The 72089-nt window shown below is 44.2% G+C and overlaps 3 protein-coding genes across 3 annotated transcripts; 1 reads left to right on the forward strand and 2 right to left on the reverse strand.

The window, feature by feature from the left end:
* Window positions 1–12955: 12955 nt before the first annotated feature.
* Window positions 12956–15312, reverse strand: LOC141165221 (uncharacterized). Its single transcript, XM_073650849.1, has 2 exons — window positions 14380–15312; window positions 12956–14259 (listed from the first exon to the last, which is right to left on the reverse strand). Exons 1-2 carry the CDS (start codon window positions 14716–14718, stop codon window positions 13003–13005), a joined length of 1596 nt encoding a protein of 531 aa, XP_073506950.1. The 5' UTR covers window positions 14719–15312; the 3' UTR covers window positions 12956–13002.
* Window positions 15313–18161: 2849 nt separating this feature from the next.
* MFAP1 (microfibril associated protein 1) lies at window positions 18162–29443 on the reverse strand. The gene is made up of 9 exons (XM_073653186.1): window positions 29226–29443; window positions 25502–25721; window positions 23346–23481; window positions 22650–22837; window positions 20571–20679; window positions 20339–20499; window positions 20007–20166; window positions 19825–19914; window positions 18162–18576 (listed from the first exon to the last, which is right to left on the reverse strand). Exons 1-9 carry the CDS (start codon window positions 29302–29304, stop codon window positions 18394–18396), a joined length of 1326 nt encoding a protein of 441 aa, XP_073509287.1. The 5' UTR covers window positions 29305–29443; the 3' UTR covers window positions 18162–18393.
* Window positions 29364–34883, forward strand: RPL37A (ribosomal protein L37a). The gene is made up of 4 exons (XM_073653187.1): window positions 29364–29500; window positions 30141–30269; window positions 30377–30459; window positions 34739–34883. Exons 1-4 carry the CDS (start codon window positions 29498–29500, stop codon window positions 34800–34802), a joined length of 279 nt encoding a protein of 92 aa, XP_073509288.1. The 5' UTR covers window positions 29364–29497; the 3' UTR covers window positions 34803–34883.
* Window positions 34884–72089: the final 37206 nt, after the last annotated feature.

A 72089-nucleotide genomic window follows, 5' to 3' on the forward strand; every position in this document is an offset into this window, starting at 1 on the left:
ATAAAGGGGCCCACAGATTCACCGTGGTCTCCATCTAGCCTTTGTTCCATCTTTTTAGAGGTACATAAAAGTGTTGTTGGCCACGCGTTCGGGCATGTCTAAAACGATGGGTACTGCTGGAAGAGGCCATAAGAGTCCAAACTGCCTGTACACGAGTTCAGCTGTCAGGTGATCGCTCCGGACGCGGCTCCTGTGCACGAGTTCAGCTGTCAGGTGATCGCTCCTGTGCACGAGCTCAGCTGTCAGGTGATCGCTCCGGACGTGGCTTCTGTGCACGAGCTCAGCTGTCAGGTGATCGCTCCGGACGCGGCTCCTGTGCACGAGCTCAGCTGTCAGGTGATCGCTCCGGACGCGGCTCCTGTGCATGAGCTCAGCTGTCAGGTGATCGCTCCGGACGTGGCTTCTGTGCATGAGCTCAGCTGTCAGGTGACTGCTCCGGACGCGGCTCCTGTGCACGAGCTCAGCTGTCAGGTGATCGCTCCGGACGCGGCTCCTGTGCACGAGCTCACCTGTCAGGTGATTGCACCGGACACTGCTCCTGTGCACGAGCTCAGCTGTCAGGTGATCGCTCCGGACGCGGCTCCTGTGCACGAGCTCAGCTGTCAGGTGATCGCTCCTGTGCACGAGCTCAGCTGTCAGGTGATCGCTCCGGACGCGGCTCCTGTGCATGAGCTCAGCTGTCAGGTGATCGCTCCGGACGTGGCTTCTGTGCATGAGCTCAGCTGTCAGGTGACTGCTCCGGACGCGGCTCCTGTGCACGAGCTCAGCTGTCAGGTGATCGCTCCGGACGCGGCTCCTGTGCACGAGCTCACCTGTCAGGTGATTGCTCCGGACACTGCTCCTGTGCACGAGCTCAGCTGTCAGGTGATCGCTCCGGACGCGGCTCCTGTGCACGAGCTCAGCTGTCAGGTGATCGCTCCGGACGCGGCTCCTGTGCACGAGCTCAGCTGTCAGGTGATCGCTCCGGACGCGGCTCCTGTGCACGAGTTCAGCTGTCAGGTGATCGCTCCGGACGCGGCTCCTGTGCACGAGTTCAGCTGTCAGGTGATCGCTCCTGTGCACGAGCTCAGCTGTCAGGTGATCGCTCCGGACGCGGCTCCTGTGCATGAGCTCAGCTGTCAGGTGATCGCTCCGGACGTGGCTTCTGTGCATGAGCTCAGCTGTCAGGTGACTGCTCCGGACGCGGCTCCTGTGCACGAGCTCAGCTGTCAGGTGATCGCTCCGGACGCGGCTCCTGTGCACGAGCTCACCTGTCAGGTGATTGCTCCGGACACTGCTCCTGTGCACGAGCTCAGCTGTCAGGTGATCGCTCCGGACGCGGCTCCTGTGCACGAGCTCAGCTGTCAGGTGATCGCTCCTGTGCACGAGCTCAGCTATCAGGTGATCGCTCCGGACGCGGCTCCTGTGCATGAGCTCAGCTGTCAGGTGATCGCTCCGGACGTGGCTTCTGTGCATGAGCTCAGCTGTCAGGTGACTGCTCCGGACGCGGCTCCTGTGCACGAGCTCAGCTGTCAGGTGATCGCTCCGGACGCGGCTCCTGTGCACGAGCTCACCTGTCAGGTGATTGCTCCGGACACTGCTCCTGTGCACGAGCTCAGCTGTCAGGTGATCGCTCCGGACGCGGCTCCTGTGCACGAGCTCAGCTGTCAGGTGATCGCTCCGGACGCGGCTCCTGTGCACGAGCTCAGCTGTCAGGTGATCGCTCCGGACGCGGCTCCTGTGCACGAGCTCAGCTGTCAGGTGATCGCTCCGGACGCGGCTCCTGTGCACGAGCTCAGCTGTCAGGTGATCGCTCCGGACGCGGCTCCTGTGCACGAGTTCAGCTGTCAGGTGATCGCTCCGGACGCGGCTCCTGTGCACGAGTTCAGCTGTCAGGTGATCGCTCCTGTGCACGAGCTCACCTGTCAGGTGATTGCTCCGGACACTGCTCCTGTGCACGAGCTCAGCTGTCAGGTGATCGCTCCGGACGCGGCTCCTGTGCACGAGCTCAGCTGTCAGGTGATCGCTCCTGTGCACGAGCTCAGCTGTCAGGTGATCGCTCCGGACGCGGCTCCTGTGCATGAGCTCAGCTGTCAGGTGATCGCTCTGGACGTGGCTTCTGTGCATGAGCTCAGCTGTCAGGTGACTGCTCCGGACGCGGCTCCTGTGCACGAGCTCAGCTGTCAGGTGATCGCTCCGGACGCGGCTCCTGTGCACGAGCTCACTTGTCAGGTGATTGCTCCGGACACTGCTCCTGTGCACGAGCTCAGCTGTCAGGTGATCGCTCCGGACGCGGCTCCTGTGCACGAGCTCAGCTGTCAGGTGATCGCTCCGGACGCGGCTCCTGTGCACGAGCTCAGCTGTCAGGTGATCGCTCCGGACGCGGCTCCTGTGCACGAGCTCAGCTGTCAGGTGATCGCTCCGGACGCGGCTCCTGTGCACGAGCTCAGCTGTCAGGTGATTGCTCCGGACACTGCTCCTGTGCACGAGCTCAGCTGTTACGCGATTAGCTCTGGACGCGGCTCCTGGGCATGAGCACAGCTGTCAGGTGATCCCTCCGGACGCGGCTCCTGTGCACCAGCTCAGCTGTCAGGTGATCGCTCCGGACGCGGCTCCTGTGCACCAGCTCAGCTGTCAGGTGATCGGTCCGGACGCGGCTCCTGTGCACGAGCTCAGCTGTCAGGTGAACACTCCGTACACGGCTCCTGTACACGAGCTCAGCTGTCAGGTGATCGCTCTGGACGTGGCTCCTGTGCACGAGGTCAGGTGACTGCTCCGGACGCGGCTCCTGGGCATGAGCACAGCTGTCAGGTGATCCCTCCGGCCGCGGCTCCTGTGCACGAGCTCAGCTGTCAGGTGATCGCTCCGGACGCGCCTCCTGTGCACGAGCTCAGCTGTCAGGTGATCGCTCCGTACACGGCTCCTGTACACGAGCTCAGCTGTCAGGTGATCGCTCTGGACGTGGCTCCTGTGCACGAGGTCAGGTGACTGCTCCGGACGCGGCTCCTGTGCACGAGCTCAGCTGTCAGGTGATCGCTCCGTACGTGGCTCCTGTGCACGAGCTCGGCTGTCAGGTGACTGCTCCGGATGCGGGTCCTGTGCACGAGCTCGGCTGTCAGGTTATCGCTCCGGACGTGGCTCCTGTGCACGAGCTCGGCTGTCAGGTTATCGCTCCGGACGTGGCTCCTGTGCACGAGCTCAGCTGTCAGGTTACTGCTCCGGACGCGGCTCCTGTGCACGAGCTCAGCTGTCAGGTTACTGTTCCGGACGCGGCTCCTGTGCATGAGCTCAGCTGTCAGGTGATCGCTCTGGACGTGGCTTCTGTGCATGAGCTCAGCTGTCAGGTGACTGCTCCGGACGCGGCTCCTGTGCACGAGCTCAGCTGTCAGGTGATCGCTCCGGACGCGGCTCCTGTGCACGAGCTCACTTGTCAGGTGATTGCTCCGGACACTGCTCCTGTGCACGAGCTCAGCTGTCAGGTGATCGCTCCGGACGCGGCTCCTGTGCACGAGCTCAGCTGTCAGGTGATCGCTCCGGACGCGGCTCCTGTGCACGAGCTCAGCTGTCAGGTGATCGCTCCGGACGCGGCTCCTGTGCACGAGCTCAGCTGTCAGGTGATCGCTCCGGACGCGGCTCCTGTGCACGAGCTCAGCTGTCAGGTGATTGCTCCGGACACTGCTCCTGTGCACGAGCTCAGCTGTTACGCGATTAGCTCTGGACGCGGCTCCTGGGCATGAGCACAGCTGTCAGGTGATCCCTCCGGACGCGGCTCCTGTGCACCAGCTCAGCTGTCAGGTGATCGCTCCGGACGCGGCTCCTGTGCACCAGCTCAGCTGTCAGGTGATCGGTCCGGACGCGGCTCCTGTGCACGAGCTCAGCTGTCAGGTGAACACTCCGTACACGGCTCCTGTACACGAGCTCAGCTGTCAGGTGATCGCTCTGGACGTGGCTCCTGTGCACGAGGTCAGGTGACTGCTCCGGACGCGGCTCCTGGGCATGAGCACAGCTGTCAGGTGATCCCTCCGGCCGCGGCTCCTGTGCACGAGCTCAGCTGTCAGGTGATCGCTCCGGACGCGCCTCCTGTGCACGAGCTCAGCTGTCAGGTGATCGCTCCGTACACGGCTCCTGTACACGAGCTCAGCTGTCAGGTGATCGCTCTGGACGTGGCTCCTGTGCACGAGGTCAGGTGACTGCTCCGGACGCGGCTCCTGTGCACGAGCTCAGCTGTCAGGTGATCGCTCCGTACGTGGCTCCTGTGCACGAGCTCGGCTGTCAGGTGACTGCTCCGGATGCGGGTCCTGTGCACGAGCTCGGCTGTCAGGTTATCGCTCCGGACGTGGCTCCTGTGCACGAGCTCGGCTGTCAGGTTATCGCTCCGGACGTGGCTCCTGTGCACGAGCTCAGCTGTCAGGTTACTGCTCCGGACGCGGCTCCTGTGCACGAGCTCAGCTGTCAGGTTACTGTTCCGGACGCGGCTCCTGTGCACGAGCTCAGCTGTCAGGTTACTGTTCGGGACGCGGCTCCTGTGCACGAGCTCAGCTGTCAGGTTATCGCTGCGGACGCGGCTCCTGTGCACGAGCTGAGCTGTTAGGTGATCGCTCTCGATGCGGCTCCTGTGCACGAGCACAGCTGTCAGGTGATCGCTCTCGATGCGGCTCCTGTGCACGAGCACAGCTGTCAGGTGATCGCTCTCGATGCGTCTCCTGTGCACGAGCTCAGCTGTCAGGTGATCGCTCTCGATGTGTCTCCTGTGCACGAGCTCAGCTGTCAGGTGATCGCTCTCGATGCGGCTCCTGTGCACGAGCACAGCTGTCAGGTGATCGCTCTCGATGCGGCTCCTGTGCACGAGCACAGCTGTCAGGTGATCGCTCTCGATGCGGCTCCTGTGCACGAGCACAGCTGTCAGGTGATCGCTCTCGATGCGGCTCCTGTGCACGAGCACAGCTGTCAGGTGATCGCTCTCGATGCGGCTCCTGTGCACGAGCTCAGCTGTCAGGTGATCGCTCTCGATGCGGCTCCTGTGCACGAGCTCAGCTGTCAGGTGATCGCTCTCGATGCGGCTCCTGTGCACGAGCTCAGCTGTCAGGTGATCGCTTCAGACGCGGCTCCTGTGCACGAGCTCAGCTGTCAGGTGACCGCGCCGGACGCGGCTCCTGTGCACGAGGTCAGGTGATCGCTTCGGACGCGACTCCTGTGCACGAGCTCAGCTGTCAGGTGACCGCGCCGGATGCGGCTCCTGTGCGGGCTCCTGTGCACGAGCTCAGCTGTCAGGTGACCGCGCCGGACGCGGCTCCTGTGCACGAGGTCAGGTGATCGCTTCGGACGCGACTCCTGTGCACGAGCTCAGCTGTCAGGTGATTGCGCCGGACGCGGCTCCTGTGCACGAGGTCAGGTGATCGCTTCGGACGCGACTCCTGTGCACGAGCTCAGCTGTCAGGTGACCGCGCCGGACGCGGCTCCTGTGCACGAGGTCAGGTGATCGCTTCGGACGCGACTCCTGTGCACGAGCTCAGCTGTCAGGTGACCGTGCCGGATGCGGCTCCTGTGCGGACTCCTGTGCACGAGCTCAGCTGTCAGGTGACCGCGCCGGACGCGGCTCCTGTGCACGAGGTCAGGTGATCGCTTCGGACGCGACTCCTGTGCACGAGCTCAGCTGTCAGGTGATTGCGCCGGACGCGGCTCCTGTGCACGAGGTCAGGTGATCGCTTCGGACGCGACTCCTGTGCACGAGCTCAGCTGTCAGGTGACCGCGCCAGACACGGCTCCTGTGCACGAGCTCAGCTGTCAGGTGATCGCGCCGGACACTGCTCCTGTACCCGTATAATCCCAAACATAATGTCCCTTTTTGAAAATTCCTCCCTAAATAATACACAACAGTACTTCCAATGTCAGGAAGCTGTTAAAAGAAGTGACATGCTCATTCTCTACTAGGATGCCGCCCGCTCTCTATATCGTATAGAGTCAAAGCCGTCATAGGCTGGGGTCACATGAAGTTTTTGCCATATTTATTATGTAAAAATTGTAAAATATTTCAATTTAAAAAACAAAACAAAACTGTGAAACTATTTGGAAAGTAGTCTTCCAGGTGGGTGGCCTTCTCAAACTAGATGGCCAATATGGAAAATTAAGGATTGAACTAAAAATCTGATACAGAAAATGTTAAGTGGTTGTGTTCTAGGTCAAACTCCAGATCCGCTGGCTAAATGCAGCCCACGTCATTTTATGTGACTTAGAGGTCCGGATGCCTGCGAGCTGAGGTGTGGAGGAACGTGCCAGCGCTCAGAATCCAAGATGGCAGAGGGAGTGGGTGCCAAGCACTGCCAGCAGAAGGAGCAGATGTCATCTCGCATTCTTAGCTCTGTCCCGTTCCTCCACACCTTTCTGTTCAGCAACTCACAGGTGTTGGCACAGCTCTTACATACAGGGTGGTCCAAAAGTAGGTGGACAGAAAGTGTAATAAGGTTATGAAGGGGGAGATTTATCAAACAAAATCCAGTAATCTTAGATAACATGTGGAGTGATGAAGCTTCTTTCAAATTATCCGGCCCTATTAACAGACATAATTGTATTTACTGGTATAATGAAAACATGCATTTAACATGGGAAGTTGGGCCAATGCCGATAAATGTAAGGTCATCCACATGGGAAAGAAAAACCGCAGTCACCCATACATATTAAATGGGAAACCGTTGGGGAAATCTGACATGGAGAAGGACCTGGGCGTCTTGGTTAACAGCAAATAAAATTGGAGTGCCCAGTGTCAGGCAGCAGCTGCGAAGGCAAATAGAGTCATGGCATGCATCAGAAGAGGAATAGTGGCATATGATGAGAACATTGTTCTTCCTCTGTATAAAGCGCTGGTAAGGCCGCACTTAGAATATTGTGCACAGTTCTGGGCTTCGGTGCTCAGGAAAGACATATTGGAGCTAGAGAGGGTACAAAGGAGGGCGACTAAGGTAATAAAGGGAATGGAGGGACTAGAATACCCAGAGAGGTTGTCAAAATTAGGCCTATTTACGTTGGAAAAGAGAAGGCTTAGGGGAGACCTCAAACATGTATAAATACATCAGGTGGCAGTACAGAGATCTCTCCCATGACCTGTTTATACCAAGGATGGTGACAAAGACGAGGGGGCACACTATGCGTCTGGAGGAAAGGAGGTTCCTGCACCAGCATAGAAGGGGATTCTTTACGGTCAGAGCTGTGAGACTCTGGAACTCTCTGGGAGAGGAAGTGGTGATGTCCAACTCACTTAATGAGTTCAAGAGAGGCCTGGACGCCTTTCTTGAGAACAATAAAATTACATCTTATGCTTAGTGATAGTTAATCAATCCAGGGACTGCCAGATTGGAGTTGGGAAGTGAATTTTTCGTCAATGATGTAAATTGGCCAATACCGCATGTTTTTTTTTTGCCTTCCCCTGGATCAACGCTGCGGAATAGCTGCAGCGCACAAGAAATAGGCTGAACTGGATGGACGCTTGTCTTTTTTCGGCCTTATAAACTATGTAACTATGTAACATTAGAGCAACAACTAAATGAGCCTGGTGTCAATGTTTGGGGTGGTATTTCAAGTTTTGGTATTTTAGGACCAATATTTTTTGATGGAAGTCACAGGAGATAAGTATCTCGAAATTCTAATGGATCAAGTTGTTCCCCAGTTACAGCAACAGCCTAATTCAAATGACCTTTATTTCCAACAAGATGGGGCCCCTCCACATTATTCAAGAGTAGTCCGCGAGTATCTTGATGAAACATTTCCTAATAAATGGATTGGCCGAAGAGGCCCACTTGATTGGCCGGCGCGTTCACCAGACTTGACCCCAATGGATTTTTTATTTTGGGGAGTACTCAAGGACAAAGTTTATAGTCGAAAACCAAAAAGTGTCAGTGATTTGAAAAATTACACAAGAGATCCATTTCAAGAAATTAATACCCAAAGAAACTTGTGCAAAAAAGTTTGTCGAAGCGTAAGAGGCAGACTGCAAAGCTGTGCAAATTGTAATGGAAAACAGTTTGAGCACCTGCGTTGGTAAAAATTAAGGGCTTTTGTTTTATTGTTCAGAATAAAATTTAATTGTCAATGATATGCTTGTGTTAGTAAATATGATTTTATATATAAATCAAAATAAATGTTATTTTCTGGCCACCTACTTTTGGACCACCCTGTATTATTCAATGATGGCTCTAAACAAGACTAGACACATAACATATTGCTGATAACTTCCAGGCTATGTTATAAATCGCTACAGCACAAGGCCTAAAAGACACACTGACCACCGGAAAATGGTGACAAACACCCGGCCAGCAAACAATAAACCTGAATCAAAATTAAAAATGTATTTCAACCAAGAAATCTAGCTGAGTTACATTTTAACCATACACGTGAATGGTTGTGTTTGTATTGTTAGTTATTTTCAGAACACGATCAATGGATGCGAATGGTGTGTGATATGGTGTCTCAGGTTATTTAAAGCACCACTTCAGTGTTTTTTTTATTGCACCAGTGGAGTGGTACTTTAACCGGTTCCCGACCGCCCACTGTACATAAACGTTCGCGCTGCCTGGGCTCTGTGCAGCGCAGACGTTTAAAAACGGTGGGTGGTCTCGCAGCGCTCAGGACTCCCAGGGTCCTGCAAGCGCTGCGATTCCGGTGCAGAGCGTTAGCTCTGACAGGGAACATCATCGGGACCTGATTGGATCAGGTCCCAGTGATGTTAACCCTTTGCTGTCTTCTATATGCTGCGATCTTTAGTGATCGCGGCATATAGGAGACAGCAGGAGGAGAGGGGGTCATCTTACTTACCTCCGAAGACCTCCGATTCCTTCCAGGATCTGGGGTTGCTATGGCAGCTGGAGGTCACATGACCGCCTCCAGCTCTGCCATATATGGTGTCCTGTCTGGCTCAGCCTGCAAGCTGAGCCAGACAGGAGACTCTGACTGAAGCAGGGAAGATCTCATGTAATGTAATGTAATATATGTCTATTACATTACATGAGATCAGTGATCAGAAAAATAAAAATTAATGTCCCATACAGAGACTAAGTAAAAATGTAAAAAAAAAAAAAAAAAAAAGTTTTTAAACTGTTAAAAAAAAAATCACAAAATAAATAAATAAAATATTAAACCAATAAATCCATATATTTTTACAAAACCAAAAAAAGAACACATATTTGGTATCGCCGTGTCCAAAACAACCCAAGCTATAAAACTGTCACACTAATTAACTCCTTCTGTGCACACCGTAATAAAAATAAATAAAAGACGGAGCAAAAAAATATGCTTTTTCATCATATCGCCAAACAAAAAGTGGAAAAAAATGCGATCAAAAAGCAAAATAGAAATAAAAAAGGTACCGCTGAAAACGTCATCTTGTTCCGCAAAAAACAAGCTGCCATACAGCTCCATCAGTCGAAAAATAAAAAAGTTATAGTGCTCAGAATAAAGCAATGCAAAAAAAATATTTTTTTCTATAAATTTGTTTTATTGTGTAAAAGCGCCAAAACATAAAAAAAATATACAGTAAGTGTAGTATCGCTGTAAATGTACTGACCCGAAGAATATCGCTGCCTGATCACTTTTACCACACGCAGAACGGCATAAAAAAAAACCTCAAAGAACAATTCCTGAATTGGTTTTTGTTAATTTTACCTCCCAAAAAACGGAATAGAAAGCGATCAAAAAATGTCACGTACCCAAAAATGGTACCAATAAAAATGTCAACTCGTCCCGCAAAAAACAAGCCATCACATGACTGTCGGCCGAAATATGGAAAAAGATCCTAGTTACTTACCGGTAACGGGATTTTACAGAGCCCATGACAGCACCACCTGAGAGAGGGTATCCGCCCACCAAGGACAGGAACCTACTGAATAAAAAGGCGGTACCTCTCCTCCGCATCAGTTTTTTTTGTTTCAGAGCATGAGAGGGCCTCCGAAGACAGGTTAATACATAACCACCACCTCAACATATGTACTAAACACCTTAAAAAAAGTGCACACCACAGTGATAAAGGGGAGGGAATTAATAGGGTGCTGTCATGGGCTCTGTAAAATCCCGTTACCGGTAAGTAACTAGGATCTTTTCCCCTTCTCCCATGACAGCACCACCTGAGAGATTTATAGAGATTAAATACCAGAGGGAGGGATCACCGCTTGCAACACCCTTCTACCAAAGGACAGATCAGTAGAAGAGGAAAGGTCAAGACGGTAATGTTTGTAAAATGTAGCAGGGGATGACCAAGTTGCCGCCTTACATATAATGTCGATGGGCACATCCGCCTGCTCAGCCCAGGAAGCAGCTACCGCTCTGGTGGAATGGGCCTTCAGGTTCTCAGGAACCGGCAGATTGCTAGAAGAGTTGGCTAAGGTAATAGTATCCCTGACCCATCTAGCTATGGTCCCCCTTGTAACCTTAAGTCCTTTCCTAGCCCCCTGAAAGGATATAAAGCGTCACTCTTTCTCCAGGCTTTTGTCACTTCCAAATACTGGACTAACACCCTCCTAACATCTAAGGTGTGAAGCTTATATTCCTCAGAATCCCTAAGATTAGGATAGAAGGAAGGGAGAGTGATTACTTGCGTCCTATGGAACTTGGAGGCTACCTTTGGAAGATAGGCCGGGTCTGGTCTTAAGATTACTCTATCCATACATACTTGAGTGAATGGATGGTTAACGGATAGTGCGTGTAAGTCACTGACTCTACGAGCTGATGTCAGGGCCACCAATAGCGCAGTCTTTAAAGTTAAGATTTTTTCTGAAACCTTCTCTAAGGGCTCGAAGGGAGGTTTGGTTAATGCTTCCAGAACTAAATTAAGGTCCCAAGGAGGCATTCTTGGAACAGGAATAGGTCTGGATCTATGACAGGCTTTAATAAATCTAATGATCCATCTATTTGCTGCCAAGTCATAATTATACAGTGCCCCCAGAGCCGATACCTGTACCTTAAGAGTACTGGTGGCTAGTCCCATGTTTAACCCCTTCTGGAGGAATTCTAGTATGGCCTCAATAGGAACCCTCCCTTTGGCAGACTGACCCGAGGTAGACAAGAACTTAGCCCAGGTTCTACCATAGATTCTAGTTGTTATCGGCTTTCTACTTGCTAGAAGGGTAGTAGCAAGATCTGGAGAAAACCCCCTTTGCGTCAATAGCGACCTCTCAAAATCCAAGCCGTCAAATGCAGGCCCGCTCTTTGGGGATGACAGACTGGGCCCTGCCTGAGGAGATCCGGGATGTCCGGAAGAACCCATGGATCTGCTTGGGACATGCTCTTCATCCAAGTGAACCATGGTCTCTTGGGCCAGAACGGGGCGATCAATATAACCCTCGCCCGTTCCTCTCGGATCTTCCTCAGGATAGTAGGGATCAGTACTAAAGGGGGAAAGGCATAAGCTAGAGTGAAATCCCACTGAATCTGCAGCACGTCCACCGCAAACGCCCCCTCTTTTGGATTCAGGGAGCAAAAGGTTTCGGTCTTCCGATTGTGTCTGTTTGCAAACAGATCTATCTGGGGCTGTCCCCACCGATCCACAATCTGCTAAAAAACGGCTGGATTCAACTCCCACTCTCCTTGTTTCAAGATGTGACGACTCAAGAAATTGGCCTTTATGTTCTCTTCCCCTTTTATATGCAGTGCCGAGTGCGTAACCAGCCGACTCTCGGCAAACCTGAAGATCTGATCCGCTATTAACATCAGAGGGAGAGACCTGGTACCCCCCTGATGATTGATGTAGGCGACTGTTGATCTGTTGTCTGACATTATCCTGACGTGAGGACCCTGAAGAACAGAACTGAATTCTTTTAGCGCGTTTCTGGCTGCCAACAGCTCTTTCATGTTGGAAGAGAGGCTTGTCTCGCTGTCCGACCAGAGGCCTTGTACAGAACGATCCCTTAGGTGAGCTCCCCAACCTTCCGCACTTGCGTCTGTTGTAATTGTATCCGACACCTGGAAGGTCCAAGGAACCCCCAAAGATAGGTTGACCGGAGATGTCCACCAGTCCAGGGAGTTGATCACAACATCTGGAAGAGATATTTTCCCATTCAGGCGACCTTTGAGCCGCCTGTCCGCTGCCAGAATCTCCTGTTGAAGACATCTGGAATGGTGCTGGGCCCACTGAACCGCCGGAATGCAAGACGTCATTGTACCCAACAGAGACATTGCACTCCTCAGGGTGATGGTCGGATTGCTGACAATCTGAGATGTTAGGGATCTGATCTTCAGTTTCTTTTCCTCTGGCAGAAGACAGGTTTGGTTTTCAGAGTCCAGAATGAGACCCAGGAAAGACTGAACCCTCTTTGGTTCCAGCCTTGACTTCTCCAGATTTAACAGCCAACCTAGGCGTCTTAGACTGGCCATGACGTCCGCCAGGGCTAGAGCACAGAGTTGACTTGATCTGCCCACTACTAAGAAGTCGTCCAGATAAGGGATGACTAAAATATCTCTTTCCCTCAAGTGCGCTGTGACCTCCAGAATGATTTTTGTGAAGACTCTCAGCGCCATGGAAATGCCAAAGGGAAGAGCTGCGAACTGAAAATGCCTTACGTGCCTGCCGAATTGTACAGCTACTCTTAGAAACTGTTGATGATCTGGCAAAATCGGGACGTGGTAGTAGGCGTCCTTCAGATCGAGGACGCACATAAAACAGTCCGGAAATAACATCTTTATGGCTGATTTTATTGTTTCCATCTTGAAAGGCCTGTAGATTAAATGGTCGTTCAGTCTCTTTAAGTTCGCAATGGTCCTGAAGGAGCCGTCCGGCTTCTTTATTAGGAAGAGGGTCGAATAGAATCCTCTTCCTTGCTCGGGTGCAGGACTCCTTTCCTGAGCAGAGAGAGAACTTCCTGCTGTAAGGCTATCTGTTCCGCTAAACCTCTGGGGGCTGATATTTTGACAGTGTTCTTGGGCCTGCTCTTGAACTCTAGTGTGAGCCCCCTCCTGATTATCCCTAAGATCCAGGAATTGGATGAAATTTTCTTCCAGGCAGGCAGGAAGTGGGACAATCTTCCTCCCACCTGGGGGGAACTGTCACTTAGGGGCTTTCTTATTCTCGGAGGAGGGACCCCCAAACATGAAGCCTCTGCTATACGGCTTTCGGTCTTTCCAGCTACCTTGGTCTCTGGGAGCTTTACTGCGGCTGTATTTTCTCTTCCGAAAGGAACTGTTAAATCGGGAACCAGACACCGTGGGAAATCCATGTTTTTTGTCTGCGGCTTTATCTAGGATGTCATCTAGACCTTTGCCGAACAAGAAGTCCCCCTCACAAGGGATTGAGCACAGTTTAGACTTTGACTGCACATCTCCTGGCCAGCTCTTGAGCCATAGCGCCCTACGGGCTGCATTAGAGAGGTTTGCAGACCGGGCAGCCAGCCTAACTGAATCTGCCGATGCATCTGCCAGGAATGCAGCCGCTCCCTGCACAAGAGGAAGGTCTGATAGAATTTTCTCCCTGGACACATTCCCCCTGATCTGGTCTTCCAATTGTTGAAGCCAGATCGTCATAGATCTAGCAGTGCAGGTCGCTGCTACTGCCGGTTTAAGGGCCCCTGCTGACGACTCCCAGGTTTGCTTAAGGAAGGACTCCGCTTTTTTATCCAGCGGGTCTTTTAAGGCTCCTAAATCCTCAAAGGGCAGAGTGGATTTTTTTGAAGATTTTGAAATGGCCACGTCAATCTTAGGGGTTTTGTCCCATTTAGCCGCATCCTCATCCTCAAAGGGGTACTTCCGCTTGGAGGATGACGGCAGCTGACCCTTCCTCTCCGGTTTCTTCCATTCCCTTTCTATCAGAGATTTAATCCTGTCATTGACCGGGAATGAGCGTCTCCTCCTTTGGTCTAAGCCCCCGAACATAACATCCTGGACTGTTCTGGGCACTTTGGTATCGGTAATACCCATAGTCCCTCTGACGGCTTTAACTAGTCTCTCAGTATTATCAACCGAAAAACAAGGTCTGCCCCCCCCATTATCATCCGAAGACTCCGATGACGATGAGGAGTGATTAGAGGAGGAAGGCAGTTCTCTCGTAAAACGGGACTCCACTGATTCCTCTGATTCTGAAGAAACTAGTTTTTGCTTCTTCTTTTTGAGTGAGGTTAAGCCTCTTAAAGACTCTCTGACCTCTGTCTGGATTAGATCCTTTAATTCTAAAGAAAACCTGGGGGACTCCTCTGCAATGGTTTTCTGAATACAGTCTGAGCATAGGTTTTTGGCATAGGAGGTGGGAAGACCGATTTTGCATAAAGCACACTCCCTGTTTTTATTTTTAGCACTACACTTCTTCGCCTCCTGCCCCAAGAAATAAAAGGAGAAGAAGGAGGAAAAGAGAGAGAGAGAGAGAAGAGCACATTATTCAAGGTGAGACTTTCACGAAGATCACTCACCACACTGCCGTTCAGACTAGGGTACCGGAGGCGGTGGTTGCCGTTCACATGAGGGCTCCCATCTGGCGGAGGTGGACTGACGAAGTCTTTTCTGACCAGTCTTGCCGGAACTCGTACGCCCCTCACTGCTGTGACTTTGTCGATGGGAAGATTCCCGTTCCATTTGTTTGAGCTGCTTGCGCTGCTTTGATGGCTGTGGCTGCTGCTGTACTTCCTGTGGCGGTGACAGCTGCTGCCCAGGTGACTGCGGTTCCTCATTCATCATGGCGGGGATGCAGACACCGCCATCCTGATTGCTCCCCATCCTTAAAAGCAGTAGGGCTCCACCTCCTTTAGGCTCCTCCCCTTCCGGCAGCGTGCTCATCTCTCTTTCTTTTTTTAAAATTTTAGCCAGCTGGCGCGCTACCCGCAGATCCACCTGCCTCTGCGCGTGCGCAGCCCAGCGGCACCCGGCGCGCTTGCAGCGGGATGACAGCTTCCCACCCGCGCATGCGCAGACCCGGTTTCCGGCGCACTCCGTGATAGGGCGCGTCAGCACCCCGCGCGTGCGCAGCCCGGACTTCCGGCGCGCTCCGTCACAGGGTGCGACGCGACCCCCACGTGCGCAGCCCGGAAGACCTGCCGGCTGGCGCGCTCAGTTCATCTTTGCGAGGCGCAGACCCGGCCGCAGGCCCCGGCGCACGCGGGGAGGCATCCAAAGGAAAACAGCACCTCCTCCCCACACGCAGACCCGGGCAGCAGCCAGACGGGCTGGGAACAGGGACCATCTGCTGCTTCCACGGCCTCCAGGCCGCACCGTCCATAATCCAGGTACGTGAGGTACCACCTGGTGAGGCTCCCATCAGGGACAGGAACCAAAAACTGATGCGGAGGAGAGGTACCGCCTTTTTATTCAGTAGGTTCCTGTCCTTGGTGGGCGGATACCCTCTCTCAGGTGGTGCTGTCATGGGAGAAGGGGAAAATTATAGCTCTCAAAATATGGTGATGCAAAAACTAGATTTTGCAAAAAAAAAAAAGCGTCTTTTAGTGTGTGACAGCTGTCAGTCATAAAAACCCGATATAAATCTGGTATCTCTGTAATCGCACCGACCCGAAGAATAAAGTAATCTCATCACTTATACCGCACGAGGAGCGGCGTAAAAAATAAATAAAACCAATTCTTCACCTGCTACTGATTTGTTTATTATGTCTCCCAAAGCTCGCAGTAAGGCTCTGCTCACATTTATCCTGCACTCTGCGCTGAGCACTTACACCAGAGTTTCCGTGTAAATCTCTGAAATATGTGATTCAGCCGGAACCCATGACGTTAGATTCCCTGTAATGAGGCAGATATAGACCACTGTGGACGCCGTCTAGCCTGGGATCCCACGGTGTCATTTGTTTTAGGCGTGCATAAAAGTGCGGTTGGCCAGTTTTGTGCACTTCTGAAAAAAAGGACACCGCTAAACAGAGGCCAGACGGAGTCCAGAGTAACTCTGCTGCCTCATTACAGTGAATGGATCCCGCAGGGGTTTCATCTGAATTATATCACTTGGAAATTTAGATGGAAACCCCGATGTAAGTGCTCAGCCTAGAGCGCCGGATAAATGTTACGTAAAATGTTCCCAATAAAAGCTTCAACTCAGTCCTCAAAAAAAGCTAGTCCCCACTCAGGTCCGTCATCTGTTAAAAATATAAGGGACTTCCAAGTTACTGGTAGCAGAAAGGCTCTGGAAAATCAAAATGGCCCTTGCCCCCCAAAAGAAATTCAGAAAATTTTGTGCTCCCAAATCCAAATGCCTATTCTACAATAATTTGTTCTCCAATTGTCAAATAGCACTCCGTCCCCCCCAGATCTCGCAGTATGGCTGAGCGGTACGATACAGCCACATATGGGGTATTGCCACTTTTAGAAGAAATTGTGTGACACATTTCGGCACCATTTTTACCCATTGCCCTGTGTGAAAATGTAAAATCTGAGGGTAAAACATTTTTTTTGTGGTAAAAATATAATTATGCTTTTTTCACTGCCCAATGGTATAAATGTAAAAATTAAAAAATACTCACTACTTCCCTAGATGAATTCCTTGACAGGTGTAGTTTACAAAATGGGGTCACTTGTGGGGGTTTCTGCTGTGTCGGCATGTCAGCGACTCTTCAAATGTGACATGGTGTCTGCCACCTATCCCAGCCAACATAGCGCTCCTTTCTCTTCCGAACCCTGCCGTACACCAAAGCAGTGGTTTTCCTCCACATATGGGGTATCGGCGTACTCAGGAGAAATTGCACAACAAATTTCATGGTGCAATTTATCCTATTACCCTTATGATAATGCAAAATTAAGGGATGAAAAACGTTTTTGTGGGAAAAATGTGAAAATTTTATTTTTACAGCTCAATATTATAATCTTCTGTGAAGCACCTTGGGGTTCAAGGTGCTCACCACACATCTAGATAGGTTCCCTAAGGGGTCTAGTTTCCAAAATGGTGTCACTTGTGGGGGTTTCCACTGTTTAGGCACATCAGGAGCTCTCCAAACGCAACATGGCGTCTGCTAATTATTCAGACAAATTTTATATTCAAAAAGTCTAATGGCGCTCCTTCCCTTCCGAACCCCGCAGTGCGCCCAAACAGTGGTTTTCCCTCACATATGGGGTATCAGCACGCTCAAGAGAAATTGCACAAAAAATTTTTACCCCTGTGAAAATAGAAAAAATTGGGTCTAAAGTAACATTTTTGTGAAAAAAAGTTAAATGTTAATTTTTTTCTTCCACATTCCAAAAATTCCTGTGAAGCACCTGAAGGGTTAATAAAGTTCTTGAATGTGGTTTTGAGCACCTTGAGGGGTGCAGTTTTTAGAATGGTGTCACTTTTTGGTATTTTCTGTCATAAAGACCTCTCAAAGTGACTTCAAATATGATGTGGTACCTAAAAAAATGTTTTTGTAAATTTTGTTGGAAAAATGAGAAATCGCTGGTCAACTTTTAACCCTTATAGCTCCCTAACAAAAAAAAATTTTGGTTCCAAAATTGTGCTGCTGTAAAGTAGACATGTGGGAAATGTTATTTATTAACTACTTTGTGTGACACATCTTACAAATGTCAACCATAACACTGATGAGGCCCTTGGTGAAAATAAGTTTGACACCGCTGTTCTAAAGAGACTGTATGTATTGAGCCAGATTCATTGGATGATCCCCATTTTTAAAAAAAAAAATAATCAAAAAACAACTTATTGTTTAAAATTTTGTTAATCATATTTGTTAGTGATTATGTTTTCCACGTCACTATGTATGAAATAAATAACTAAAATAAAAACTTGAAATATCGCAGTTTTCACAGATTCCAAACTTCTATATCAGGGGCCATTTGTATTGCGTTTTGCCCCTTCCGTCAGGTGTTCATCTGAATTCCCAAAAATTTGAATTCAAGCAGAGATACAGACGGAACCATAGTGTACAATGGGACAAAAAGAATTCAAGGACTCGGCAGGATTTTTCCTTCAAGACAGTAAAAAAAATTTTTTATAAGTCCTGTGTCTCTCAGACGACTGCATCTCCGGGAAAAAGCACAAGTCTACCTATAGATAATTTCTTTCACATCGTGAGGTCAGAAGGATTAAAAAGTACATATTAATATTACTAAACTATCAGTGTGAAAAGAGGATTACTAATTACCACACATGTATTGAGATAAAGGGAAGGTCGCTTCAACATCAATGTTGGTGCTTTGGGGCCCTTATACATCTGGACGATACATCCGATAGCTTGGATTATTCTGCACTTTAATGGTATCCAAAATGCAGATTAACAAAATACAACTGATGCCAGTTTAGACCAAGAAATACTTATATATTTCTCCTGTCCGACAACAAAGACTTCAGAAATCAGACGCTTATTCAGATTTAAAAATCTATACATAATCCAGGGAAGATATTTACAGAATGAACAAAGTCAAAATAGCCAATAGGTATGTCAATATTGTACAAAAAAGCTATGTTTTTTACAGCATTAGAATGTCTATGGGAGAATGAAAAAAAAAAAAAACTCTGAAGACGATCCATTAATTAGCTTTCCTCTTCTTTACAGAAGGTCTCTCAAACACATCTCTTACACCAGCTGCTTTCTGCTTAAAGAACTTTGTATTCTGGGCGCTCTCTTGTCCCCAAGCCGAATCAAATGAAGTTGTGTCTTGATCAACCAAGTGAGTGTATTTCGTGCGACCTGAACGACCAAAATTTTTGACCTGAATTGAAAACATGAGAAATGGTTTATGGTGGGTTTTTTTGATTTACAAAGAGAAACCAGTATATCAATTAACACAAAATGTGACTCTTTGATTACTTAGGTATACAGAGGTGACATTCACGAGAATGCGGTCATTGTCAGACCGGTCACATCTGCAGGTTTGCAGATGTGACGGTGTGCTCATGCAGCTCAGAGTGCTTGTTCACACTTTGTGTGTGTGAGAGCAGGATTTATATTTATTTTATCGAACTTGACTCTATTGTGGATATTCTAAATTTATCTCCTGCTTTCCAAGATAGAGTTTGAGCCAGAATGTGTGTGTGAGATAAGGAGTTTTAGGAATGTCTTTGTCTAACAGACTTAGAGAAAACATAGGAAAGTAGAAGAAACTAAACTACGTGAGAGTTACACCTAGACTCTTCTGATGGGTGTAGACAGAATTAACTTTAGACAATTAGATTAATGTATTCTAATGCCAGCACATATTTAGAGATAAGCTGAGCCAATTATATTGTTATCATGTATGACTACTAAATACCTATATAAGATGATGTCATACTGAAAATAAAGAGAGATCTGCCCTGATGCTCAATGTATCAGCATGGCTCTTTTGTGCATGTACTTGGATTTTACTATTTAATTTGTGTCTGTTCCAATGTCTCAGAATGTATGTGGCGACGACAGGTGGGAGGCAGAAGATTTCTGCCAATTAAACACGCACTGTGGAAAGCATATTGCAAACGTGTACTAACACATCTAAGGTTGGTCAGTTGTGCACACGAATGGGAAAAAAAAAAAGTTAGTCTGAATGAAGCCTAAAGCTTGCCATGGCATAGGTATTAGAGGTTCATCTTCCTTTTTTAACAGCTTTCATGAGATGTTGAGTATCTGTGTACATGCATTGCAGTACAAGTGCTGAGCCTGGGTTACAGTCTGTTTTATACGGCACAGCTGAATTTATAATTCTGCAGACTTCAGAGCTAAATAACTTTCCCTGCAATCCATAAACTTTACACCGTGCACTGTTAAGTAATATGGTGTAGGACTGTTTCTTTCATATTCCATCACATTAGCTGCATTGTGGTAGTTCAGCTAATGTGACAGAATATGACAGAAATAATCATTTCCGAGTTACTGTAACCTGTACAATGGTTTTAAAAGTCATTTTTCAGACTATAAGAACTTTCAGGGAAGCATAACTAAATGTTGAACTGAACCGGAAGTTCATAGTAGAATAAGTTGTTACCTGCATAACTTTAGGCAGAATGGTTTTGTTGAAGTGGTCTTCCAATGTAGGAGCACTGAAATCTCTTTTGTACACATCCTCATCTTCATCCTAAAGAATAAAAAAAACACATGATTAAATAGTTTTCTACACGGCAAAGAGAAATAGAGGCATGTCACATTCTTCACTGGATCATCTCCTACCATGAAGAAAGCTCCTCTGTGGTAGTACTTCTGGAGAAACTTGTATTTCCCTTTTAGTGCTTTGTTGGTTATTATCTTGCCATTGGCACGAAGCTCTGCTCTGCGCTCCTCCTCCGTCATGTTGCGCATGCGTTCAATCTCGGCCTTCTCCTTCTCCATTCTATAATAAGAACATAAAAATAAACAACCAGGATCATATGGAGGCAATTTGTGGCACGAACACTACCTGTATTGTGAATATTCAATAAAAAGTAAAAACAAATGTAAAATCTAAGACTGGATTAATATGCTGCAACATGGACAAACATGCAAGTAATAATGAAAAAACGTACGCTTCTCTTTCTTCACGGTCACGCTTGATGCGTTTCAGTTCTCGTACTTTCCAGGCCTCATACTCTTCCTCATCGTTCTCATCGTCAGTGTTCAGAGCATCCAGTGCAGCCAGAGACCTCTTGTTTTCCTCGATCTCTTTCTTAGCCTCCTCCTCTACAATCTACCAGACAAGAGGGAATTAAACCACTTTGATCTGTAACCTCTGAACAGTCATCTATAACAAATACCTACCTTTAATGTATATTTACGTCTTTCCTCTGCCATCCGCTTGGCTTCTACCTCTGCTTCTTTCTGCTTAATTGCTTCAGCTTCTCTTTCCTGAACGGTTACTCTGTCCTTCCTACAAGAGAAACAGGATTCATTGGCAAAGTACATTTTTCCTTTCTAATGATATTTGCCACTGGACATTTTACTTTCTGTCTAATGCTCTTTAGACCTCAGAAAGTCAGAACAGAAGAGTGACTTTTCACTAATGTATTTTTGGTGGTAGTCCTGGTAACAGTAGTAGTAGTAGTTTAAAATATCGAAAACTGAAGTCCTCCGTAAATTAAGCAGTCAACGTATGCCGTACAATACTCATGTTTGAAGTGGTCTCAGAAAAAAAGTTTGCAGTCACTGTAGGTTACTGCTGAATTGTGACAGTGTGTGATGTGCACACTGTCAAGATTCCCGTGTTGCATGTGTGGGTGATCAATGTGACTGCATGTATGTGATTTGCATACTTGCGGTCATATGTCGACCAGTCTCACCTAGCTTCTCTAAATAGAATAGAATGGAGAGAAGTGCAGGAGTCCAGTCGGCAGGTATATAACCAGCATACATGAGATCGAGTGACTGCGCACCCACACACCGAAGGGGAATCGTGACAGTGGGTGAATGTAGACTTTGCTTTAGAGTCCAGACAACCCATTTATAGTAAACACAAAATTTGAGCTTGGTTTAGGATAGTATACATGCATGTTTCACAATGGCCATGAATCAGAAAAACCTACAAGAAGCAAAATGAAAATAAACCCTGCTGTAAATAAATAAAAAGCAAGTGCATTTAAATAAAATGGGGTTCTTAGTAACACTGTTTTTGATCAAAAATAGTGTGAAAGCTATCCCACCAGCGACAGTGGGTGAATGCAGACTTTTCTTCATAGTCCGGACAACCCATTTATAGTAAACTGGAAATCTGCAAATTTGTCTTGTTGAAATTACACTTCAGTTTATTTTCATTTTCTCTGGAGCCCAGGGCTGTTGAGTCAGTAAGTCAAACCACCGACTCCACAGCCCGGCCTCACTACTGAGCGTGTACATAAAGTGCAGCACAGATTCATCTCAACTAAAAGCTGAGATCCTTACATCAGGAACAGAACAGACATTTCATAACTTTCCCAAATTCTTATGAAAACATTTACAGAACATTCTGCATTATACTACTGTACCCAATTTATTATATATTTTAGGAGTCAGTCCATTTTATACCGACTCCACTGCCCTGCTGCCACCATAAAAGGTATATAAAGGGTCCTTTGTTGCACATGATAAATATATAGAATTCATTTTACTAGTTTACATTCTTGCCGGGATTTCAGCATCAGTGCAAGTTGAAGTTTCTGGCCCAAGAAGTGCTGGAGATCGGCTCCAAAGCTCCCACTGCAACACCTCCTGCCTGTGCTCCGGCCTTGATCAAGATAGGGACGTCCATACCCCAACTGGCTTGAATAGCAGCAGTTACTGAATCCATGGAGCATAAGATGTCTACATCATTCCTGCTTATGTAATTCTTTGGACATCGAATGTGTTAAATGACAACGTTTTTTACTTGATCCTAGTACAACTAAAAAATGATTCCTATTTAGTGACCTGATTTGTCAGTGCTAAGAAATTAGGTTTTGAAGCCACATGCAAATTAGTCTGTAAGTACACGGGGGGCAGGCCTGTACATCAGTACGCCCCCAGTGCTCTTCAAGGCTAGTCTGCATAAGGCTTAAAAGCTTGATTTTTTATGACTGCCACATAAGATTGCTCCAAAACAGGTATAATTTTTAATGTTGTATTAGGTCCTATGTAGCCATACCTCTAGTTCAGTAGTAAAGTCGTCCTGAGAGGTTTTCTATAAACCACTAACACAAATAATCTCTTTGCTCCAGATTTTTTAAGTTATTGGATCCATTTAGCGCCTATTACAGGGCTGAACAAACCCAGTGCATAGGACATGAAGTCTTGTCATGGGGAACACTGGAGTTTGGTCTGTAACTTTAAGCTCCAATAACAAGAAAACTATTAAAAAATAAGACTAAATATTACATTGCCTTTACTCACTTTCTAATAAAAACCGGCTTCAGTCTTGGTTCCGTTTCATCCTCACTGTCTGTGTATTCCTCATATTCTGACTCAGACTCTGACTCTTCTCCTGATTTCCATTCATCTTCGACCTCCATCACTTCCATTTCATCATTTTTCCTCTCTGCAGCTCTTTGGCGCATCATTGAACGGCGACGCTCAATTTCCTAAAAAAGATAGACAAGCTTGAATGGAGCAGGAAGGGGTCACAAGAGACAAGTCATCTGTGTCAGACTGTCATCTAGGTGCTGATTGTTGCATTAACCGATTGCTGGGCGCCTAAAGGAGGAAAACCCAAACGGTGCTTGTATACATGGTTAAGTGATGGAACCATACAATCACTTCCCCAGCACATTAATATGCATATTCCATAGTCACAGGTACTGACTATAGTCTTATTCAATATGTAAATTATGTGCTTCATAACGGTTTGTTTCCATATGCCAAACACACTGCAAAGGGAAAAATCTGTAGCAACACCGGCCGCATAAGTGATCATCCTACAGACTTCACATCCGCATCAATTTACGCTTCAGAATTTGTCTGCAGTGAGATAGATTTTGACAAATCTCATTACTCACATTGCTGTGACTGTAATCTGAAGGGGACTTAGAAGCTGCTGCATAAATGCCCCATGTGAATGTAACCGAATACTGGAAAAATGTTGTAACTCACCTCATCATCCACCTCTTCCTCCTCCTCCTCACTGGTGTCTTCCCGTTCCATGTGCCAGTCTTCACCGCCTGGTTCAGACTCGGACTCGCTTTCACCCACTACCTCAGGCTCCGCAATTTTTCGGTGTCTGGCCAATCTGTTCAAAAGTAATTCCAAATGTCAGTGATTTATCAAACAAATACAACTTCAGTGGAGAGACTATGACCTGACAACTGCTTATTAACGGCCCAGGTGTTGCATAAATAAAAAAAAAAAACCATGCTTACTTTTTACCTGCTGCCCCTTTTCTGCTTTCAGTCCTGTGTCCCCCGATATAAACAATGAATGACATGTGACCGCTGCACCCAATCAGCGGCTACTGATCAGCTGCAATTTTTTTATTTCTATCCAAGTGAAAGAACAGAGTTTTCTCCTGTCGTACAGGAATGTGATCAGAAAGTGCAGATCGGCGGCAGCAGTGACATGACACTGATTATGTTAGAGTATGAATATGCTCGATCTCACTGCTATTATAGGTTGGTGCTCGGAAGAGTGTCAATATCATCAATATTAAAAAGCTAGTTTGGCACACAAGAGCATCAATCTTAATGAAAGAATTTATTTCAATCTGACCCGTGAAAAACTGAAATTGCTAACGTTTCGGCCGTACAGGGCCTGTATCACGGTATCTTTATGCAGAGTGGTCGGTAAACTGGAGCGTTGTGGAATTTTTTTATTTTATTTTTTTTCATGGGTCGAATTGCAATAAATTCTTTCATTAATATTTCGCTCACGTGTGCCAAGTACCTTATTAGTACTAATTATGGATTAGCAAGAGAGGCGCCGATCTGGGAGGTACATACAGATTTTTCTAATTTATGCAGCACCCTGGGCCATTAAGATGTCATGCTGTAGTGGACAACCCCTTTAATCATTTTACCACATCTGAAAGCCTCAGAGAAATGTTGGATTTTTCTACAATTAGTACAGGGGGAATGTATGTGACATGAAAGCAGAACAGCGAAGGGAGGTCATAAGTAGCCTCATGTAAGAGACGACACTGACTAATAGGCAGGTTCATGAGCACATCACTACATATATGGCTGATGAAGGCCAGTAACTTTTATCTATATAATTGTCTTATCCCGTCTGTCTGTCTGTCCTGGAAATCCCGGGTCGCTGATTGGACCAGCCGCGGCCAATCAGCGACGCGGCATTTCAGAAAAACATGGCGGCCATTAGCGGCTCATGTGCGGCACGGAGGTCAGCGGCGATGAAGCCGGGAGATGCAGCCGGCTGCTCGCAGCATAAGTCCCCCGACCGCAGGCGCCGCTGACCTACATGCAGCTATCGTCGGAAGATCAGCGGCTACGGCCGCTTATCTCCCGAGGACAAGTGTGACGCCCCTCCCCTCCTTTCCCCTCCCCTCTCCTCCCGTCCCTCCCCCCGCTCGATCAGGACCCCGGCGTCATACTTACCCCTCCCCGTGCCTCCGCAGCAGCTCCTGTCTCTTCCGCTGCAGCTCTGTGATGTTTCAGGTCAGAGGACGCGGTGACGTCTTTACACCGCGCTCTCTCCTGACCGGTCACAGCGCACAGCGTGAAGATGCTGGCTACGCTGGAGTCCAGAGAAGCAGTGAGGTGAGTATTGGATTTTTTTTTTTTTTTGTATGGGGCCATAGGGGACCTGCATGGGGCACTATGGGGGGATGGGACATCCTGCATGGGGTATTATATAGGAGGGATGTGACAGCCTGCATGGGGCATTATATGGGGGGGGGGGAGAGGTGACATCCTGCATGGGCCATTATATGGAGGGAGAGGTGACATCCTACATGGGGCATTATATGGGGGAGAGGTGACATCCTGCATGGGGCATTATATAGGGGGGATGTGACATCCTGCATGGGGCATTATATAGGGGGGATGTGACATCCTGCATGGGGCATTATATACGGGGGATGTGACATCCTGCATGGGGTATTATATACGGGGGATGTGACATCCTGCATGGGGTATTATATACGGGGGATGTGACATCCTGCATGGGGCATTATAAAGGAGGGTCGGGAGACATATGCTAGAATACCTGATGCGTTAGAATCGGGCCACCATCTAGTAATTACATAATTCACGTAAAATAAAGGCATATGAAGTCATATAAAGATGAGAGCTTACTTCTCCTCCACATCCTCATTCACACGATTCTGCAATCTTCGTAGACGGGGATCACTGGTGCTTTCTTCAGGCGGTTCCTCCACTTCTACCTCCTGCTCCTTTCCTTTCTTAATGAACTGGAACTCCTCATCCTCCTCATCAGAGGATTCCATTGGCGCATAGTCTGGTCTCTTACCGGAGACATAGCGCTTCACCTTCACCTTTTCCATCGATATTTCACCTGAATTAAATCAAATTCAACCAGGTCACAGTCAGGTATTGCTAAGTAGATGCCATCATATTCAACGGCCACAAACCATAGTACTATACAGTGAACGTTCCAATAGTCCCTTGTCGCAGATCAGGGGCACATATTACTGTCAGGTAATAAATCAGGGCATGGTTACGAATAATGCACAGCAACAAAGGGCGCCCATACAATCTCCATATAGATAATGTCCAAGGTCTTATGTTTTTGAGCTGCATATGTCTGTATGTTCATAGATCCTAATACAGTGTCTAGAAAAAGTATTCATACCCTACGAGCTTTTCCAAATTTTTTTCACGTTACACCCACAAACTTAAATGTATTTTACTGGGATTTTGTGTGATATACCAACATGAAGTAGCAAGTAATTGTGAAGTGTAAAGGAAATGATACATGGTTTTCCAATTATTTTGAAAATATAAATCTGAAAAATTGTGATGTGTATTTGTATTCAACCCCCTTGTAGTCAGATACCCATAAATAAAATCCTAAGTGACCAATTGCCTCCAATCACATAATTAGTAAACTGTGTCCACCTGTGTGTAATTTATTCACAGTATAACTACAGATGTTCTGTGAAGGCCTCAGAGGATTGTTTGAGAATATTAGGGATCAGTATCATGAAAACCAAGGAACAAACCAGACAGGTCAGGCATAAAGTTGTCGAGAAAAGTAAAGCAGGATTAGGTTATAAAAAAATAGCCCAAGCTCTGAACATCTCACGGAGCATTCAATCCATCATCAAAAAAATGGAGGAAGTATGGCACAACTGCAAACCTACCCCAAGACATGGCCTTCCACCTAAACTGACATCCTAAGCAAGGAGAGCACCAATTAGAGAAGCAGCCAAGAAAAGATGCCCAAGGTCACTCTAGAGGAGCTGCAGAGAGCCAAAGCTCAGATGGGAGAATCTGTCCACAGGACAACAATGAGGCTGAGTTCACACGATGCGTTTTTCATGCGTTTCCGCGGCGTTTTTGCAGTTGCGGAAACGCATTAAAAACGCATGGTAGAAGGGCAGCAATGTTCCCCAATTGAAATCCGCATGTGCTGTGCCCATGATGCGGATTTCCGCAGCATGTCAATTAATTTTGCGGAAACGCTGCTCTTCTGCCGCCATTGACTTGCATTAGACCGCATGGAATCCGCATCACTGTATATGTTGATGCGCTTTTCATGCGGTCTAATGTGCGGATGGTACCCGGGTGTGGATGAGAGGACTCTCATCCAGATCCAGGTACCATTAAAAAAAAAAAGAATAAAATAAAAAATATATATATTCTCACCTTCTGACGGCCCGCGCAGCGCTCCTGCTTGGTTCCCGGCACTTCGGGGTTGAATGAAGAAGGACCTTCGCTGACGTCAGAGTCATGTGACGGGTCACGTGATGCTGACGTCGGAAGGTCCTAAAGTCTTCACTGCCGGCAGCCGGGACCGAGCGAAGCAGGACACCGGGGGCCATCAGAGGGTAAAGTATATATTTATTTTTTATTTTTTGACATTCACACACTATATAAATCCATGCCGGCTGCATGGATTTATATAGTGTAAAGTTGACAAGCACTTTCCAAGTGATGCTAAAATCGCTTGGGAAGCGCTTGTCAACCCGCATGCGGAAATGAAAGTGAAGACCGCTTCATTTCCGCATGTCCCTGGCAGGAAACCGCATGTACAATCCGCATGCGTTTTTTCCTGCCAGAGAGATGCAGAAACGCTCAGGAAAAAATCCTGAGCATTTCTGCATCGTGTGCACATACCCTTAGGGTACGCTCAGTATTTGGACAGTATTTTACATCATCATTTGTAAGCCAAAACCAGGAGTGGAACAATCAGAGGAAAAATATAATAGAAACAAGTCACAACTTCTGTATTCCTGGTTTTGTCTTATAAATACTGATGGGAAATGCTGCCAAATATTGAATGAGGCCTTGATCATATACTCCACAAACCTGGCCTTTATGGAAGAGTGGCAAGAAGAAAATAATTTTTAAAAGCAAGGCAGAAAAAGTTCTGTTTGCAAAAAAATACGTAGGAACACAGCTAACATGTGGAAGAAGGTAATTGGTCTGATGCGACCAAAATCAAACTTTTTGGACTAATGGAAAACACTGTGTGTGGCTGAAAACTAATACTGCACATCACCCTGAAAACACCATCCCCACTGTCAAACGTGGTGGCAGCATCATGGTGTGAAGGTGCTTTTCTTCAGCAGGGACAGGGAAGCTGGTCAGAATTGATGGGAAGATGGATGGAGCCAAATACAGGGCAATACTGGAGGAAAATCTGTTAGAGGCTGAAAAAGACTTGAGGCAGGGGTAAAGGTTAAACTTCCAGCAGGACAACAACCCTAAACATACTGCCAGAGCTGCAATGGAAGATCAAACCATGTTCATATGGGTGAATGGCCCAGTCAAAGTCCAGACCTAAATCCCATTGAGAATTGGTGGCAAGACTTGAAATTTGCAGTTGGCCGTATAACCCAAATGATGGTCGCCTCCAAATGCTCAGAATGGCTGGCGGCTCTCCTGACGAGAGCATAAAGGCTACATAGAAATACATGCTGTCACGCTCGGGTCAGGAGAGCCGCCAGCCATTCCGAGCATTGCGATGCGATCGTTGTCTGTGTTGTGCAGCTGTCTGACTGCGCCCTTATGGGTATACTTAGTTTCATGTGCAGATTTCCCCATTGGATTGCATCAGATGCAGAAAATGCACAAGTAAAAAGCGCATGTGTTTTCAGTGTGTTTCTGCTGTATATGTAATACACACATGACTATATCGGTAAAGTTTTGTCAAAGTCAGATACATTGAACTATGAAAAAAAAACAGCTTTATTTAAAAACTAGACAATTCAAATAGAGACAAAAACAGCAGCTGAAAAAAGTAACAATTTAGCTAATATGTGCATAAATGCTGCAGAAAACCCTCATCCTGTGAAAGTAACTGAGCGTGTAGTTATAGAGACATCTGCCACTTATGTATAAGATTCTGACTGGCATGAATGGGACTGTGCAACACAGACAGGTTTCCCAAACAAATCCTAATCATCAGATCACGTTCTTGGCACAAAATATTAGTCTGCGGCTGCACAGCTCATGTGGGCAAAGATGGCTCAGTACCCCTGCTACATCGTAAGGGAGAATGGGGTCACACTGCACCCACCCAAGAGACAGGCAGGTCACGGTGGCTCAGTGGTTAGCACTGTTACTTTGCAGCATTGGGGGTCTCGAGTTCAAATCCCACCAAGGACAACATCTGCAAGGAGTTTGTATGTTCTCCCCGTGGGTTTCCTCCGGGTTCTCCGGTTTCCTCCCACACTCCAAAGACATACTGATAGGGAATGTAGATTGTGAGCCCCGATGGGGACAGCGACGATAATGTATGCTGCTGTTATTATGGCACAGCTGGATACAGTCGTGCTGGGGCTCGCGGCCTGCTACTACAGCCATTACTGCGGCCTGGTTACAGGCACTTTACCTTTCTCATTGCGGACGGGCACGGCTCCGGCCGTGGACTGGATCGGGGGCTGCTTGTTGAGGGCGCTGGAGGACGACATCTTTCCGTTAATCGTCGAAAACCGACACACACACTGGACACTACGGGCTCCCGGACCTTTGGAGGACCAGAAAACCACAGAGTCGACGCTGCTTCCGGAAAAGCCGGCGCTCTATGGTAACGTCCCAGTGCGTGAGCTGTAAACCGAGCATGCGCACTCAGCTCCTCCCTTTCCGCTCTGGTCCTGGAAGAAGATGGTGAGTCGGTTTTGTGTCTCCGTGCTCCGTGATGTTTATCCGTGTTCATCCTTCTCCGGGAGACGGTCCCGAGTGACCCCGATGTGTCCTTAGTGATCTGCGCTGTGGGGTCTTTCTGTTACGGCTGATATTAGTGCTCTTGAACACGGTTTTATGTGTGGAGCCAGCTGCTGGGATGGAGCGGGCCCGGGATGTCGCCATTGCCTTGTATTTGGCTCTTTGTAGGGAGTGTTTTCTGTGGTAGTCCGCTTCCCATACATTCCTAGTCCTCCAGTGTTCTGCTGGCTGCAGTGTCTCTGTATAGGAATGAGCTAGTCTGGTGACTAGTAGTCGTTCGGCCGCTGCCTTGGTGGTGGTCACAGCACAGCTGACTTGTCCCAGTAATGTTACTGTCGCTTTAAATGATGGCTGTAATACAGTAGAAGCAGTATATAGCGTATACTCTGTGACACTGTATTCTGATCAGGTTATGCTGACTATGGCTGACCCCAGGATATAGTGGGTATATGTCGTCCTGGGGGACTGTAGACTTTCGCACTCTGCTTGTGTTGTCCGCCTCCTGTCTTGCAGTAATGTTACTAGATTCACTGACTGCGTCCATATCTCCGAATGTTACATAACCGTAACGTTTTTTTTTCAGGCCAAACGCACCAAGAAGGTCGGCATTGTGGGTAAATATGGGACCCGTTATGGTGCCTCCCTAAGGAAGATGGTCAAGAAGATTGAAATTAGCCAACATGCCAAGTACACCTGCTCCTTCTGCGGCAAGGTAAATGTGTTCCTATGTGATTAATCTCTATTAATCTTTGCATCAGGTACATCGCAGACTGTGCTGTATTCCTGTATGTGGACGTGAAACAGTTTTTCTTTCCTTAGACAAAGATGAAGAGGAGGGCTGTTGGAATCTGGCACTGCGGATCTTGCATGAAGCTCGTAGCAGGAGGAGCCTGGGCCTACAAGTAAGTGCACAAATCTGCTTCTAGAGGAGAAATATTAGGCCTCGTTCAAAGGGATTATTCTCATGCGCAAAAAAATCCTCATTGTGTCAGTTATTACAATCAGTGTGTCATCATTGAAGCTGCTCCTATGCATTACAATGCTGGGCACCACTCCAGCGGATTTTTTTATTTCAGAGCTGGAGTGGTGCCACTAACTTGTAAGTTTCCTGACCCAACTATTATACTTCTCAGCCATCGTCCTCAGCTCCTCCTGGCCCCATTCTGCTATCTTGTGACCACAACTTCTGACTGATCGGAAGTCAGGGGTAACGGTTACAAGCTCTCAGTGTAAGTCTGAGACCCTCGTTCTGGCTCCCATAGACTTACATTGAGAAATGACCTCCAGGTCACATAGCAGACACTGAAGCAATCCGGCAGGTCACAAATTGCAGAAGGTGACCGGTGCGGTGCCAATAACAGATGAAGACGGCGGCTGGGAACTTAGATTAGTGCCATCACTCCAGTGCTGAAATAAAAGAAACCCACTAGTGGTGTTTTAACCCACGGACAGCACATGGATTGCATTTGTGTGCTCTTCATGATTATCACACATACGTGATCCATGGACGTCGGAATGAGGCCATAGGCGATTAGGATATAAATAAGAATCTTTATTTTTTGTGCCAGGGTATTTTGTAGGTTTTTACACAATTTAGAGCAGCCTTATGTCAACAGAGTATTAACTGCATACATAATTATGGCTGCTATATGACCACGTAGAGGCACTTTAAAGAGATTTTCTCACCCTCTTGAATGGGTGCTCCCCAGTTGTGGCAACTTGTGGGCCACAATCTCATCCGAACACATCATGCTGCGACATAGAAGCAGTATAGGACAATCAGTCGCCGTGTATCAAATGCTGCATCTAAAGTAAAAAAAAGAATAAGTAAAAAGAAATACAAACCCTTATACTCACCTCTCCGGAGGCCCCCGGTCTCCTCCCAGCCGCATCCTCTCTCCTCTGTGTCCCGCGGTGTACTGGCAGCGGTCAGGTGATGGTCGTGTAACCATCAGCTGACTAAATGATGTCACCGCAGCTCCTGCCAGTACACCGTGGGACACAGAGGAGAGAGGACGCGGCTGGGAGGAGACCGGGGGCTGCCGGAGAGGTGAGTATGAATATTTTTTTTTTAATTTTTTACTTACTTGCAGGTACGATGGTACCTGGGTCGGATGAGTCTCCTCTTCTCCAGATCCGGGTACAATCCGTGCATTGAACCGCATAACATCCGCACGTTCAATGCAAATCAATCGTGGATTTTTCCGCAATGATAATCCACAGCGGAAATTTCTGCAGCATGTGCACAGCACGTGCGGATTATCATTGGGATACATCCCAGACCTCTTAACAAGCGATTTTTAATGCTTTTCCGCAGCGCAAATACCGCCACGGAAATGCATTCAATCCGCATCGTGGGCACTCAGCCTTAATGGGATAATACTGGGCCATATTCATGATTGGGGCTCAGATGTTGCTGCTTTGTCCTGCTGAAAGTTCCTCCAGCATTGCAAGTGAATGGAGTATTTCATACTTTGTTAACCTGCTCTAAAACAATCCATTGGATAAAGTGAATGAGATGTGTATTTTAAAATCCATGGTATGTTTATTACTGGCAGGGATTCAGTACAGATGAGCTGCAGTTTGATTCCACTAAAATAGTAGCTCTATTTAGTACACAGATCTGTTGGCCAATTCTTTGCATAAATCGGTTTCAGCTGCCGATTTTTTTTTTTTTAATGGAAAAAAAAAACAAAACCTAAAAGCTGCTGTGATGCAGATATTTACTATAAATTGCCACTGGTTTTTGAAATGCTTAAAGGTTTGTTTTGTGTGGTGTTTCCCCACTTTATCCCCCTCTCACTCCACTGTAAAAACACTGATGTTAAACAGATTGGCCTTCATTTTCTTGGTCCCACAGAATGAGGGAATGCCATAAAATATTAGTGCATATAGTTGGTAAGTAACACTATCAGTCTTTGTGTATTTGCCAATGGCATCCTTTCGTGCTGCTGAGGTTATGTGGCTTTTCCTCACTTATGTCAGTCTTTTTTTTTTTCTTGAACAGTCTCATTTAGGCTGTGTGCCCACGATGCGTTTTTTAAGCGTTTCCGCAGCGGCAAAAACACTGCAGAAACGCTTAAAAACTGCATGGTAGAAGGCCTGCCATGGTCCCCAATGATAATCCGCATGTGCTGTGCACATACTGCGGGAATTTCCGCTGCCGATTATCATTGCGGAAAAAAACGCAGCACTACCAATTATTTTGCGGAAGCGCTGCGTTTTCGCCGCCATTGACTTGCATTGAAACACATGGATTACGCATCACTGCATCTGTACATGCGCATTCCACGCATTTCAATGTGCGGATGGTACCCGGGTGTGGAGGAGAGGAGACTCTCCTCCTTACCCGGGTACCATAGAATAAAATAAAAAATTAAATGTTATATTTACCTTCTGATGGCCCCCGGTCTCCTTGTCTTTGCTTGCCGGCAGATCGCGGTGGACTGAAGGACCTGCGCTGACTTCATAGTCATGTGACGGCAGGTCCTTCAGTGTACCGCGAGCTGCCGGCAGCCAGAACGGAGCGAAGCAAGACTCCGGGGGCCATCAGAAGGTAAGTATAGATTTATTTTTTTATTTTTTACTATTCTTTACGGTCACACTATATAAACCCATGCCGTTTGTATGGATTTATATAGTGTGACCAAGTTGTCAAGCACTTTCCAAATGATGCTAAAATTGCTTTGAAAGCGCTTGACAACCCGCATGCAGAAATGCAAGTGAAGAACGCTTCACATCCACATGTCCCTGGCAGGAAAATCGCATGTACAATCCGCATGCGTTTTTTTCTGCCAGGGAGATGCAGAAACGCACAGCAAAAAATCCTGAGCATTTCTGCATCGTGGGCACATAGCCTTAAAGAAGATCTCCAGGAATATAGCATTGAACGTGGGTAGACCTATGGACCACAAGGGCAGCACACTGATAGGGGCTGCATCTCCTTCATGGTTTACACAGGCACAGTAGATAATCCTAAGCATCTCTACCTGGTACTGCAGCTTATCTCTTAAAGGGGTTGTCCACTACTCCAACATCCCCGTCTCAATCCGCATGTTTGCACCCATAACATATCAAGCCTTATACTCGCCTCCAATGCCAGCATGACTGGACTCCTGCTCCCAATCAGCACTGGTATCACTCTCCCCACCTTCAGACGTATCGGACATTAAGATAAGGGAGCGGTCAGCCGCAGCTCTCTCTTCCTCTTGATGTCTGTTCTGATTCATCCGAAGGTGGGGAGAGAGACGCCAGCGCTGATTGGGAGCAGGAGTCCAGTGACAATGTGATGAGAGCCAGTGCAGACACAGCCTTATATGCATGTCGGCGCCGGTCCAGCTTTGTTTACACATATTGGGTTTTTCACCGTTTTTTGCTGCAAATTTTCAGCTGCGTTTTGCAGTACCAGCAAAGTCTGACACACCATAATTCTCTGTTCACACAATGTTTTTTTTCGTTGCGTATTTTGTGCCTAGGTTGGGTTTTTGGAAAAGTGTTTTTTTTTTCAGCATTTTTTTACCCATAGGAAGTAATGGGTGGTGGAAAAAAAACGCACCAAAATTTGCATCAGCGTTTTTTCATCGTTTTTGATGGCAAAATAGAATAGGATTCTTTTTTTTTTTCACAGAACTTTATGTACATGCATAAATAGAGACGGAAGGACAGTGAAAAAAAACGGAGCAAAACCTGCTTTTTTGATGTGGTTGATTTCCTGCCAGAAATTAGGTTTTGCTGCAGATTTGTGCCGCTGAAAAACCCAACATGTGTGAACATAGCTTTAGTGTTATTTTACTGGGTGCAAACATGCTGATTGAAAAGGGATTGTCCAAGTAGCGGACAACTCATTTAAGAAAAAAAAACTATTGGACCAATAAAATACCTCTTTCTTTTGAAATTCGGAAAAAACGATTGTAATTTGGTTGAGAATATCCATTTCATGTACATTTTGTAACCTATATCCAATTTAAGAAGGGAATTATTCTCTTTATGTATCAGGTAAACGGTAGCTGCTTCTCTTACTGGGCGCTGTTGCTGAATTATCAGCTCTGCTCTCCACTGCACTATTAGACCATTTCGATTCACTAGTTTACTTGAGAAATAAATTATAATTGTTTGCTTGAGATTGTTTTGCTTCCTTGGAACAGATGAAATATTAATCATTGACATGTCTCTCTTTTGTAGCACCACCTCCGCTGTCACAGTAAAGTCTGCCATCAGAAGACTGAAGGAGTTGAAAGATCAGTAGATTAATCCTTACTGTGGAATATTCATCTATTTGTCTGGACTATTCTTTAATAAAGAAATGTCTTGGAAAATGGAAGCCTAATACACCGACCTTTTTATTTTTCTGTATGAATGCTCACAGCCAACTCTCATACTATATATACCAAAGTACTTGAGTGATATGTAAATTGTGCAGGCGCTTTAAGGGGGTTGATGTGAAGATGCTATTTGGCTCTATCCTACTAAAGATTTGCAGGTGGGAGTGGAGTGGGGATAGGTGGGATCCATGGAGGGTTGAGAGTTTATTGAACTGACACAATGTAATGCATTGTTGTCTTCATTAATGGGTAAAATAACAGTGCTTGTAACATCGAGCAACTTTGCAATTTGCCTCTTCTGAAAACTCCTCTCCATTCTCAAGAATGGAGGGAATTTTAAAGTTTACAGCTTTTTGCCTTAAGTTACCAGCCACCATACAGTCTGAATGGCCAACTTGGGTAACCACCTAGGCAAGGAGCATGCGTTTCTTGCAGGCTGTTTTCTTTAGATTTGGCTAGCTTCTGTGCCCCTACACCTCTCCCATACTGTAGAGGCAAAGCTACGAACATAAGAGAGTTCTCGTTTCGGACCAGCTGCGAGACCATGCCGGTGACCCAAACTGTCCATCTTCAGAACATTGCTGTTGGTAAGCAGGGTGGCAAGGGAGTGGTGTGCTCCTGAAGAAAGATGAGAAAAACCCTCTAAGTGTACCTTAAAAAAAACAATTTCCTTAAATAAATAGTGCAAGCGAAGATGAGCTTTTACATTTTTACAGCCAGTTTGCAGTTGGAGAGGATAGTGGGTTGCAGGAGAGCGGGCAGGCAGCAGAAGGGACAGGAGGGAGACGGGGGTCACATCTGAGGGGCTTCCTCTGTAATATATATATATATTGGTGCAAATGTAATATGGCAACAGAAAACATTCCAGCAAAATTTTCACTCCAAATGCTCTTTCCCTTCTGACCTCGCCGTGTGCCCAAACAGTAGTGTACAACCACATAGAGGATATTGCTGTACTCCAGGAAAATTGCGTAATTACATTGTATATTTTTTTTTGTTAAATGAAGAAAACTTGGGAAACTTTTTTTTTTATATTATGCAGATTTAGCACAAGTCAATAGTAAAGAAATTTGAAATGCCTGTGGTGTAAAAATGTTTCTACACCGCTAGATGGATGTCTTGAGGGGTGTAGTTTCCAAAATGGAGTCACTTCTGGGGGTTTCTTCTATACTCGTGTACCTCAGGGGCTCTGCAAATGCAATATGGTGAACGAAGACCGATCCAGCAAAATTTGCACTTCAAAATCTAAATAGTGTTCCTTCCTTGCTGAACCGTGCAATGCTCACATATAGAATGCCATATTTGACATAAATTGGGTAATAAGTTGTGGGGTTTTTTTTTTCTCATTACTTTTTGTGAAAACCACACTTTAGCCACGATCTATAAAAAGTTTTACTTTGACACAAAATTGCATGAAGGTGCCTGCAATTCTAAAGTACTGAGGGCATTTTGGCAACATGCCAGGTGTCTGCTTTCAGACGATATCTAGGTATGGGGGTCTAATATCAACTTTTTATTTTGTGATTTAGATATTGTGTGCATGTCAAGCTGAACAAAATTGTTCTGGCCACTAGAGATGCAAATTATAGAAAGGGTTAAGTGTGTGCTGCATGCCGAATTGGCACTAAAAGGTTAAGAGTCTGAGCTTTAATATGGTACCAAGGTCTAAGCTCTAGTTATGCACTCACAGACATAAGGTATGGCATTCTTAAATGGGTCGGGTTGGCACCATGGGAAGGAGTGCAAACCTGCATGTATTAAAACAATGAGGTGAAGTCCATACTACAGAAAAAAAATGGGCCCGCTTTGTAAACAGCCATTTAAATGACCGCTGATGGGTAAATGTTTACTGATCTGTTGTCATATCATGTCGGTGGTCAGTCCAGGTAAATTAAGACGTGCACACGCTCATTACCTGTGGTTCCGACAGCAACTTTTATAGACCCGTATATAAAACATTGCAATAGCGTTATCCCTTTCCCTGTTGGAGAGCGATAAGCCGCATGAAACGTCGCACTAACTGCCTGCACGTGAAGGGTACCATAATTGTAATGAACTAGCGCATTTCACTTGTATTTTCTCTCCATATGCCTAAAGCTGTAGATATAAAGGTATCCTATGTGTAGTGGGTACATTGTAGAAGTATAATCCCCTGCGCCTACTCGTGGATAGACGAGTGAAGGAAATTTTCTTTGGATCTAATGGAGCATGAAGATGATTCAGTGAATGCGAAGTAGCCTTTCAGACCTAGGTCCATGGTGCTCTGGCGTCTATGGTGCTCTGGCCGGCTGCACTAGTTGAGACACACTGGGCGAAAAAAGACTGCCGCTTCCAGCAATTGTGACGTCACTTGGTACAGGTCTCCCTGTGGCCAAAAAACAGTAGTCTGCTATCCTACGTGTTTCGGAGGTAACGTCCTTCCTCGGGGATTACGTTCGACCAGCAGTTCACAATCTTCTATAGGTATCAGGATCCCTGATGGTTTAATTGTCCTCAAAAGCAAAGGTCTATCGCACTATTAACACGGGAGGGGGGGTCTGAGAGTATTCACATTTATAGACAATCCTGGATCTGGCAAACTGCCCTTGTAGGAATGCAGTAGTTTCACTGTATTCTTGGATGAAAGAAATGTGCTGCTGAGCAACACAAAAACCCCATAAAGGACTACGTTAATGTTAAGCCCATTGTGCAGAAGAGCAATCTTAATGCATATAGACCAAATGACTTGCATAGGAATTTGTCATGAAGATGCATATAATATCCTATCACTCAAGTTCCTAGGATGTCTCCTTAGTAGTGATGAGCGAGTATGTTCTGTTAACCCTTTCGCCGAGTATACTCAGGCGAGCACCGAGTATTTACAGCGTGCCCGGTGATATGTTTGAATCGCTCCCGTGTACATGATTTGCAACTGTTTGACAGCTTTAACACATGTGAGGAATGTGTAAGAAGCAGACATTCCTCACATGTATTAAAGCTGTCAAACAGTCGCAAATCATACACATGGGAGCGATTCAACCACATCACCGAGCAGCTGTAAATACTCGGTGCTCGCCCGAGTATACTCTGCGAAAGTGTTAACAGAACATACTCGCTCATCACTACTCCTTAGTCATACTCCTTTTTCTAATAATCGTGGTTTATTTTTTCTGCATATGCTGTGCTTTTTTCATGTTGGTGCCGCTTACAGTCCTTTGGGTTTTCAGGTCAGTTTTGATAGTAGAAATAGTGCATTCTGCAGCAATACTTACTGTAAAAAAAAAAATACTGGAACACTGACTAAAACACAACACCATTATAAATATGTGATCTATCAGGATTCACTATGATCTGTTTAAAATAACATGCCACGGCTCTATACAACCGATGCCAAGTAGACTTTGTATTGAAAATTGGGTCAGTCATAACTGACATTAGATACATTATCTGCGCTGTGTCCTCCATGCTCCCGGGTAAGGATTTTATTGAAATTCATTGGGTTCCTTAGATGTCATACTTTCCTGCATACACACACTTTGTTGACAGCAAACTTATTTATTATGCTTTGCTTTTATCGCGCCATCATATTCCACAGCGCTATACAGAGATTATCATTGCTGTCTCCATCAGAGCTCACATTGTAAATTCCCTATCAATATGTCTTTGGAGTGTGGGAGGAAACCCACGCAAACACGGAGAACATACAAACTCCCTGCATATGTCCTTGGTGGGACTAATCTGTAACAAGGACATTAATATCATAAGTCAGGTTGGCACAAGCAGAAATTTGGTAGATCTTGAGAAAGCTAGGAGGCCATTATTATAAACATTAATGTTCTTGTACTGAAGTTGGTCTTTAGATTTGTGAATTACCATTTTCTACGTAATTGTGGATTTGCAGTTAACTGATGTGTCCTAGACAGTGGATCGGGTTGAAATTGACACAAACTTAGGGCTTTAGGGTTGTTCACGCCGATCTTGGTGAGCGGGCATGATGGAGTCAGATGCTCCTAAATCTGAAGCACCTGACAAGTGGTGTGTGCCTTCATGTGCTGCGCAAGAAACCTCATTCCAATCAGGGACTAGAGTGAAATTTCAGGTGTAGGGGGTCTCCACAGTTCGTCATCAATTAGCCGAATTGTGATATCATGCCCCCGCTCTGCAGAAATCCAGCCCCAGCTCAGTACTCAGAGCTGTGGGAAACTGGTATCAAAGCACCATAAGTCGCTAAATTTAGGTGCAATTCCTCCCCTTCTATGAGCCATACCTTTTTTTTATTATTTTTTAGTCAAAAGAGACAGGTTTGTTTTTTTGCAAGACAGGTTGTGCACAAAATTGTCAACTCTTCATTAGTTGTTAAATTGGTAACGAGTGGCTGTGGCTTTCAAGCAGATGTAATTTAAGCTAAATTCATTAAGTAGCTTATGTGTACGTCTGTACTTCCTCATAGCTTGGATTTGTTTTATGTGTCTGAGAGGTCAAAATGCACCATCCTCTTTCCATACATATTCACTTTAGCATCTTTAGTGCAAATTAGTTTAAATCTCTGCTCCATGCATTAGTAAGACTTTGTTCACATGTCTGTTTGGGAGAGGTCCATTTAAAAAACAGACAAACGGAATTCATGCAAAAATGGATATGAAATATCTTCTGACAACCTCTAGATAGCAATTTGTAAGCTTAAGTTCACATGCCGACTAGACTCACTCAGCTTCTCTCAATAGAATAGACTAGTCGGCACAGGACTGCTGGTGTGCAATTCGCATGCATGTGGAATCAAGACTGTGGGCACTGCACCCTGATCATTTGGCAGACTTTTCTTCTTAAAACAGAAAATTCTTTTAAGAAGGTTGTTCGGGCTAAATAGAATCTTTTCCCTTGGTTTGGATTTTTTGAAAGTAAAATGTGCCATAATCACTTCCTGTAACATCCATTGATCCACACTGCAGCCTTGCAGCGCTGGGGTCCTGAGTTCAAATCCAACCAAGGACAACATCTGCAAGGAGTTTGTATGTTCTCCCCGTGGGTTTCCTACGGGTTCTCCGGTTTCCTCCCACACTCCAAAGACATACTGATAGGGAATGTAGATTGTGAGCCCCACTGGGGACAGTGATGATAATGTCTGAATTGTAAAGCGCTGTGGAATATGTTGGCGCTATATAAATAAAAAGATTATTATTATTATTATAATGATAATTGACCCTGCACAGACTGCCCCGAGATATGCATTAGCACTAGAAGTGATGATATCGTCTTTAATTAAAGTAGAATGTGACTGTGATCATGCTGCAGCGAGGATTATTGGATGCAGGAGACTCTTGTATTGCGGTCCCCAGTAATCATATATTGATGACTAATGATTGTGATAGGGGATAGGTTCTTCCTTAGATAACTGCTTTAGAAAAAAATGTAGATATGTATTATTTCTAGATGGTGTCAGGAATTTTTAATGTACCATACTTCTGAAAAGTGGCCATCTAATATGAAATCCGGACAAAATAGTGTACTGGTAGTAAGAGAGTTATATCAGTTTTTATTGCTTGGTTTTCATAAGAAGAAATGTTCTTGTACAAATACTAGGGTAATGTAAAAGCACATGAACTACAATACAACTACAATGAAAATGGTGATTTGTTGAATTTGCAGCATTAAGAGGTCACATTTACTCAAGTCAAAAGCTTTTTCAATCAAAACATCTTAATGGGTTAACAGCAGATACATGTTAACATAGGGGCCATTCTTTGTTATCACCTTCACAATTCTTGCATCCATTGAACTTGTGAGTTTTTGGATAGTTTCTGCTTGAATTTCTTTGCAGGATATCAGAATAGTCTCCCAGAGCTGCTGTTGTGATGTGAACGGCCTCCTACCCTCATAGATCTTTTGCCTGAGGATACTCCAAAGGTTCTCCATAGGGCTGAGGTCAGGTGAGGATGGTGGCCACACCATGAGTTTCTCTCCTTTTATGCCCAATGACTAGAGGTATTGTTTGCAGCATGAGATGCTGCATTGTCATGCATGAAGATGATTTTACTACGACTGCCATAGTTCTTTTTTTTTTGTACCATAGAAGAAAATGGTCAGTCAAAAACTCTATATACTTTGCCAAGATCATTTTAACACCTTCATCAACCCTAAAGGACCTACCAGCTTTCTCAATGATTCCGCCCCAAAGCATGACTCCACCACCTCCTTGCTGATGTTGTAGCCTTCTCAGGACATAGTGGCCACCCACCAATCGTCTACTATTCCATCCATCTGGTCCATCCAGGGTTGCACAGCTCTCATCAGTAAACAAGAGTGTTTTAAAATTAGTCTTCATGTATGTCTGGGCCCACTGCCATTGTTTCTGCTTGTGAGCACTGTTGAGTGGTTGCCGAATAGTTAGTTTATGCACAACTGCATGTCTTTGGAGGATCCTACACCTTGAGGTTCGTGGGACTCCAGAGGCACCAGCAGCTTCAAATACCCGTTTGCTGCTTTATTTTTATTTTTTCCTTAAATATATTTATTAAAATTTTGTCAAAGATAAGATGCAACAATCAAGAAAAATAGTATACATATGAATACATGTGAATTCACATTCAGGTATAATGCAACTTTATGAAGAAACAAATCAAACTTGTAATCCTAGATATCTCGGGTTGGAATCATCTTGTCCAAACACCACTTAGTAAATTTTAAACTGAACATTCTTAAATTGTGTAGGAAAAGGACAGTGAAGAAGAAACAAAGTCAGGAAAAGAGAAAGGAAAAGAAATAGAGACAAAAGATTGGAAGTGGGGAAAAAGGGGTGGAGGGGCAAAACCAGCCTCGGTCCCGATTACCTTATATGGCGGTTATGAGGACTCACTTAACCAGTCCCGAAACTCTAAGCTCACCTTGAATGTCTCCCAAAGGAACCATGGTTGGCCCTGAACGGTCACAGAGTCGCTATCTTGAGCCATCATTGACTCCATGCAGCCCAATCTATCCATTTCGGACGCCCACTCAACCGCAGATGGAACCCTCACCGCTCTCCAGTATCGGAGGATAATTGTTCTGGCCGCCACTAAGCAGAACCTCAGAATTCCCTTCTTTATGGTTGTTATAGACCCAGGAATCAATGAAAGGAGGGCAATTTGAGGGGATGGTTCACAGTGGACACCCGTCATCAAGCGAAAGGCATTAAAAAACGCACCCCAAAATGGACGCAGAAGCCTACAATACCACCATATATGAAGCATAGACCCCTTCTCATTGTCGCATCTCCAGCATGTATTTGGGATTGCAGGATTGAATTTATGGAGAAGCACAGGACACCTATACCAACGTGTTAAAATTTTATAATTTTTCTCTTGTGATCTGCAAGAGACAGAGATTTTGTGAGTAAGGGTAAAGATCTTCAGGCAGTCAGCTTCAGGGAGGGTAGTCTGCAAGTCTCCCTCCCATGCTGTAATAAAGCTAGGGGTGTCAATAGATACCTTTTCCAGGATCAAATTATAAAGCAAGGAGACTGTGTGGGTAGGGCCCTCTGTAGACAGCATTAAGGACTCAAATCGGGTCGGTCTGTTAAAAGAAATACCTGAGAGGAAGTCCTTCAACTGGGTGAATTCAAACCAAGACCGTGGCCTGCCACGGCATATGTCCCCTAACTCCCCCACATCGGAGAGCCCAGAGAGCCTGTTTGCTGCTTTGTAATGGAATTTTAGCAGCTCCTTGCTTAATCCGATAAGAAACCTTCCTCATTATGCCTTTATCTGCACAAATCCATCTATGCTCTGTATCAGCCACAAATCTCTTCACAGTACGATGATCATGCTTAAGTTTTCATGAAATATCTAATGTTTTCTTACCTTGTCCAAGGCATTTGATTATTTGACTCTTTTCGGAGGCATAGAGATCCTTTTTCTTTCCCATATTGCTGGAAACCTGTGACCTGCTTAATGTGGAAAGTTCTTTTTAGGCTGTCAGCTGACAGCCTGAAAAGGTCGCGTGAGCTGTCAGCTGACTAAATGACGTCACCGCAGGTCCTTTCAGACGTCGAAGACGCCACCGGAGAGGTAAGTATAATGTTTTATTTTTTAGGTTTTAATTATTTTTTCACTATTGATGCTGCATTTAAAGGAGCATAAGTTGGTCACACAATATAAATCCATGCCAGTTGCATGGATTTATATTGTGTAATCAGCTTGTCAAGCACTTTCCAAGTGATGCTCAAAATCGCTTGAAAAAGCGCTTGACAAAAAGCATGCGAAAAACGCTTAAAAAATGCTTCTCCCTGGCAGAAAAAACCCATGTAAAATCCGCATGTGTTTTTTTCTGCCAGGGAGAGGCAGAAACGCTCAGGAAAAATGTGCATCAATTCAGCATCGTGGGCACATAGCCTTAAGTAGTTTTCCTTTAATTGGGCTCACCTGGCAGGCTAATTATCACAGGTGTTTGAGTTTGATTTCAGTGATCCAAAGAGCCCCCAGACACAATACCATCCATGAGTTTATTTGAAAATCAAAAAATTATATCTTTATGACACATATATGCAAATGTGATTTAGGTCAATTGTATTAACGTAAGTGAAAAAGGCACAAGTTTCTGAAGCACATCTATACCTTCTCATAATCTAGATTTGAATGCCTTCTAGGATACATACTCCCTTCAGGATGTTCAGTGCAAATCACTTTAAATTTCTTCTCCACATATTAGTAAGTCTTAGTTCACATGTCCATTTCGGAGCTCCGCTTTAGGAACAAAGAGAATTCATGCAAATAATGGATGTGAAATGACTCCTGGCAGCCTCTAGATGGTGCTTTTGTCCTTTATTGCTTTTGTCTAGAGCAGAATTTTACCTAAATGGTGAGATTTTCTACAAGCATTTGAAATAACATGACTTTTTAAAACACGAGAAAGACTTTATTTTTTGTATATTAGCAGATTTATCAGATTATTTTTAATGTGTCGAGATTTGTTTCAATGGGTTATTTTATCTCCTGCATAATTCACAGCAGCAGATCTCATCTTCTGGGAACCAATTGCCTAAATAGTCAGTAAAAATGCCCTAAAATCTATTCATGTGCATTTGCTGAAATGTGAGTAGCTACGAATATCCTTGTAGATACAAAATAATTGGATAGTTGCATATGCAGCTTCGAAACAGCGATGTTACCCCTTATACATAAGTATTAGTCTTCAAATGGCATAATGTTAAAGGGAACCTGTCACTAGTTTTTTTTTTTTTTTTTTTAAACTATGCCCATCACCCTTAAGATCATGAAGAATGTGGTTTCTGCAACCCCTTTATATCCTCAGACATGCCCCTGCATACCTCAGAAAAAGTGTTTATACTTGTCCTGCGCTGTATGTAAACTGCGGCGTCCAGTCCGATGGGTGTCTCCACATTGTTATCAACGCTGCCACGGTCCCTTCAAACGCCGCCTCTTATAAGTGCATGAAAGTGGATGACGTCTCTCCATCATCCACGTAGTGCTCGAAGTCTCGCGCCTGCGCAGTGGAATCAGCGCTGTGCAGGTGTGCCTCACTGTCCCCTATTTAACAGTCAGTGATTCTATGGTGCAGGTGTAAGTGCCACAGGACGGTAGCCGTGGGCTAGCTGCTGCTCCATTTCGCCCTGGCACATTACAAGAAAATCGTGTTCCAGTCCATATATGTTGTGCTGTGTAAGGTACGTTACACTCACTTGCAGGCTGGAGGCTTTCGTTGTCTCCATGTCCTCAGTTCCAGGACCAGCTGCAGACACATCAGGGGACAGACACCTGGTTCAATTAAACAAGTTCAACTTTACTGGATTGGCGCTTAGCCTCGGTAATGGGATTGTGGGGTTGATGTCAGCAGCTGGCGCTGACATCAACCCCACAGGTTAGTAATGGAGAGGCGTCTGTCAGATACCCCCATTACTAACCCCGTAGTCACAATAAATAAACACACAAAAAAATATATCTTTTATTTGAAAAAAAAAAACTCCCGAACAATTTCCTTCTTTCACCCATTTATTTAAAAAAAAAAAAAACACACCAGTCCGCCGTAGTCCACATGGAGGTCCTTCAATGATGCCCATCCCCATCTCCATCTTCCAGTGTATGGAGCCCTGTTCATAGAATGGGGCTCCATACACTGGAACAGCAGCCACTGCCGGGTCTCACGGAGTACAGCGCGAGAGCCAGAATGCTAAGCGGTGACATGACCTCGAGTGACTTATGGAGCCTCGATCTCAAGGCTCCATAGGTCACTCGCAGTCATGTCTCATGTCAGTTACGTCATCGCTCGTGAGACATGACCACGAGTGACCAATGCAGCCTCGTTTTACATAGGTCACTCGCAGTCATGACTCATGTCAGTTACGTCATCGCTCGTGAGACATGACCGCGAGTGACCAATGCAGCCTCGTTTTACATAGGTCACTCGCAGTCATGACTCATGTCAGTTACGTCATCGCTCGTGAGACATGACCGCGAGTGACCAATGCAGCCTCGTTTTACATAGGTCACTCGCAGTCATGACTCATGTCAGTTACGTCATCGCTCGTGAGACATGACCGCGAGTGACCAATGCAGCCTCGTTTTTTTTTTTGTCACTTCTTTTTTTTTTCTTCATTTATTTATTAACATATTAAATATCAAAACATACACAATATTCTAAAATTTAAACATTGTTTCACATAGCAAACAAAAGAATGAAATAAAGACAAAAAAAATAAATAAATAAAAAAACATTTTTTATTTTTTTATTTATCTTTCCTTTCCACATAGAAATTGTTATTTTTGCAATTTTTTGTTCAACATTCTTTATTGTCTTTTTTTTTTAGAATCTCTTTATCTTAATCTGTCATGATATGAATCATTATTGTTGTTCAGAAAAAATGCAGAGTCTGAACGGATAAAAACCATTTCACCATAGAGGATAACAAAATGTGCATGGGATGACATCTATCCACTTTTAATGTTATTTTGCCCACACAATGTTTTCCATAAATGGTGAAATGAACTATATAGTATCCCCCCCAAAAAACCCAAACCTCCTCTTTTATCCTTTATTTCAGGGTGCCCCAACTCCAGTCCTCAAGGCCCACCAACAGGCCATGTTTTCCGGATTTCCTTAGTATTGCTCAGGTGATAATAGCATCACCTGCACGGGCAATAATTCCATCACCTGTGTAATAGTAAGGAAATCCTGAAAACACGTCCTGTTGGTGGGCCTTGAGGACAGGATTTGGGGAACCCTGCTCTAGGAGCATGTCTTCAGGTGGCCTGCATAATTACCCTATGAGCAATACCCATTTGGTAGATACCATAAGAAGTAGCATTAAATATAAAGGTCCATCTCTTTGGAACCATATGGCAGATTTAACAACATAAAAAGAGCATACATGAATACATGGGAAAAAATTAGAACACAAACTATCCATGTTTGCCCTGTTTACATATCCTCTTGAAAAATACAATATTTTATTTTAAAATATTCAAAATCAAGAATAGCAAATCCAAAGATTGCACTGACTAATAAATACATGTGCCATCTCATGCCCACTCATATCCCCAATAGAGGAGGTCACAGTGGAAAGGCCCACAGCTATCAGGCATTTACAACTGATATGACTTACAAGATCACCCCTGAGCCTCTTTTCGCCTTCCTGACCAGGCCAAATTTTACAATTCTGACTTGTTATGACAAGTCAGAATTGTAATAACTCTGGTAATGGGGTAATTAGGTAATAACGCTTCAAACGATCCCAGTGATTCTCAGACTCTTTTTTTATGTGACACATTGTACTTCATGGTAGTGGTAAACTTAGGTTGATATTTTTTTGCATTTATTTTTGAAAATATCAGAATTTTGGCAAACATTTTCAAAATGTTGCCACTTTTATGCCCTTAAACCAGATATTTATAATCACACATAATAGTTAATAAATAACATTTACCACATGTCTACTTTACATCAGTGTCATTTTGAAACATAATTTTTTTTTGCTAGGAAGTTAGAAGGGTTAAATGTTTATCAGCAATTTTTCATTTTTCCAATCAAAATTTGCAACACTAATTCTTTTAGGGACCACATCCCTTTTGAAGTGACTGTGAAGGGCCTATTTGACAGAAAATACCCATAAGTGAAAACATTTTAAGACCTTCACCCCCCAAAGTGCTCAAAACCACATTCAATAAGTTTATTAACCCTTCAGGTGCTTCACAGGAATTAAACCAATGTGGAAGAAAAAGATGAAAATTGTACTTTTTTCCCACAAAAATGTTGCTTTAGCCCCAATTTTGGCATTTTCACAAGGGTAACAGGAGAAAATGGACCATACATTATTGTGCAATTTCTCCTGAGTACACTGATACCACATATGTGATGGAAAACTACTGTTTGGGCGCACGGCAGGGCTCGGAGAGGAAGGAGCTCGATTTGACTTTTGGAGTGCAAAATTGTCTGGAAAAGATAGAGGACACGATGTCGTGTTTGAAGAGCCCCTGATGTTCCTAAAAAGTGGAAACCCCCACAAGTGACTCCATTTTGGAAACTACACCCCTCAAGTAATTTATTTAGAGCTGTGGTTATCACCTTGAACCCACAGATGCTTCACAGAATTTTATAACATTGAGGTGTGAAAATGAAAAAATACCTTGTTACCATAAAAATGTTGTTTTAGCACAAGTTTCTTTTTTCACAAGGGTAACAGGAGAAAATGGACCTCACAATTTGTTGTGCACTTTCTCCTGAGTACAACGATACCCCATATGTGGTGGAAAACTACTGTTTGGGCGCATGGCAGGGATCGTAAGGGAAGGAGCGCCAATTGACAGCAGCCTTCAAGGAACTTATCTAGAAGTGTGGTGAGCACCTTAAATCCACAGGGGCTTCACAGAATTTTATAATATTGAGCTGTGAAAATGAAAAAATACATTTTCCCCACAAAAATGTTGCTTCATCTTCAAATATTTCATTTTCACAAGGGTAACAGAGGAAAATGGATCATACAATTTGTTGTGCAATTTCTCCTGAGTACAGTGATACCCTATATGTGGCATAAAACAGGGCTCTGAAGCGCCAATTGAATTCTGGAGCACAATTTAGGCTGGAATAGATTGTGGATGGCATGTCACACTTGAAGAGCACCTGACATGCCAAAACAGCGGAACACCCTACAAGTGACCCCATTTTGGAAACTACACCTCTTGAGGAATTTATCTAGGGGTGTAGTGAATATTTGTAAGCCTCAGGAGATTCACAGAATTGTATAACATTGGGCTGAGTTAATGGGAAATTACCATTTTTTCAACTAAAATGTTGCTTTGGCCCCAAGTTTTTAGTTTTCAAAACGAGACATTGAATGGTACAATTTGTTATCAATTTCTCCTGGTCAAAAACTATTTTGAGGCACAGGGCAAAGTTCATAAGGGAAGAAGTGCCATATTGTAGTTCAGATGTTGCTGAAATGGTGTAAGGGCGCTATGTCACATTGGCAGAGCCCCTGAGGTGCCAGAACAGTGACCCCATTTTACAAACTACACCCCCCTCACAATGAATTCACCCAGGTCTGCAGTGAGCATGTTGACACCACATGTGCCTCACAGAGTTTCATACCATTGGACAGTGAAGAAAGATTAGTTAAATTTTTACCACTAAAATGTTGTTTTAGCTCCAAATTTTGATACCCCTTTGGGAATTTATCTGCAGATATAGTGCCAATTTGACTGCATGGGTGTTTTCCAGAAGCATGCAGCAGTGGATGTTTACTGAGTGAAAATTGCAAATCTGTCTGTGTAGTGCCCATACATTGTAGCACCCGTACGTTGTAGTGCCTAAACATTGTAGTGCCCAGTACATTATGCCTAGCTTGTGCTTCTGGAGACATATATTCACCTGTAAATTAAGCAGGCTCTCAATGTTACGGAAATACCAAGCATGCGGACGTTAAATGTGGTTTAGGCACACTGGAACTCAGAAGGTTGGGGGTCATTTGGATTTGGGATTTCAGAATTCGCTGAATTTCTTTTCTGGAGCCATTTCACTTTTTCAGTGCCTTTGTGTCACCAGTAAAGTGGATGCCACTGCTATATTTCTGTTAACAGATGACAAACTTGAGTGGAGACTTGCTTGTTTTGTGGATTGATTTGAAGCTTTTATTGGGAACATTTTTCATAACATTTTGGATCACAATTAGGGATGAGTGGACCCGTGGAAGTTCGATTTCTGGTACCCGACCCAAACTTTATTCTTGGTGTAAGCGCTCAGTGTAGAGCTCAGGATAAATGTGAGCAATTTTTTGGGAGGCAGAATGAACAAATCAACAGCAGGTCAGAAAATTTTTACTTTTTATTTATTTTTTACGCGGTTCCTCGTGCGGTATAAGTGATTAGACTTTATTCTTTGGGTTGTTGTGATTACAATCATACCAGATTTATGTTTGGTTAGTATCACACACTAAAAGATGCTTTTGGCATATTTTGACAGCTATAATTTTTCCATATTTCTGCCGACAGAGTCATGTGAGGGTTTCCTTTTTGCAGGATAAGTTGACGTTTTTTATTGGCACCATTTTCAGGCACATATACACTTTCTATTCCGATTTTTGGGAGGCAGAATGAACAAAAACCAGCAATTCAGTTTTTTTTTATATATATATATATATATATATATATACCATTCCGCATGTGGTAAAATTGATAAGGCAGCTTTATTCTTCGCGTTAGTATGATTACAGCAATACCACATTTATATAATTTTTTTGTTTTTCCGCTTTTACACAATAAAAACTGTTTTATAGAAAAAAGAATCGCTATTGCATAGCTGTATTTTGAGAGCTATGGCTTTTTATTTTTCCTCTGATGGAACTTTAAGGCAGCTTGATTTTTGCAGGAAAAGATTGCTTTTTCAGCTATACCATTTTTATTTACATTCAACTTTTTGATCGCGCTTTATCCCACTTTTTGATTAGCGATATGATGAAAAAGCATCATTTTTTTACTTGTTTTTTTTATGGTGTTTACTGAAGGGGTTAACTAATGGGACAGTTTTATAGATCAGGTTGTTCCAGATGTGGCAATACCAAATATGTTTACTTTTTTTGTTTAGTTTTGTTTTTACATAAAAATACGTATTTATGGGTATAATACTTTTAAAAAAAAAAATCACAAAATAATGAAAAAAATATTTTACAATTTTTTACTTTGTTCCTCTATGGGACGTCAACTTTTATCACTCTGATCGCTGGTATAATGCATTGTAATGCACTAGCACTGTTATACTGACCATTGCTGGCAGACCCTGAGATCGTCATTATGACCTCGGGTTGCCATGATAACGATTGGGCCCTTGCGATTACATCACTGAGGCGCCAATCGAACTGGAGAGGGAGCCCCCTCCCTCTCTGAGCCTCCTAAATGTTGCAATCGATCTCCATGACGTACCTATACTTCATCTGTCTGGAACCACCATACGAACATGATGTATAGGTACGTCAAATGTCGTGAAGGGTTTAAAGGTAATCTGTCACCAAGTTTTTGTCACTTGATCTGAGAGCAGCATAATGTAAAGACAGAGACTCTCATTCCAGTCATGTATCACTTACTGGGCTGCTTAGTGTAGTGTTGATAAAATCACAGTTTTATCAGTAGAATAATAAATAAAGGACAAGTAAACATGCTGCCAAGTAGTCAAGCATATAAATAAGTGCTTTATAACCTCGCCCTCACCACTGTTTGGCAGCTTTTGTGTACACTGTGCAAGCTGCCAATCAGTGGTGTGGGCAGGGTTATAGAGAGCTCAACATTCAGAGAACTGGGAGATCTGCAGCAGATAAAACAGGGATTTTATCAAAATTACAGCAAGAAGCCTAGTAAGTGACACATCGCTCAGGCCATGTATTCTGACTAGGGCATCAAATACATAGAATGTAAATGTTCCCCCCATGTTCAAGCTCTCCATTTCCTCCCACATTCAGAAGACTGGCAATTTAATTGGCTTCCCATAAAGCTTCCCTTAATATACGTATGTGTGCCTCAGATAAGAGCATTAAATTGTAAACACGGCTGTAGCTGCGATTGGCCGCCGGGTGTCAGCTGATTGTTACAGCTGACACCCGGTGCTATGTGTAGGGAGCGGTCTCTGCACATTAACCCCCGAAATGCTGCGATCAAAATCGATTGCAGCATTCCGGTGGCAAGAGGAGGTAAGTCCTATACTTACCTTCTCTGCCAGCGTCCCACGGCGTCTGAGTCCGGTCCCGGATGCTGCCATGGTGACCCGATGTCATCATGACAACATCTGTGTCACCAGGAGGCAGGAAGTTGCTTTGGTCATGCTCAGTGCACGACCAAAGTAACTTCTCCCTGTGCAGCGCTGACAGCCTGTATAGCACAGGGATGGTTATGCATTCCTACGCTATACAGTCGATCAGGCTGAAAAAAGTGAAAGTCCCATAGTGGGACATAGTGTAAAAGTAACAAAAGTGCCAGAGAGTGAAAAAAAAGTAAAAAAAATTTTGTTAAAATATAAAAAAATATATATATTGTACCCATAAATAAATAATCTTATGAAAAAAAAAATAAACCAATAAAAGTACACATATTTGGTATCGCCGTGTCCGGAACGACCTGACCTATAAAACTGTCCTGCTAGTTAACCCCTTTAGTGAACATGGTAAAAAAAAAGTAAAAAATGAAACATAAAACGATGTTTTATCATCATACTGCCAAACAAAAAATAGAATAAAACGCGATCAAAAAGACGAATGTAGATAAAAATGGTACCGCTGAAAACGTCATCTTGTCCCGCAAAAAACAAGCCTCCATACAGCTCCAACAACCGAAAAATAAATAAGTTATAGCTCTCAGAATAAAGCGATGCAAAAACAATTCTTTTTTCTATAAAATAGTTTTTATTGTGTGAAAGTGCCAAAATATAAAAAAAAAATTAATGCGATACCGCTGTAAACGTACTGACCCGAAGAATAAAGCTGCCTTATCAATTTTACCATATGCAGAACGGCATAAAAGAAAACAAAAAAAAACAATTCCTGAATTGTTGGTTTTTGTTTATTCTGCCTTCTAAAAATCAGAATAGAAAGCGATCAAAAAAGTCACTTGCCCGAAAATGGTACCAATAAAAACGTCAACTTGTCCCGCAAAAAACAAGCTGTCACATGACTCTGTCAGCCGAAATATGGAAAAATTCTAGCTCTCAAAATATGGCGATGCAAAAACTAGTCTTTGCAAAAAAGTGTATCTTTTAGTGTATGACAGCTGTCAATCATAAAAACCCGATATGAATCTGGCATCGCTGTAATTGCACCGACCCAAAGCATAAAGTCGTCTAATCACTTATACCGCACGAGGAACGGCGTAAAAAATAAACTTTAGGGTTAGGCTTGTGCTAGGGTTAAGGTTGGGCTAGGGTTAGGGTTGGGCTAGGGTTAGAGTTGGGCTAGGGTTAGGGCTATGCTAGAGTTAGGGTAGGGTTAGGGTTGTGCTAGGGTTAGGGTTGTGCTAGGGTTAGGCTAGGATTAGGGTTAGGCTAGGGTTAGGCTAAGGTTAGGGTTAGGGTTGGAGTAGGGTTGGGGTTGGGGTAGGGTTAGGCTAAGTTTAGAGTTAGGCTAGGGTTAGAGTTGGGCAAGGGTTGGGCTAGGGTTAGGGTTGGGCTAAGGTTAGGGTTGGGGTTGGGATTTTTTCATAAGTAAAGAAAAAAAAATGACGACGATATGGCGACTAACGTTGAGTGCAAGTGCTCGCTACTTGAGTTTGCATCGGGTGCTCGGGTATACACCGAGTATAGCGGGTGCTCGAGTCTCTGCCCCAAATGTTTTGCAGCTGTTATACAGCCAAAAAAACCTTGTGGGGATTGCCTGACATGCACGAGCGATCCCCGCATGTTTTTTTTTTGGGTGTCTAATAACCATGAAACATGCAGGGCAGGGACTAGAGCATGTCACTTGAGCGCCCACTATACTTGGTGTATACCTGAGTAATTGATGAAAACTCAAATAGCGAGCACTTGCACTCAAGACTAATGACAACTTATTCAATATGATGATCTAATGTTATCAAATTCTGTGTCGTACCTCTGGGTTCAAAATGTTCGCTATACCAATTGATAAAATCCTAAAAGGGGTGTAGTTTCCAAAATGGAGTCACTGGAGGGGAGGGTGGGTGGTTCCACTAATTCGGCACATCAGGGACTCCTCAAACGCAACATGGCATCCGCTACTTATTCAAGCAAATTTTACATTCAAAAAGTCAAATGGCGCTCCTTCCCTTCCGAACCCTGCCGTGAGCCCAAACAGTGGTTTTCCCCCACATATGGGGTATCAGCTTACTCAGTGGGCTTTCCACTGTTTAGTCACATCAGGGGCTCCCCAAACGCAACATGGTGTCCGCTAATTATTCAAGCAAATTTTACATAAAAAAATTCCTTCCTTTCCGAGCGCCCAAACACTGTTTTTTCCTCACATATGGGGTATCTGCGTGCTAAGGGGAAATTGCACATCAAATTTTGGGGTCCATTTTTTCCTGTTACCCCTGCGAAAATAAAAAAATTGGGGTCTAAAGTAACATTTTTGTGAAAAAAGTTAAATGTTAATTTTTTTCTTCCACGTTCCAAAAATTCCTGTGAAGCACTCGGAGGGTTAATAAACTTCTTGAATGTGGGTTTGAGCACCTTGAGGGGTGCAATTTTTAGAATGGTGTCACTTTTGGGTATTTTCTGTCATAAAGGCCCCTCAAAGTCACATCAAATGTGATCTCTAAAGTGTGGTCTCTAAAAAAAATGGTTTTGTAAATTTTGTTGTAAAAATGAGAAATCGCTGGTCAATTTTCAACCCTTATAGCTCCCTACTAAAAAAAAATTTTAGTTCCAAAGTTGTGCTGATGTAAAGTAGACATGTGGGAAATGTTATTTATTAACTATTTTGTGTAATATACAGTACAGACCAAAAGTTTGGACACTCCTTCTCATTTAAAGATTTTTCTGTATTTTCATGACTTTGAAAATTGTACATTCACACTGAAGGCATCAAAACTATGAATTAACACATGTGGAATTATATACTTAACAAAAAAGTGTGAAACAACTGAAAATATGTCTTCAAGAGGTAGTCACCGGAAATGGTTTTCACTTCACAGGTGTGCCCTGTCAGGTTTAATAAGTGGGATTTCTTGCCTTATAAATGGGGTTGGGACCATCAGTTGTGTTGTGCAGAAGTCTGGTGGATACACAGCTGATAGTCCTACTGAATAAACTGTTAGAATTTGTATTATGGCAAGAAAAAAGCAGCTAAGTAAAGAAAAACGAGTGGCCATCATTACTTTAAGAAATGAAGGTCAGTGAGTCCGAAAAATTGGGAAATCTTTGAAAGTGTCCCCAGGTGCAGTTGCAAAAACCATCAAGGGCTACAAAGAAACTGGCTCACATGAGGACCGCCCCAGGAAAGGAAGACCGAGAGTCACCTCTGCTTCTGAGCATAAGTTTATCCGAGTCACCAGCCTCAGAAATCGCAGGTTAACAGCAGCTCAGATTAGAGACCAGGTCAATGCCACACAGAGTTCTATCAGCAGACACATCTCTTCAACAACTGTTAAGAGGAGACTTTGTGCAGCAGGCCTTCATGGTAAAATAGCTGCTAGGAAACCACTAATAAGGACAGGCAACAAGCAGAAGAGACTTGTTTGGGCTAAAGAACACAAGGAATGGACATTAGACCAGTGGAAATCTGTGCTTTGGTCTGATGAGTCCAAATTTGAGATCTTTGGTTCCAATCACCGTGTCTTTGTGCGACGCAGAAAAGGTGAACGGATGGACTCTACATGCCTGGTGGAGGAGGTGTGATGGTGTGGGGGTGCTTTGCTGGTGACACTGTTGGGGATTTATTCAAAATTGAAGGAATACTGAACCAGCATGGCTACCACAGCATCTTGCAGCGGCATGCTATTCCATCCGGTTTGCGTTTAGTTGGACCATCATTTATTTTTCAACAGGACAATGACCCCAAACACACCTCCAGGCTGTGTAAGGGCTATTTGACCAAGAAGGAGAGTGATGGGGTGCTACGCGAGATGACCTGGCCTCCACAGTCACCAGACCTGAACCCAATCGAGATAGTTTGGGGTGAGCTGGACCGCAGAGTGAAGGCAAAAAGGCCAACAAGTGCTAAGCATCTCTGGGAACTCCTTCAAGATTGTTGGAAGACCATTTCTGGTGACTACCTCTTGAAGTTCATCAAGAGAATGTCAAGAGTGTGCAAAGCAGTCATCAAAGCAAAAGGTGGCTACTTTGAAGAACCTAGAATATAAGACATATTTTCAGTTGTTTCACACTTTTTTGTTAAGTATATAATTCCACATGTGTTAATTCATAGTTTTGATGCCTTCAGTGTGAATGTACAATTTTCATAGTCATGAAAATACAGACAAATCTTTAAATGAGAAGGTGTGTCCAAACTTTTGGTTTGTACTGTATAATATCTATACATGCGGATTTGCTGCGTTTCAATGTAAAACAATAGGAGCAAAATCACGCCGCGGCTGGTACCTGGGTCGGGAGAGGAGGCTGCTACTCCTCTCATCCGACCGCTGCTCTGGCTGATAACAGCTAGAGCAGCGTGAATGGGAGAAGCAGCAGCCTGCTTCTCCTATCCCACGTGTCAGCGGCAGTGTAAAAAAAGAATAAAAAAAAATAAATAAATAAATAAACCTTCATACTCAGCTCTCCAGGGGCCCCCGATGTCTTCCTGGGTGATGCTGTCCCGTCGGTGGCTCGCTGTACACTGCGGGACACGGGCTCGCACCCCGCAGAGTACTTCCATGACCTGCGGTGACGTCACTGATCACTTGATGGTCAAGCGACCATCAGGTGATCAGTGACGTCACAGATCAGCTGAAGGTCGCGTTACCATCAGGTGATCGGTGCCACGGCAATCAGCTGATGGTTATGTGACCATCAGCTGATTGCTAAAGCCGGTAATCAGCTGATCGGTCTCATGACCGATCAGCTGATGCTGAGCATGGGAAGATTCACAAGAATTTTCCCACACTCTCTAGCTCACCAGGGCTCATCAGCTGATGAACCCCAGTGACCCCCTGCAGCACTGTATACTGACAGGGGGTGATTTTACACCCCTGTCAGTATACAGTGCTGTATTCTAGAGCTGTGACATCAGTGATGGCTGATGTCACAGCTGTAGAAATGATCCGGATATTCGTGGGACAGTCGTGATTGTGGACTGCGTCGCTGACGGCGGTCAGGTGAGGAATATTGTTGTTTGGTTTTTTTACGTTTTTTTTTCAGGAGATCGAGCAATGTCCCACCAACTATATTTAGCTCCAAAAATCATTCATTGATGCTCAAAAATGCTTAAAAAAATGCATGTAAAAACTTGTCAAAAACGCACGTAAATCCGCATGCTTTTTTTTCTGCCAGGGAGAGACAAAAACGCTAAGGACATTTCTGCTTCAAATCTGCATCATGGGCACATACCCTTAAGGTGTGCCTAGTATAGTTGTGGACGGACTATTCCTCTGAGTTCATTGAAGTCACATCGGTACAGGAGGGGGATATTTGGTTGGGGGATAGAGATAATTGATTGTAAGATTGTAAATGGTTGTGCTGTACCGCAGGCGAGCCCGTATGTTGCACTCATATATAACACTCCCAGTTCTCAGGGTGTTAACAGTAGGTAGATTTATAGAAAGTATAGTAGGTACAGATTGTTTGGGTGCCACGATGTACAGCACAAGGGTCTCATCCCCCGGTTGAATATCTGTATAATGTTTTGAATGTTTTCGATTTTCTGGTTCAGTCAGCCACATAACTAAGTAAAATAATTATGGTGAGTGAACTGTGTAGGAGTCAGTTTTCTTGCCTTTAACTTCACTGTACCCTGAGGAACACACCCCGATACACAACTTACAACTTGGCGTAGTCGGCAGGATACAGTGATCGTTATGGACGGGAATGCGGTGGGAAGCAATTCCCCAGTGCCGGCTCAGAGCCCAGTTAAAGTTGCCCCAGCCCACCAAGGCCAGCTTGACCCAGCATAGCTTAGCCAACCAACTCCAGTATCGCCAGTAAGGCCTGCCCCCGTGGTGTAAGCCCAGGTAATCTACCTTCCAGCAGGGACCCTGCTTCATCACATGGCCAAGTTCGATGACAGTAACATGGGCCTTCAGGACTGGATGGAGAGGGTTCGGAGTGCGGTCAAGGTGTTTAACCCGACCCCGGAGTTACAAGCAGAGGTAGACATTGATGGTGCGCTCTGAATCTGAGAGGGACACAATAGAGAAGATATTTGCTCTGCTGGAAAGGTCCTTGGGGCCTGTGTGCTTGTGGCATAGCTGAGGAGCAAATTCTTTTTCCAGCCGCAGCGTGAGGGGGAGACAATGATGCGGTACGCGAACGCCCTTCAGGAGGCGATACAGGAGATCCGGAGACACGATCCAGTGGGCATGGGAGACTTTCAAGTGCTGGATTGGCTCCTGAAAGACCAGTTCATTGCTGGGATAGCTAATAAGTCCTTACAGGACAAGCTCCGAGAGATGACTCGAGGCAACTCAGCTCTGACGTTTCATGACATCTACCTAGCCAACCTAAAACAGGAAGTGGAGTTAAACCTTGTGATCAAGAAGTCAGTGAGTAGTGCCCAAATTACAGAAGTTCAGACAGGATCAGAAGAGGCGGTGGCCCTGAGGAAGGCGGTCCAGACTCTGACAACAGCAATGGAAGAAAAAATGCGGGAGCTCGGCTTAGAGATAGCTCAGATGAGAACTCAGCCACTCCATGCACCCCCCGCAGCCCCGAGGCCCTATGGCAACAACATCCAGGATGTGAGATCCCATGAGTCACGACACGTAGGGACCATGACCCCTCTGGGGACCCCAATGCTATTGCTGCCGATGATACGGCCATATCGCTAGGGACTGCTCTGTACAGATGGAGGCTGAGCCGGTGTTAAACTTCCTCCCACCACAGTAGTCGGGCGCACTGTTGCGATCCACTGAAAGCCAAGCCCTGTGCAAGATGAATATGAACTATATGCCAGCAGCAATGTTATGAAAGCTGAGTTAGAAAGTCAGAAGGTACGCTGTCTAGTTGATACTTGGTCAGAATGCACCATTATGGCCCTGGAGTTCTTTGAGAGACATTTTGGGCACAGGATGGAGCCGGAAGATGAAAGCGTCATCAGGCTGACGGCTGGCAATAACAGTGAGATGGACGTACAAGTAATAGTCTGGATGCGAGTCCTATTGTTCAGGCAGGACATTAGCATGAAGGGGATCGTGCTAAAAGACCATCCGTCCCGGAGAGGATTGAACGTGACTCTGGGTATGAACGTGTTAAGAGATCTAGACTACCATCTCTACGCCAGAGAAGGGCCTAAGTATTGGCAACGGGCTACCACACTGGCTGACTCAGAAGGTTCTGAAAAAGATGGTGAGGAGCTGTAGTCTGCGAAAGAGTACCCTGTGCAGCCAGCCTGTCGGACGAGAGAGGGTGGCGCCGAGGGCTCCAGTGAAGATCGCGCTACGGCAAGAACAAATATTGATGTTGCCAGTGGGAGCTGAGTGCTAAGTGGGCTGGAGGTCCTGATCGAGCCTGCCACCCAAGGGGAGATTTTTGTCCAGACCACTGGTAGACCGGGCCCTTGTCACTGTGAAGGATGAGTGTGTGCCTGTATATTATATTAATGTTCTAGACAGCGAGTTAACCAGAGGTACCGTGCTGGCCAAAGTCTACATGCCCAATAGTAAATTCCTTCATAGGAGAGACTTCACATTACAGCTAGATAGGAGGTCGGCCTGGACCTATGCCGTAGATGTCCAACGAAGGCAGGCCCCAACAATGGAGTGGAATGGCCAGGCGATCATGGCCCTGATGGAGGATGATTGTTGGACCTTTACTCGGGGACAACAAAATCTTCTAGAAGAAACTCTGTGGGAATTCCAAGAGGCGTTCTCAAGACATGATGAGGACTTCAGGTGTGCTACCATTATTGAACACGAAATCCCCACCAGCGACGTTGCGCCTATCCAAGAACAGTAGCGGCAGATCCCAAGATGTACCAGGAGGTGAAAGTCCTTGGGCTGCTCCAGTGGTCTTGGTGCGAAAGAAGGACAAGTCCATTCAGTTCTGTGTGGATTACCAGAAATTTAATGCCCAGACTGTCCGGAATGGCTATACTCTGCTGCGGATCGAAGAGTTGTTATCATACAAAATTCTTCTTGACTCTTGACCTAGCCAGCAGATACTGGCAGGTACTGGTGGCCGAGAAAGACAAGGCGAAGACGGCCTTCATCCTGCCCATTGGATTCTATGAGTTCAACTGTATACCGTTCGGCCTGTCCAATGCCCTAGGGATATACCAGTGGTTTATGGAGCATTGTCTGGGTGATCTCAACTTCGAGTCGGTATTGATAAACTTGGACGATGTGGTGGTGTTCGGGACCTACTTACAGAAGCTGCAACAGGTCCTAGGGCAGTTGTGAGACCATGGACTCCAGATCAAACCCAGGAAGTGCCATCTGTTTCAACACTAGATAGAGTACTTAGGACATGTGGTCACCGCTGAGGGGTGGCAACCGGCTGCCAGCGAGGTAGATGCCGCCCAGAAGTGGCCTTGGCGAATACCCTCTGGAAAGTGTGAGCTTTTTTGGGTCTGGCCGGATACTATCGAAGGTTTATAACCAAGTTCGCTCATTTGACTTGCCCGATAAACGAGCTACTGAGGGGCACGGCGGGGGGCCCAAGACTCGACCCATTGAGTGGGGACCACAGCAGCAAGAAGCCTTTGAAGTACTGAAGAAGGCTTTAACCAGTGCTCTGGTTCTGGTTTGATGCTCCATTCTTGTTGTACACTGACGGGAATGTACATGGTCTGGAGGTTGTGCTATCTCAAGTTCGAGATGGATGTGCGAGAGTAATTGCTTACGGCAGCTGGTCTCTGAGGGAATCGGAGCACAACAGTCCTAATGAAAAGGTTTTTTTTTTATTAGAAAAAACTTTTTGACCATGAGGGTGATCAATAAGTGGAACAGGCTGCCACGAGAGGTGGCGAGTTCTCCTTCAATGAAAGTCTTCAAACAGAGGCTGGACAGACATCTGTCTGAGATGGTTTTGTGAATACTGCATTGAGCAGGGGGTTGGACATGATGACCCCGGAGGTCCCTTCTAACTCTAACATTCTATGATTCTATGAAACTGGATGAAGGCTTCGATGAATTTAGCTTAAGCTCATGCACATTAAGTTGGTAGTGTATAGATTATGCTGCCATGTACTGCATCCATAAGATTGCATTGCTTATACAGATGTGTGCTTGAAGCTTTTGTATGTTTTTGGAATGTTGTGTTACCTGAAGGAAATGTGCACAAAGATGGAGAAAATATACAAACTCCAAGTTGATGAAGTTCTCAGAAATTATGTGAAGAATGGTATAAATAAAGAAGTATGTTTATTCTGCATACATTTTCGATATGTCAAAATACTCAACAATAGTCAGTAATTCAGTACCAATGAAAACATGCTTACTCCATATAATCTTTGGTTTGCAAATCTGTATCTTATTGGATGCCAACAATACTCGATAAACTATAACAGGGTCCATCGTGTTTCCATCATTGATCCTTATTATCGTCCATGTCCTGACGGATCTTCAACTGAGCCTGCAATGCAAATGTGTACATAGTATTATGTAAATTGTTATTCTGTTGATCACTGAAGGTGATGGGAAATATTTCAATAACTTCCAGGAGGTTTGGTGCAAGACATAAGAAATCTGATCTCACAAATAATGAACATGTAAAGCATTGGTGCAAGTATAAGCTAGTCTGCTGCACCTATAAATTGTTCCAGGGCAGTAGTCGTTAAAGATTTGAGAGGGTGGATGCAAGGCAGGATAAATGCAGTGTCTGTAATGGTAAATGGAGACTGCAGTGGAGGATTGTTAAGTCCCCCATATGCATTAGATTACTGTTGGCTAAATGATGGTTTGGCCAATCAGCCAGATATGTCTGGTGGCAGCTTATCTCAGAAAGGACAAAAGGATAGGCAGTCTGAAAATAGACATGCCAGATCCATAATTCCCCTGACAATCAGTTGTCCGCAGCTCCCAAACTCATTAGTCTAATGTGTATGAGGGTCCTTAGGCTTGTACAGACAGATGTATAGTAGTGGCTCAGGTACAGTATCAGACAGTGTAATATGTAGCAATGGGAAGATGGTAGCACAAGAAGGTGCTCATAATAAACTGTGTACTAAGTGTATAACAGACAGGTTGTATTTATGAAGGGGGGAGCACTAGGGTCGCTATCATCACGCTGTGTGCCAAAACTGAGTTCTCTTTGCCCTGTGTCCCTTCTTCTATAAAGGACGGAGAGTAGAATGTGTAGTGTGATGGAGGGTTTTCTGTACTCACTGTTACATTGTCCATGGGCCCGGAACCGACTTCAAACAAGGCAGGAGATCATAGATCCGGATTAACAGACTCACTTTTACTGTGCAATTCTTCTATACATGGCTGCAGCATACAGATTAAGACATAATCTTCAGTTAGTGAAGTACCCTTGGTTATGTGCTTTTCCAGTGTTCGTCCTCGTCCTGTCCTGAGACTCAACATTATCCACTTCTTCTACACCCCAGCTGAGAATCTGCCCATGAGGGATGTAGAGGCCTTCTTCTGAGCACCTCTGGTGGGCTGTAAACCTAGGACTGTGCCGTCGTCCAGATCGAGTATCAAACGTGTCCCCATTCTGTTCTGACAACTTGCACTTTTAAAACACTTTCTCCACTGCTGTACCTGTTCTTGGAATCTGTCTCCCTGTCCATTCACTCTTCCTTCAACACTCCACTCTCTCTGGTATGGAATAGGACCTGCACTGGTCCTGTGCTGTTGGGGTCTTGGACCCAGAACTGGGGTGGTCTTGCCACAGACTACCCCCTGGCAGCCTCACTGCCTAACTCTGTCTGACTCTCCCTCTAATTGTCTATAGGGATAACAACAGCAAAACATTTCTTTATCACATAAATAGCATAAATCGCATAACACATATAAAATCATAACTCAGTAACTACTTGTTGACTCGGCGTCTACTCAGCCCACCACCCTCCTACATTTACCGACTGCAGAATTATAAAAAAAAATATATAGAGCCATAGACATCACTAGTGCCACAGTGAAAGGCTCTATACCCAGAGCTGTATCATGGAGAATGCCTCCATAACACATGGGACATGCTGTACTTCCGACAGCCTCCCTAAAAAAGAGGTTGTTTCTGTTGCATTCAGTATAACCGCAAAAACACTGTATGAGACCAGATGTACAGTATATGTAGTAAGACTCATAGAAATCCATAGGCGGTGTAATAATACAAGGAGGCATGCAAGATTCCTTTTTGGTATAATATAATTTCAATTCTAATTTACCTTTTACAATGGTTGATGGTTAATATGATGGAGCCTGGTGGGTAGATGGCAGTGTTGCTTTAAAGTATGGGATCAATCATTGTTTCAGTGACAGAGCTTTCTGGTTCACTTACAGTTTTTGATTACTATATATATATATATGTAAATTGGATTGAAAGCACATTTGACATTTAACCCATAGTGATAGAGAATGGCTAAAATAATGAAAAATGTTATGCTGAGTTAATGTACAGACGACTTACAGTAGGTTCACATCTGTACTGAACGCTCTGCTGGATCCGTAGCACAGTGGACATTCAATGCTGAGTTGTAATAGAATCCATCAGGTACAGCCGAGTTGCCCATAATTTTGACAGGAAAACTAGCCATGCAGCAAAGGGTAATATGATGCATTCGACTTAACCCTACCCAGTATACTTATCTCATACACACATTCTCAGGATGCAAATACAGTGTCATATAAGGTCGTCATTGCCATTCACTGTGCTGTGCTTCCTGCATAAAATATGACCCCCATACTGTTGCTCTTATGATACATTTCCTTTGAACAGCAATAAAAATGGAACTATCTTCTGCTACATAAGGAGCGATCACTTTTGTCGCTGCTTCCGCTGCCTTTGCGTTCCAGGCTCATGCACTACTTCTCTTATGTAAATATATCCCCATCTTGAAGTAAATCACCTCTCTCATGTATATGTGTATGTATACAGTTCAGACCAAAAGTTTGGACACACCTTCTCATTTAATGATTTTTCTGTATTTTCATGACTATGAAAATTGTACATTCACACTGAAGGCATCAAAACTATGAATTAACACATGTGGAATTATATACTTAACAAAAAAGTGTGAAACAACTGAAAATATGTCTTATATTCTAGGTTCTTCAAAGTAGCCACCTTTTGCTTTGATGACTGCTTTGCACACTCTTGGCATTCTCTTGATCAAGAGTACTGTATCAACATGAGCTGAAAGACCACTCTGCAAGGAAGAAGCAATTACTCAAAAAGATACATAAAAAAGCCAGATTAATGCTTGCAAATACACACCGGAACAAAGACTTTAATGCTTGGAGACATGTCCTGTGGTCTGATGAAACTAAAATTTAACTTTTTGGGCATAATGACTATCATTAAGTCTGAAGGAAAAAGGGAGAAGCTTGGAAGCCTAAGAACACTGTCCCAACTGTGAAACACAGGAGTGGCAGCATCATGTTGTGGGGTTGTTTTGATGCGTAAGGGACTAGTGCACTTCACAATATAGATGGAATCATGACAAAAGAAGATTATGTGGCAATATTGAAGCAACATCTCAAGACATCAGCCAGGAAGTTAAAGCTTGGGCGGAAATGGGTCTTCCAAATGGACAATGACCTGAAGCATACTGGTAAAATGGTAACAAAGTGGCTTAAGGATAACAAAGTCAATGTTTTGGCGTGGCCATCACAAAGTACTGATCTCAATCCTATTGAAAATTTATGGGCAAAGCTGAAAAGGCAGGTGCGAGCAAGGCGACCTACAAACCTGGATCAGTTACACCAGTTTTGTCAGGAGGAATGGTTCCAAATTCCAACCAACTATTGTGAGAAGCTTGTGGAAGAATATCCCAAACGTTTGGCCCAAGTCATTCAGTTTAAAGGCAATAGTACCAAGTACTAATGAAATGTATGTACTTTTGACTTTGCTGTAAGTAATAAAAATACCTTAAAACATTCACTCTCTGTCTCATTATTTTGGCATTTGGCAAATATTAAAAATTATGGTAATCCTAATTGACCTAAAACGGGAAAGGTGCTCGACAAGCTCGGCGTTCGGCGAGTATTTCCAGGTTGCTCGGGTGGGAAATCAGGTCCCCGCCCTGCGTGTTTGGCACTCTTTAGTGAGCCAATGAACATGCAGGGATTGCTTGCCACACACTGTAATGCCGAAGCCATGTTGGTTGTGGGCATTAAAGTGATTGGCTGGCTGCACAGCGTCATCAGGTCTATATAATACCTGGCGCCGCCATGCTCGTCATAGTCTACCCTGGAAACAGGCAGAGTAGGGAGAGCTGCTGTTGAGTCAGGGAGAGATTTTCTTGTTTATAGTTAGTATAGGTATTCCACAATATATATATCCATCTGAACTAACAGTCCTTCTGAGAACTAATCTAGCTGCATATATTCAGTGGTGATAGCAGGAGTTAGGCAGGCAGGCAGTGTATGTGGCAGACTGCAGTGCATATAGTGCAAGAGGGTCCATAGCAAGTTCCTGCTGCTGTTCTTACATATATTTGTAGACATAGCCCCATATATCAGGGGCCAGGGCAAATTTCATTTTTGATCTTAATCCTGGTTATTTGCTTAAAAAGCAATCCAGAGTACACCATTTTTCTGCTCCATTTGCTTGTTACAGGCCTGTAACTTACTAATACTATTCTTCACAGAGACCTAGTGTGAATAGCTTGACCGACACACTGCAACAAAATGGAAGGCCGAAATGGTTAATTTTAGAATGCTGTAATATGTGATATGTCTGACAGACAACCACGGTTTTAAATAGAAGGCCTGTAATTTACTAATACTATTCTTCACAGAGACCTAGTGTGAATAGCTTGATCGACACACTGCAACGAAATGGAAGGCAGAAATGGCTGATTTTGGAACGCTGTTATATGTGATATTTATGACAGAGAACCACGGTTTTAAATAGCAGACCTGTAATTTACTAATACTATTCTTCACAGAGACCTAGTGTGAATAGCTTGACCGACACACTGCGACGAAATGGAAGGCAGAAATGGCTGCGGCATGACTCCTTGCACATAGTACCGGGTGTCAGCTGTGACAATCAGCTGACACCTGGCGGTGATCGCCCTGCACCGCTTGTGTGCGGGCGCGATCGCATTATGTGTAATAGTACATCCCTGGCCTAATAGTTCCAGGGCACAAGGACGTACTATTACCACGTATGTCAAAAAGGGGTTAAAGAAGCACTCCTCCCATCAAAGTTTTTATCCTCTTAATATATTGCAATCATATTATACGGCACTGTGTACTTACAATTGCTCATTTTGCCTTTCTACCCAGTTAATTCTTCTCTTTTCTTTGCTCTATGTAAAAACAGGAAGTCTCTTGTCCTTGCATCCATCATTCCCCTCTTCAACTCCTGTCCCAGCAAATCTGCTCCTCCCCTCTGCCAGATACTTTTACAGTGACTCATGCAAGGAAAATTGACTTCCTGTTTCTACATAGAGCTTAGAAGAATTCAGCGAGTCAGTTTTTAGTCACGTGAGGTCATAGACCTAATGGAAAACAGAAGAATTAACTGGGTAGAAAGGCAAAATGAGCTATTGTAAGTACACAGAGCTATATAATATGATGATTGCAATTAATTACGATAAATTAATGAAGATAAAAACTTTGATGGGAGTGCTACTTTAAGATGCTTCGAAAACAGTTTCCTAAATTCGAATGGAGGAGCAGCATTTAATAGCCACAATAATTTTTTATTACATAATAAAGGGGGAATCCCTATGTAGCAGTCCCTACTGCTTTCTTCCAGGTAAGCCAAGCATGTACCCCTGTCCCTAGCTTTGTCATTACCCGACAACTAGAGCTCGGCACTGGAAGCGCAGCCTGCCTGGGAAACAACAATATGCTCAACACACATTTCTGTAGGAATTTTTTAGTTTTAATTTTTGTTTGTGAATCATTTTTAGATACAAAGTATAAATAGTGAAAAAGAACTGTAGAATGAGAATTTGTTGGGGGCCTTTTTGTTCCGGCTGCTTTATTTAGTTCAGCAATACATCAGTGTTATAACCTATTCAAGTGGAAGAATTAGATTAATGTGCTCTTTTTATAGGTACCGCTCTTCAGTCGGTGTAATACAAGTGAGTTACTATACAATCAGCCAAGAAAGCACAGAACAAGGCTGGTATCAATGCATGGACATAAGTGACTTAGTAGCTGAAGCCACTCATACAATGTAACTTGGATTATCACATTTGGACTTTACAGTTTAACCCCATTTGGACAGGTAGTCTTTGCGCTCCATCAATACTTGATCGTTCTGTTCATGCAGTCTCCTTAGTAGCCCAGAATTTTGCAGAATTGTAATGCTTGTTGATGCCGTTTGTTAATTCCAGCAAAGCAGATGGAGATGCTGCTAAGTGACATCAAGTTGCCCACCCTTTATCCCCACCCTATATGGCTTGATTGTCATCCATAAGGATAAGGGTCATCATCATAAGCCCATCATGAGTCAGTGGGAGACCGAAATCTGAGTAATAGCTACACATTTTACTATGTGATTTAATGGTAAAGAATACTAAAACTAACAGAATAGGACTCTTAACCAAAAGCATTCACAGTGTGTAGCGAGGATGGAGTAATTACATAATGTAGAAGAACTTCTTGGTAACTTTCTCCATTGAATGCAACTTTCGGAAAAGAACACAGGACATTCTAAACCTAACAGTTATCATTGTAAGTAAGGCTATGTTCACACGTTTCATTTTTGCAGCTTTCTAAGCTGCATTTTTTTTGTAACTTAAAAACTGCTTTTGACAGTACCGACAAAAGCTATGAGATTTCAGAAATCTCATTAATAAACTTGTTTTTTTTCTGATTGAATTGGAAATCTGCAGCATGTCAATTCTAAGCGTTTTTTTTTTTCTTATAGAAAACAATGAGTAAGTGCAAAAACGCAGCAAAAACTCTGCTATCAGGTTTTGCAGAGTTTCTGGTAAAAAAAAACAAAACACACGCAGGTACAACAGGATGCGAAACCCATTTATTTTTGTGATTTTCCCAAGTAGAAAACATAATGTCTTTGTTTTGTCGCATGAACATGAATTTTAATTTATTTTTTATTCTAATGTAACTTGCACTTTTTTAATGCAATCTTTGTATTTCCCCCACTCAAATCATCATTAAATTAGTGATAATCAGATTGTTTAATTTAAGACAGAATTAATGTCCTACCCTTTCAATTTTGTTCAGAATATTCACTATTTTTTCAGACATACAAAAACTATTTTTTAAAGCAATCCTTGTGTGTCTCCCACTCCAAGCATAGTTTAATTGAATTAGTGATAATTAAATTAATGGTGTGTTAAAAGTAAACAATGTCCTACCTAGTAAACGTAAAAAACATTTCCCCCCTTAATAATTCAATAAATCAAATTGCCCCTTTTTTTGCAAAATTGTTTCCCATACTACGTGCATTGGTGGCCTAACATCTTGCATTGTTTACACTTGCAAGGTAGAATTAAAGCTGAACTTTTGGATCCTGAAAAACGCAGCAAAACACTCAGCTAAAACTCAGAAATAATGCAAGAAAAAGCAGCAAAAAAACACCTGCGATTTGGTTGTAGCTTTTTTAGTGCCAAGAGATCAGGTTCTGGCTGCAGAAAAAAAAATGCTGGAAAAATACAAAGTGTGAACATAGCCTAAGAGTACTACCCTTCGATTGCTTTTTGGACAGGAAGAAGCAAGCAGGAGGTAATATATATTAAATATACATTTACACACACCTGAAAGTCCCAATTCTTATGACGTTTTTCATTTTACATTACCTGCAGTATTTAAAGGGGTTATCCAAGAAATGTAATCAAATAAATAACACACATTTAAAATAGTAAACATTTTTCCAAATATCATTATTTAGCAATAAGGTATGCTTTATCGACTGCACTCAGTAAGGATTTTAAATATGGAAACTGGCAGGACATGCAGTAGGACGGGCTGCGTGACCACATGACAGACGCACTAAAACTGTCAGGTTGACTGAGATGGATGTTCATTCTCAGTCAGATAAAGAAAGGTGTTTATCTTCTCCTTTAGTCCGGCTCCATTCAGTGTCCTGTCAGGCTGACTGCACAGAGGAATTCACTATGCCTGACAGGACGCTGCTCTGTCAGTGACCTCTGTCTCATGCTTTACAAAGCCCGTCCTACTCTTATTGGGTGTAATCAGAAATCTAGAACAGGTTTTGATTGATAGTAGCTGCCATCTTGAAATCTTGACAGAGTGCAGTAGATAAAGAATATCTTTTTGCTATATAAAAAGGTATTTACAAGAATGTTTAATATTTATGTATTATTTATTTTAGTACATTTCTCGGAGGAACCCTTTAATATTTGTGAATGGCTGTAAGAATTTTTGTTGATTTTTTTTTATCATCATTTGCGATGTTTTATAAAGATTCCTGAAATCTTGCAATTTTCGCTCTAACCACTAATCTTCATAATGGTCTTAAGTTTACAGCAGTCATCTCATTATTATTACAGGAAGAGTAAAACTGCTCATCCAATCATTGTTAGGCTTAATGCCAGCAGCCTGCAGCATTGAGCAGTCAGATGATCGAAACCTGCAAGAAAGAACATTATGAAAGCCTGACATTCTACTCTGTAAGTAATTGGTGAGCTAGAGCTTGGAGCCCACCTGAGGATTTTCCGATCCTCCGGTGGGCCAGTCCAATGCAGACTTATTAAAAGATCGTTATTCTCCTCTTTACTGGAGACACTGCTGCTGTTGTCCTTGGCTATGACATAGCTCCCTGCTGCAGGTCACAGCTTAGCTACTCTCCCCTAAAGTATTTGCAAACAGTGCCAATTAACCCCACAGAAGCACAGTCACTGTGGTGGGAGGACTTGTGATTGCCGTTTAGCTGCCTGCCCACAGGTTTTTGGCTGCAATGCCTTCTCTCCTCTCTGGTCTCATCAGCACAACTCGTTGCTCTTGTCTCTTCCTCACCAAACCAGACCCCATTCCTTCAACTGGCATCCTGCCATCTATTCCTTCTGCTCTCATGGTTATATAGCTTCCTGTCCATTGGCTTGTTTGCTTCCTCGGGTCTACAGCTGAACCGCAGTGCTAAAGAAAGAGGTCATTTTTGATAGGGGCTTTGGCCAGCTGACCAGTTTGGCCCCTTGGGTCTATCAGTGCACACTGTACTGACTTGTTGAGCAACAGAGCAGACAGAAATATAAGGATCGCTGCTCTACAAGTATGCACTCAGGACACTGCAGAGGGGAGGGAGGACTAACGCTAGTCTCCTTGCATTCCTCCAAATAGCTGTATATTTCATGCCAACACCCCCCTCCCTCTAGAAATGCACCAGATTTGCTGTTAGGTCTGCTAAATGAAGGGGAAGAGTTACGATGCCCCCCCCCCCCCCCCCCCCCCCCGCTATTTGCTCCTCTCATACACACTGGACCTCGACCTACTGGCAAATGTGGCCCTGCCTACCTGAAGAGGTAGAGCAAACATGCAGAGAAGCTCATCATAGATCATGACCTAAACTTTACAATAATATCTCCGCAACAAAGATGAGAAATTAAAAAATTTTAAATAAGAGATGCTTTATTATATTTATACGATTCAATGATGTGGCGCCAGTTTACCATGCAAAACTGGTGAAAGGTCCTATTTACATTTTCTTATTCTCAACATAATTTTAGCCACTTTCTCAGGGTAATTATGAAAACCTTTGGAATACTTTTTTGGAGAGGGAACAATTTAGAATCAGATAAGTTCATATTTCATTTTATCTAGATTTACATTACTCATTCTTTGTACCGTCAGTCTTTTTTATGAATGCAGTAAGTAAAAAGCCAAACTTCCCCACTAATGTGCAGCCACAGTAACATCTTTCAAAGGGTTTGACAACACAAAGCACCTGATAAAAATTACAGCTCAGTTATGGCCAACAATAAAGCAAGTCTGCAGCGGTGATAAATGTCTTTTATGTAGACTTCGCACAAATTACCCCCTGTGCATAAAATACCTCTGAAAGAAGGAATATTGTACTCATACCATCTTTTTGTAAATGGGATGTGAATACACTATCTGGAGAGAAACTACGAGACAAGACATTAAAATCTCCCAGAGCTACATTATATTGCAATGACAATTATAAGCCATAAATTCATTTTTCACAGTCCATACTGACCATAGCCTCATTTCACAATTTTACAATCAAAGGGATTAATTACCAGATTACATATATAGTCAATACAGTATAATTGCGGCCTTTGAGGTTGCCTCAACTTATTAAATTGGTTAAGTAGCAAAAAGCAACTTTGCAATTTAAATCTTTTTATTAACCCCTTCCCACCATAGCAAATTTTAGTATTTTAGTATTTTCCTCCCTTTGTTATAAACGCGATACTGTTTTTAATTTTGCAGACCACATAGAAACCATGTATTGCGGCTTGTTTTTTTTTTGCAAGTCAAGTTTTTAATTACACCATTCATTTTACCATACAGTGTATTTTAAAACAGGAAAAGAATTCCAAAAGTGTGGTTAAATTGTGAAAAAGCTGCAATCGAAAAATTGTTTTTGGGTTTTGCTTTTATGGCATTCCTTTTGCAGTAAGAATAATTCTCCATGTCACTTCTAATAAGGCGATGCCACACTTGTCCAGTTTATTTTTATTACATCAGAGGTGAAAAAAATTGCGAAAAAAAAAAAAAAATTTAATAATGTTTGTATCACCATTTTCTTAGTCCCATAACTTTTGAATTTTTTAGCCAACTGAGCTCTGTTATGGCTTTTCACATTTTCGTTTCACTATAGCGTCTAGCGTCCTGGTAAATTTTATATTTTGGTATGGACGTTACTGAATATGTTTTTTAATTCTTTCTTAATATGTATATTTTAAATGAGAAAAGGAGGGGTGATTAAAACTTTAGTTTTTTTCCCATATATGTTAAAATATACAGTACAGACCAAAAGTTTGGACACACCTTCTCATTTAAAGATTTTTCTGTATTTTCATGACTATGAAAATTGTACATTCACACTGAAGGCATCAAAACTACGAATTAACACATGTGGAATTATATACTTAACAAAAAAGTGTGAAACAACTGAAAATATGTCTTATATTCTAGGTTCTTCAAAATAGCCACCTTTTGCTTTGATGACTGCTTTGCACACTCTTGGCATTCTCTTGATGAGCTTCAAGAGGTAGTCACCGGAAATGGTTTTCACTTCACAGGTGTGCCCTATCAGGTCTAATAAGTGGGATTTCTTGCCTTATAAATGGGGTTGGGACCATCAGTTGTGTTGTGCAGAAGTCTGGTGGATACACAGCTGATAGTCCTACTGAATAGACTGTTAGAATTTGTATTATGGCAAGAAAAAAAGCAGCTAAGTAAAGAAAAACGAGTGGCCATCATTACTTTAAGAAATGAAGGTCAGTCAGTGCGAAAAATTGGAAAAACTTTGAAAGTGTCCCCAAGTGCAGTTGCAAAAACCATCAAGCGCTACAAAGAAACTGGCTCACATGAGGACCACCGCAGGAAAGGAAGACAAAGAGTCACCTCTGCTTCTGAGGATAAGTTTATCCGAGTCACCAGCCTCAGAAATCGCAGGTTAACAGCAGCTCAGATTAGAGACCAGGTCAATGCCACACAGAGTTCTAGCAGCAGATACATCTCTTCAACAACTGTTAAGAGGAGACTTTGTGCAGCAGGCCTTCATGGTAAATAGCTGCTAGGAAACCACTGCTAAGGACAGGCAACAAGCAGAAGAGACTTGTTTGGGCTAAAGAACACAAGGAATGGACATTAGACCAGTGGAAATCTGTGCTTGGTCTGATGAGTCCAAATTTGAGATCTTTGGTTCCAACCACCGTGTCTTTGTGCGACGCAGAAAAGATGAACAGAGGGACTCTACATGCCTGGTTCCCACCGTGAAGCATGGAGGAGGAGGTGTGATGGTGTGGGGGTGTTTTGCTGGTGACACTGTTGGGGATTTATTCAAAATTGAAGGCATACTGAACCAGCATGGCTACCACAGCATCTTGCAGTGGCATGCTATTCCATCCGGTTTGCGTTTAGTTG

This window comes from Phyllobates terribilis, unplaced genomic scaffold (assembly GCF_046119375.1).
Source record: "Phyllobates terribilis strain yellow unplaced genomic scaffold, ASM4611937v1 Scaffold_11__3_contigs__length_659146591, whole genome shotgun sequence".
NCBI lineage: Eukaryota > Metazoa > Chordata > Amphibia > Anura > Dendrobatidae > Phyllobates > Phyllobates terribilis.

Bases quoted from the DNA above. Each gene is read 5' to 3' on its own strand.
- MFAP1 (XM_073653186.1), bottom strand. From the start codon at position 29,304: ATGTCGTCCTCCAGCGCCCTCAACAAGCAGCCCCCGATCCAGTCCACG. The intron at 22,838-23,345 runs GTGAGTTACAAC...TATCTTTTTTAG, and splicing joins AGGAAGAGGTGGATGATGAG to GAAATTGAGCGTCGCCGTTC. The intron at 20,500-20,570 runs GTAGGTATTTGT...CTTGTCTGGTAG, and splicing joins GACGTAAATATACATTAAAG to ATTGTAGAGGAGGAGGCTAA.
- LOC141165221 (XM_073650849.1), bottom strand. From the start codon at position 14,718: ATGAGCACGCTGCCGGAAGGGGAGGAGCCTAAAGGAGGTGGAGCCCTA. The intron at 14,260-14,379 runs GTACCCTAGTCT...TTCTTGGGGCAG, and splicing joins AACGGCAACCACCGCCTCCG to GAGGCGAAGAAGTGTAGTGC.
- RPL37A (XM_073653187.1), top strand. The intron at 30,270-30,376 runs GTAAATGTGTTC...TTCTTTCCTTAG, and splicing joins CCTGCTCCTTCTGCGGCAAG to ACAAAGATGAAGAGGAGGGC. The intron at 30,460-34,738 runs GTAAGTGCACAA...TCTCTTTTGTAG, and splicing joins GGAGGAGCCTGGGCCTACAA to CACCACCTCCGCTGTCACAG.